Source organism: Myotis daubentonii, chromosome X (assembly GCF_963259705.1).
Source record: "Myotis daubentonii chromosome X, mMyoDau2.1, whole genome shotgun sequence".
NCBI lineage: Eukaryota > Metazoa > Chordata > Mammalia > Chiroptera > Vespertilionidae > Myotis > Myotis daubentonii.
The window spans coordinates 59469337-59540896 of record NC_081861.1 but is presented as its reverse complement, the minus strand read 5'-3'; the positions used below and the strand labels follow the sequence as shown (position 1 = coordinate 59540896).

At 43.1% G+C, this 71560-nt stretch overlaps 2 protein-coding genes across 3 annotated transcripts; one reads left to right on the top strand and one right to left on the bottom strand.

Annotated features, from left to right (window-relative positions):
• Positions 1 to 27101: 27101 nt before the first annotated feature.
• Positions 27102 to 34702, bottom strand: TSPAN6 (tetraspanin 6). The gene is made up of 8 exons (XM_059680464.1): positions 34328 to 34702; positions 33166 to 33354; positions 32843 to 32917; positions 31909 to 32007; positions 31205 to 31339; positions 30725 to 30808; positions 29194 to 29299; positions 27102 to 28239 (listed from the first exon to the last, which is right to left on the bottom strand). Exons 1-7 carry the CDS (start codon positions 34412 to 34414, stop codon positions 29231 to 29233), a joined length of 738 nt encoding a protein of 245 aa, XP_059536447.1. The 5' UTR covers positions 34415 to 34702; the 3' UTR covers positions 27102 to 28239; positions 29194 to 29230.
• Positions 34703 to 47771: 13069 nt separating this feature from the next.
• SRPX2 (sushi repeat containing protein X-linked 2) lies at positions 47772 to 71262 on the top strand. 2 transcript variants are annotated; one of them, XM_059678906.1, is made up of 12 exons: positions 47772 to 48114; positions 48270 to 48338; positions 50322 to 50539; positions 55109 to 55189; positions 60738 to 60929; positions 64603 to 64779; positions 65081 to 65207; positions 65655 to 65776; positions 66810 to 66989; positions 67337 to 67470; positions 69558 to 69679; positions 70735 to 71262. In XM_059678906.1, exons 3-12 carry the CDS (start codon positions 50458 to 50460, stop codon positions 70913 to 70915), a joined length of 1398 nt encoding a protein of 465 aa, XP_059534889.1. In that variant the 5' UTR covers positions 47772 to 48114; positions 48270 to 48338; positions 50322 to 50457; the 3' UTR covers positions 70916 to 71262. The 2 variants fall into 2 exon arrangements, with proteins under 2 accessions (XP_059534889.1, XP_059534888.1); XM_059678905.1 differs by lacking the exon at positions 48270 to 48338.
• The last annotated feature ends 298 nt before the right edge of the window (positions 71263 to 71560 follow it).

The window sequence follows — 71560 nt, the reverse complement described above, 5'->3', positions numbered from 1 at the left end:
AGAGCAATTTATGAGAAGGAGCTGCACACACTATCCTGAGGCAAAATGCCAAATTCCAGAGCTTAGGACTCAATTTTTTCCAACAATCCCCATGACTGTTAATAGCGTGAAGTCATCCAAATCAATGAAACAATGGCAATAGCAGGTTTTGAATGATGGCTTTATCCCCAGATTGCTTTTACAAACCATCAAAAAAGCCACTTTAGTAATAAGCCATGCTCTGTGATGCTCCTACATCTACAACTGCTTTTCTCCCCTTACTTAGCTCCAATAGACCTTTGAAATTGTGTGTGTGAAGTAGCATAGTTGGCCTTCTACTAAGCTGCTTTATCATATTTATGATATTATAACCAAGTTAAAAAATAAATAAGTAAGTTAATGGTTTGAGGCACCATTTTCTGAACTACTGAACTGCCAAAAACCAAGAAGATTCTCCGGATTGTCAGATATATGTGAAGAAAGGCATTTAAATTAGTAATAGAAAGCATGTAATTAGTGTAGTGCAGCTATTTCGAGGGCAATTTGGAAATATCAAACAAAATTAGAACTGCATGCATTTTTACATACATTTTTACTATTTCATAGTTGGGAATTTAACCTAAAGATATATAAAGATATATACTTGAATATATGTATATATATTCAAAAGGGTTTGTATTGCATTGATTGTGCTAAAAAAAAGCTGAGTGGTCCAGTCATAGGGCCTGATTAAATAAATTATATCAGATCCCTAATCTGGAACAATACAGAAGATCTGATGACTTGATATAAAAATATCTCCAAGAGTTATTCTTAAATGAGAGGAAAAAGTAAGCTGAGAAGCAGCTTGCATAATAATATAATAGTTAATCAGTTAGGACTTCTAGAATGGCAGAGTGAGGATTTCTGTAAACCCACTCTTTCATAAAAGCAACAAAAATGCTGGCAAAATTATAAAAATAAACTTTTTCCAGCTATCTGGAAGTTAACCAAAGGCCTGAAGCAATTGGGAGAGCGTTTAATCAAGAAAAACTATTTAACCTTTCTAAGAATACTTTCTGGCATTTTTAATTTGGTTTATTTCCAGGCCCCTCTCCTAGGTTCTACAGTAGCTTTGGAAAAAGTAGACTCACAACCACGGTAGTTGTAAAGAAAACAATAACAACAGCAAGAGCATCTCAGCCACCAGAGGGACAAACTCATAAAGTAGTAGAAAACTATGATCCATATACAGGGTTTGGAGGAGACTGGGTTTGCTCAAAAAAAAAAAAAAACCCATCCTGTGAAAAAGATGAAAGGATTAACAAGTACAAATTGACAGTTAAAAATATTGTGGGGATGTAAAGTATAGCAAAGAAAATATAGTCAATAATATTATAAGTATGTATGGTGTCAGATTAGTACTAGATTTATCGGGGTGACCACTTTTCAAGTTATATAAATGTCTAATCACTATATTGTACACCTGAAATTAATATAATATTGCATGTCAACTGTAATTGAAAAAAAAAATTGTTAATCATCTTCAGAATATTGTCACTGTTTATACTGTCCTATAGCTACCTGGAAAGTCCTGTTTTTCATATTTGACATGACTCAGAGCTTGCTCCACATAAAAAGCCCTATCTTCAGAGCATTCCTTGCAAGCCATCGGCAGCAATTGTTGAACATCAAAATTGCCTGAGGTGCCTCTACCAGTTGGGAAAACAAGAACCTAGCCAAAAACTTAAAAGAAAGATCTAGGGAATTAGATATACATAGTAATTTTTAAAGAGCTCTGATATATCTAAGGATCTAGGCTGCTACAAGTGTGTGCAGGGCTGTGTGCATGCCCAAGAAAGACCTGAGAGGACACCAGTCACTAATCTGTAGTTAACCTTAAAGCTCTATGCAAGCCAGAATTGAAGGCTAAGGCTGAGTTGTAAACTGTCTGCCTGAATGTTGAAGGCATGCCCTAAACAGCACAAAGTACCACCCCTATGCCGCCCTCCTAGGCAAATGATAGAATTATTGATTCAAGGCATTTAAAGAAATATCTGAAAATCATTGTATATAATCTCTAAACTGAGTAGATTTATTTGGTCATACACTACAGGCAATACCACAGAATTAGGGCAGAAAAGTCACTAAATAATAGAATGGGGGGCGGGGAACCTAATGAATGAAATATCAACAACAAAAAACTCTGGGGAGGGGGAGGATATAATCCAAAATTTCCATATTATATTATTTAAAAATGTCCAGTTGTCCACAAAATACTCAGAGAGAAATAGAAAGAGATGACTCATATACACCAGGGGGGAGCAGGCAATAGAAACTGTCCCTCAGGAAGATCAGACATTGGATTTACAAAACAAATAAGGAGTTTTGATAAATATGTTCAAAGAACTAAGGAAGAAAGGAAAACCATGTCTAAAAAATTAAAGAAAAAAGTACAATTATGCCTCATCAAATATAGAATATCAATGAAAAGACAGATGGTTTTATTTATTTTTTTTAACTAAATCTTCATTGTTCAGATTATTACAGTTGTTCCTCCTTTTTTCCCCTATAGCTCCCCTCCAACCGGTTCCCATCCCACCCTATGCCCTTACCCCCCCACCACTGTCCTCATCCATACGTGTACGATTTTTGTCCAGTCTCTTTCCACACCCCCACACCCCTTTACCCCAGAGAATTGTCAGTCCACTCCCTTTCTATGCCCCTGATTCTATTATATTCACCAGTTTATTATGTTCATCAGATTTTTTATTCACTTGATTTTTAGATCCACTTGTTGATAGATGTGTATTTGTTGTTCATAATTTGTATCTTTACCTTTTTCTTCTTCTTCTTTTTCTTAAAGGATACCTTTCAGCATTTCATATAATACTGGTTTGGTGGTGATGAACTCCTTTAGCTTTTTCTTATCAGTGAAGCTCTTTAACTGACCTTCAATTCTGAATGATAGCTTTGCTGGGTAAAGTAATCTTGGTTGTAGGTTCTTGGCATTCATCACTTTGAATATTTCTTGCCACTCCATTCTGGTCTGAAAAGTTTCTATTGAGAAATCAGCTGACAGTCATATGGGTACTCCCTTATAGTAACTGACTTTTTTCCTCTTGCTGCTTTTAAGATTCTCTCTTTGTCTTTTGCTCTTGGCATTTTAATGATGATGTGTCTTGGTGTGGTCCTCTTTGGGTTCCTTTTGTTTGGGGTTCTCTGTGCTTCCTGGACGTGTAAGTATATTTCTTTCACCAGGTAGGGGAAGTTTTCTGTCATTATTTCTTCAAATAGGTTTTCAATATCTTGCTCTCTTTCTTCTTCTGGCACCCCCATAATTCGGATGTTGGTACGCTTGAAGTTGTCCCAGAGGCTCCTTACACTATCTTCATATTTTTGGATTCTTTTTTCTTTTTGTTTTTCCACTTGGGTGTTTTTTGCATCTTCGTATTTCAAATCTTTGACTTGATTCTTGAGATCCTCTAGTCTGCTGTTGGATCTCTGTATAATATTCTTTATTTCAGTCAGTATATGCTTAATTTCTAGTTGGTCCTTTTTCATATCCTCGAGGGTTTCACTAGATTTCTTGAGGGTCTCACTAAATTTATCGGTCATTTCTAGAAAATTCTTTTTTTTTAAATTGAATCTTTATTGTTCAGATTATTACATTTGTTCCTCTTTTATTTTCCCCCCATCCTCCCAGCTCCCACCCCACCCTCCGCCCTCACTCCCCACCCACTGTCCTCATCCATAGGTGCACGATTATTGTCCAGTCTCTTTTCGCATCTCCCACACCCCTTTCCCCTACAAGAATAGTCAGTCCATTCCCTTTCTATGTCTCTGATTCTATTATGATCACCAGATTATTTATTCACTTGATTCTTAGATTCACTTGTTGATAGATGCATATTTGTTGTTCATAATTTTTATCTTTACCTTTTTCTTCTTCCTCTTCTTAAAGGATACCTTTCAGCATTTCATATACTGCTGGTTTGGTGGTGATGAACTCCTTTAGCTTTTTCTTATCTGTGAAGCTCTTTATCTGACCTTCCGTTCTGAATGATAGCTTTGCTGGATAAAGTAATCTTGGTTGTAGGTTCTTGGTATTCATCACTTTGAATATTTCTTGCCATTCCCTTCTGGCCTGCAAAGTTTCTGTTGAGAAATCAGCTGACAGTCGTATGGGTATTCCCTTGTAGGTAACTGACTTTCTTTCTCTTGCTGCCTTTAAGATTCTCTCTTTGTCTTTTGCTCTTGGCATTTTAATTATGATGTGTCTTGGTGTGGCCCTTTTGGATTCCTTTTGTTTGGGGTTCTCTGCGCTTCCTGGACCTGTAGGTCTATTTCTTTCACCAGGTGGGGGAAGTTTTCTGTCATTATTTCTTTAAATAGGTTTTCAATATCTTGCTCTCTCTCATCTTCTGGCACCCCTATAATTCTGATGTTGGTGTGCTTGAAGCTGTCCCAGAGGCTCCTTACAACTATCTTCGTATTTTCGGATTCTTTTTTCATTTTGCTTTTCCGGTTGGGTGTTTTTTGCTTCTTCGCATTTCGAATCTTTGACTTGATTCTTGCGCTCCTCTGGTCTGCTGTTGGGAGTCTGTATAATATTCTTTATTTCAGTCAGTGTATGCTTAATTTCTAGTTCGTTCTTTTTTTTTTTTTTAATATATTTTATTGATTTTTTACAGAGAGGAAGGGAGAGAGATAGAGAGTTAGAAACATCGATGATGAGAGACACATCGATCAGCCGCCTCCTGCACATCTCCCACCGGGGATGCGCCCGCAACCCAGGTACATGCCCTTGACTGGAATCGAACCTGGGACCTCTCAGTCCGCAGGCCGACGCTCTATCCACTGAGCCAAACCAGTTTCGGCTCTCGTTGGTTCTTTATCACACCATCGAGGGTCTCATTAGATTTCTTGAGGATCTCACTACATTTATCGGCGGCTTCTAGACAGTTCTTAAGAGACCTTAAAAGTGTGGTTCTGAACTCAATATCCTCCATTGACAGTTTTGTCCTGTTTCTTTGTCTCCGCATTTTTTTATGCTTTCTTGGTACATCCCCAAGTGGTCTTTGTGTGCAGTCTTGTTGCCTTTAAGCCTTGATTGATGTTGGCAATACTGGGGGTGATTTGACCTCCAGGCTAACTGGCTATGAGAGTCAGCTGTGTCTGCAGTGGGAGAGCTTCTGTGCTGGATCTCTAGGGCGGTGCTAATCTAGCCTTTGCCTGAGGCTATCCGGCAAATGGTTCTGCACCAGGCTTGGGCAGGGCGGGTCCCCGGGGGATCTACAGGGCAGGCGGAGCAAGCAGTTATGGCTGCTCTCAGTTTCTTCCCCAGGGGCTCTGCCTCTCAGAGTCCCAGCAATGGCTGCAAACCTCGGAGAGAAAGCTGCCTTCGTGTTCCGACTGAAGCCAGACAGTCCCGCTTCTCCCGTTTGACTCTGGGTCCCCAGAGACTCGCCCGGATCTGGAGCTCAGAGTCTGAAACTCCCTCCCGATTGAAAACAACAACCGCGCCCTCCGCCGCCAGCCCACTCTGCGCGCGCACTCCGCACCTGAGTATTTCACTTCAGCACTGTGCCTCCTCTGAGTCTGGGTATGATATTCTCTTTCCTCCTAGTTGTAGAATTTCCACTCAGCCAGCCTTCCTGTGGTTCTGGATGTTGTCTGTTCTGTCCTTTAGTTATATCTCTGAAGTGGTTGTTCGAGGGCAGCAATCTCTGGCGTTAACCTATGCCACCATCTTGGTTTCTCCCCTAGAAAATTCTTGAAAAACCTTATAAGTGTGGTTTTGAACTCTATATCCAGTAGTTTGCTTTCCTCCATTTCTGTCATTTGTGACCTGTTTCTTTGTCTCCGCATTTTGGCTGCTTCCCTGTGTTAATAGAATGGCTTTCTGTGCTAGGTGTCCTATAGGGCCCAGTGGCTCAGCATCCCCAATTACCTGAGGTGGACACTCTTGGTGCACCCCTTTGTGGGCTTTGTGCACAGTCTTGTTGTAGTTAAGCCTTGATTGTAGTTGGTATCACTGGGAAGAATTGACCTCCAGGACAATTGGCTGTGAGAATCAGCTGTGTCTATGGTGGTAGAACTTCTGTGCTGGAGACACCCTTCTGGGGCAAAACTTGCTTCAGTGGGGCTTTGATGCTCACTGGGTCTGCCCCCTGAGTATGTCCCTTATGGATCTGAGAAGTTGTAATCTTTATGGTCCCACTCTGACCACTGGGTACACTGGCTCTTGGATCTCTAAGGAGGTGCTAATTTAGCCTCTGCCTAAGGCTACCCAGCAGGAGCTATGGAGAGATCTTCAGATTCCTCTTCTTTGTTTTGGGTTTGGAGGTGCCCAGATGAGGCCCAGCTGTGAAGCAATGCAAGCTGCTGTGGGGCCTTGGGCTTTCTTTTGGAAGTTCTGGGTCTCTCTGACCCAGCTGCAGTTTGTTAGGTAATTTTCAGATTGCAAAGGGCCAGGCCTTTCATATGCAAAAGCCTCTGCGAACAGCTGGGGTGGAGCGGGGTCTCAAGAATCAACAGGGTGGAGCAAACAGCTGTGGCTGATACTCAGTCCTACCCTAAGAGGCCCTGTGTCTCAGTGTCCTGTGGTAATTGCTGCAAGCACCTCTGAGAGAAAGCCGCCCTCGAGTTCCGACTGATGCCAGACAGACCAGTTTCTCCCCGTATGAGTCTGGGTCCCCAGAGACTTGCCCGAACTGGAGTTCAGACAAGTTGGGAGCTTGAGACTCCCTCCCAATTGAAAAAGACCACTGCATCCTCAGTTGCCAGCCCTTTCCACGTGTGCCTTTGTACCTCTGCACTTTACTTCCGCACCTCCTCTGAGTCTCAGTGTGCTTTTCTCTTTCCTTCTACTTGTAGAATTTTCACTCAGCCAGCCTTCCTGTGGTTCTGGATGATGTCCGTTTTGTCTTTTAGTTGTATTTTTGAAGTGGTTGTGCGAGGCAGCAATTTCCAGTGTTTACCTATGCCACCATCTTGGTTTTTTCAAGAGAGATGTTTTTAAAAGATCCACATAGAAATTCTTTAGTTTAAAATGCAATAATTGAAATAAAAAATTCAGTAGAAATATTCAACAGCATTTTGAACTGAGAGGAGAAAGAATCAGAGAATCCAAAAATAAGTCAATTAAGATAAATCAGTAAGTATCAGAAAGTGAAAAGAATGGAGACAGAGCCTCACATACCTGTGGGGAACTATCAAACATACCAATATACACATAATGGGAGTTCCAGAAGGAGAGGAGGAGTGAAGAAGGGGACAGAAAGAATATTTGAGGAAATAATGGCCTAAAATTCCCTAAATTTTATGAAAAACTTTACACATCTAATAAGCTCAACAAACTTCAAGTAATATTGATTGCATCTCTGTACACAGGCAACAAACAATCCAAAAATCAAATTAAGAATGCAATTTCATTTATAATACCATCAACAAAATACTTAGAAATAACTTTAACAAAGGAAGCATAATACCTGTACACTAATAATTAGAAAACTGTACTGAGGGACGTTAAAGAAGATATAAATAAAAATCAAACTACCATACAGTGCAGTAATTCCCTTCCTAGGTATCTCTCTATTCAATAGAAATGAAAACATACTAGTATGCCCACACAAAGAGTTGCATGGAGATATTTTCAGTGCCATTATTCATAATAGCCAAAAATTGGAAATGTCCACCAACTGGTAGATTGATAGACAAATATGGCATATCCATACAATGGAATATTATTTAGCAATAAAAAGTAATAGGCTACAGACCCATGCTACATCATGGATAACCTCAAAAACATTTTGTGAAATGTAAAGCACCAGACACAAGAGACCACACATTGTGTGATTCTATTTATATGAAATGTCTATAAAAGGCAAAACTATGGAAACAGAAAGTAGATTAACAGTTGCCTAGAGTTAGGGGTAGGAACAGGTATTCACTATATTAAAAGTGTTGTACAATAGGTTAAATCATTGATTTGTACACTTGAATTGGATTAATTTTATGATACGTAAAATGTATTTCAATAAATATATTTTTTAAAATTGTAGCTAACATTTATATAGCTTTAGTATATACTATACACAGTGTTGAGTGCTTAGCATGTAGAAACTTATTTAATACTCATAACAACCCTATGAAATAGGTGATATTATTTATCTGTCTTTCATAAATTAGGAAACTGAGGCACAGAGAGATTGGGTAACTTCGTGAAGAGCACACATACAGTGTAGAGATTGGATCCAAACCCAGTTAGTCTGCCTCCACAATCTGTAATTTTAACCATGTATAAAAAAAAGAATATACAGATATACTTGTATGTGGCAAAATGTAGAAGAAATCACAAGGAACCTTTGTCAGTAATTCCCTCTAGAAAGTGGGAATGGGGGTGGGCAGGAGAGGGAAACAAACCACTTTGAACTCTAATTTTGTTTAAACATTTCATAATTCATGTAATAATTTTGTATATAAGCAACATCTATTTTTAAATTTAAAAATTCATTATCTTTGTCAGAGTTTTACATTTTTAATTTTCCCTAAACTTTTTGATATTTTCTAAATTCGTCAAGGTATGTCTTTAAGTCAAGTTCTCAAATAATCCCATGCCATGTTTTCTGTTGCATTTTGTTCTGCCAAGTTCAGAGCCCCAGGATGAGGCTGAGGCCAAGGGTGTGGGTGGGGCTAAGGAAGACTTGATGAAAGAAGGGCCTGTATTGCTTGTTCCTCTGCTTAAGCCAGGCTTTGATTGGACTGGATTCAAGGCTGCACGGAGCTACTTCGGTGTGCAGCTCTGAGTTCCCTAGGTGCCCTTGGGGGGACCATGGGGGCCCTGCTGCCTTGCAAATTTCTGCTATCCTGCTGGGGTAGAATATATGTTTGAAAGTGAATATGTGCAAACAAACCCACTTAACTACAGCACAAGGTTGGATTTGTTCCTACAAGGTTAGAGTGATTCTGCCTCCAGCATACGTGTACGTCTGCACCAGAGATTTATATTGGGAAGTGTCTTTTTCCACTTAATATTTAAAAGTATTCACAAGGGAATGCGTTCTGAAAGCAGTGATGTGGAGTATCTTTATTAGCATAGGAAATATTAGTTTATAAACTTTAGGAAGCATTTAACTTTATGACAAATGCTTAAAAGAAAATGGGGCGGAGGGGTAATGTTTAAACTATAATTAACTCTTTGTAATCCTTTCTTGGGTTCAAAAATGTTGTGGGGGAAAGGAGTAACAACATTTGTTTGTTTTACATACGTACTTGTTATGTTAACACCCCACAAAAGCATATTATGAGAAAATGGGATATTCTTTTTCATGAAGGTTTTCTTTTTAAAGATTTCATATGCAATGGAGATGGATTAAAAGCTATTTGAAGGAGAATCTTTTGTTTCTTACTTCTGTTCTCTGACTATGGACTAGTGTCACATAATCCTTACATAATCTCCTTTTTGCTATTAAGATGCAGCAAAATCCAATAAATGAAGCATGGGCTTTAGAGTCAGACAAATTTAAATCCAAACCCCAGATTTGCCACTTACTAGCTTTTAGGGAACGGCTCTAGGGTCAAGCCTCGGGCTGACCTGTGACAGGGCCACAAACAAGTCCCAGACTGGAGGGCAGAGCTCTCCTAGCATAATTAAGCCTGACCTTGTAGCCCTCCCTAACTCCTTTCCTAATTAGCTAATGGTCTATGGGAGGTGCAGCAAGTGTTGCCAAAACAAGAACATTTGTGTACATGTTAATCTACCCTTGTTTTAATCAGACTATAAAATAAAGCATCAGCTTGCAGGCTGGGTCTTTTGTGTTCTAATCCAGGCACGGGAGATCCACCGAGCCTCAGCTGTATTCTCTTGTCTGTCTTTTCTTCAATCCTTCACTGCCCCTCCTCAGGTTCACTCTTGGCTGTGCTGCAGTGGCACACTAGCTGTGAGACCTCAGGCAAATTATTTGATCTGATCTTCAACTGTTTTTTGGGGGAAGGGTGTTCTGAGAAATGAGAACAATGCTACCTCCCAGCACAGGGTAGTTAATTGAAGCACTTAACACAATGTCTGACAATTGGTAAGTGCTTAATAAACATTAGTTCTCTTACTTGCCCTCTGGGGCCAAAAAAACTGAGTAAGAGAACAAAAAGTCTCTGTGCAAAGGGTCTATCTTCTCTTACTAATATATGCCATTTTCCTGCTAAGGAAGTTCATAACAGAATGACAATGTATGTAGGCCCTCATCTCTCATAGTGTACCCCACATGTGTTGCCCTAACTGTGCACATTAATTTAGCTACTCCACCTTTTCAGAGATGACTCTGAGTAGTTGTATCACCTCCTTAGATGTTGTATAAACCCATTTATAAATTGTCTATATCCAGGCCAGCATCATGCCAGCTTGATTTGCTGTAAGAACGTTGCTACTAGGCTTATTTTTCACCAGAAAAGGTGGGGAGAAACTTGTTGGGAGAATGAAGAGTCTTTACAATTCACTACTATTTTAAAAAATAAAAACTTTCAAGATGTGATAATGAGAGCACCACCAGGTCAAGTAGGACAATCTTACCCAAAGAATTCATGTTTACCTGATATATGCATGTGGCAAAGCCAATGATAATGAACTCTTAGAGCAACTGTCCCAATTCCCATAAATTGTGATATTCTTAGTGAAGGAGCCGGTTCAATCAAGATCAAATGAATGACTAATGTCCCTGGATTAATGTTATAAGAGGAGTTTTAATTTTTAAGTGTTCAAAATGTTAAACTTTTGGGTATGATGGGAGAGAGGAGAGAATAAAAGCAAGCTGCTATGACCAATACTCAACTTAACTGTCCAACTAGAAAGCAAGGGGTTAGGCCTGATGATATCTGCATTTAATTCCTCCAAAGTTAGTATAGTTTAAGAGCAGAAAACCAAATGCAAGACTTTTGGGGGTATCCACTCTGGGAAAGCAGGAGGAAATTAAAACAGCAAAGTAAACCAGAAAGTGCTGTGAAAGGGAGGAAAAACAGGATATTACAAGGTCAAAACAAGAATCTCCAGTGGCATCAAATGTAGTGAGTTCAGAAAAGAGAAGCAGCAAAAAGTGATTTATCCAGGAGGAAGTTTGCAGTGATTTTCGAGGTTATGTAGCTTCTAACTGGGCAGATGTTTTCTACTATATAAAGGGTGGCTTACATGGAATGAGATATTTAGATCAACAATTTCACACAGAACATTAAAGAGCCATTATAATTAGATTCACTCAGTCATTCATTTATCTAATTAACATTTGCTGTGCTTTTACAAGTGCCTAACTCTACTAAGTTCCATGGGGTAGAGATACCTAATAGAAAAGCCATAATTAAGTCATAATGGCTTCTCTCTCACAAGGAATCTGGGTGAAGTTGTAGACAAATGACTTAAAAATGAAAGTCTCATCTTGGCCAGTGTGGCTCAGGTTGCTTGGAGCATTGTCCTATCCCCATACAGAAGGCAACCAATCAATGTTCTCTCTCACATTGATCTCTCTCTCCCCCCCCCATCTTCTCTCTCTCTCTCTCTCTCTCTCTCTCTCTCTCTCTCTCTCAAATCAATAAGCATATCCTCAGGTGAGGATTAAAAAAATTAAAGTCTCATTTTCCTGTAACTGACTCACTTTATGTATTCTTTTCTGAAATATCAGCCTTTTGTTTTCCTTTTTAAATTAAAAATTTTTGGATTTGCCACATCACAGGCAAAATGTCAACCTCAAAGGGCAGCAAACTTAAAAATTAAACTTCAATGTATCTTATGTACTCAGAGGAAAAGCAGAGTTGGTATTTATACTGTGTTAGAGTTTTATCTATAAGTACAACAAAAGCCCACACAGAGTAGTCCAAAGACACCAAAGTTTCCTCATTTTCATAAAAAAAAACACATATTATTTTACTTCTCATAATTTAATAGGTTGGGTTAACTGCATCACTGGCAAAGTACCAACTTGGATTCTGGCAGGAGGTTAAACACATGTCTCAAAGAATCCTGTGTGAGCACTGGGGAAAAACAAAAATGACATTTATACCTTGTATTAAGTATTTATTTCCATAAATCTTTGATACCTGCAACATACACCCAACCCCTACAGGAATAGGTCAAAAAATAGCTTTCCACACTTTCAGAAAATATACCCAAGGATTTCTTCTTCTCGAAGAGTTCAGAGCTTCCTTGAAGGAAGCAACCTGGTGCCTGGAAGTGAGACAACCCACAAGATACCTTTGGTATGTTAAAGGTGGAGGTGAATTTTATAGACCAGTATGCACATGCACACATTTGGCCATAAGGGACTTCAGTAACTAGACAATAAAATAAACCCACCTTAGAAATAAATACATCAACCCACCTTAAGGGTAATGTGTGGTGGGTGTGTTTTTTTTTTTTTTCTGCTTTTCATATTTTCTGAGGTTTTTCCTTTTTAATAATGAGGGAAAACTTTCTTAAATCATTTTTTATTTTTTAATTGCAGTTGACATACAATATTATATTAGTTTCAGGTGTATACCCCAGTGATTAGACATTATAAAACTTATTACGTGATCATCGCAAAAAATCTCATACCCATCTTTTTGCTGTTATGATTCTCTTTTTTTGCTACCTTATATTCCAAATTCTTGATTTGATTCTCAGCATCCTCTACTCTACTGTTGATTCCTTGTAAATTATTCTTCATTTTGATTAGTGTAACCTTCATTTCTGACCGGTCCTTTTTTATGTTGTTGATGTTCTCACTAAGTTCCTTGAAGTATTCAGTAAGTTCCTTGAGCATCCTTACAACCATTGTTTTGAACACTATTTGGTAGTTTTCTTGCTTCCATTTCATTTGGTTCTTTTTCTGGAGATTTCTTCTGTTCTCTAATTTGTGACATGTTTCTTTGTCTCTGCATTTTGGCTGCTTCCCTGTGTTTGTTTCTATGTACTATGTAGATCTGCTGTCTCCCTGACTTGGTAGAGTGGCCTTGTGTAGTAGGTGTCCTGTAGGGCCCAGTGGCTCAGCCTCTCCAGTCACCTGACCTGGATACTCCAGGTGCACCCCTGTGTGAGTTGTGTTCACTCTCCTATTATAGTTCAGCCTTGATTGATGTTGGCGTCACTGGGAAAAATTGAACCCAGGCCAATCAGTTGTGAGGATTGGCTGCGACTACAAGGGAAGAGCTACTGTGCAGGAGCTGACCCTATGGAGCAGGACTTGCTTCAGTGGAGCTTTGGTGCTCACTGAGTACACCCTTTGAGTTTGTCACTTATGGAAGTGGTAGGGTTGTAATCCGGCGGGTCAAAGCTGACCACCAAGTGCATTGGCTTTGGGGCCTCCAGGGAGGTGCAAAGTCAGCCACTCCCTGTGCCCTGCCTGGGGTCAACCAGCATGAGCTACAAAGCAATCTGAAGATGGCTGCTACTTGTGTTGGGCTTGGAAGAGCCCAGGAGAGGCCAAGCTGTGAACCAAGGTTTGCAGGCAGCTGCTAGTGCCAGGCCTGGGGCCACTTATACTTATTGAGACGTACAGGGCACACTGAGGCCAGCTGCTACTTCTTTTTTTAATCTTTATTGTTCAGATTATAACAGATGTTCTTCTTTTTTTCCCCATAGCTCCCCTTCACCCAGTTCCCACCCCACCCACTGTCCTTGTCCATAGGTGTAAGCTCTTTGTCCAATCTCTTCCTGCCCCCCACACCCCCTTCCCCCTGAGAATTATCAGTCCATTACCTTTCCATGCCCCTGATTCTATTCCATTCACCAGTTTGTTCTGTTCATCAGATTTTTTATTCATTTGTTTAGATTCACTTGTTGGTAAATATATATTTGTTGCCACTTTGTTGTTCATATTTTTTTATCTTTACCCTTTTCTTCTTTGTCCTCTTCTTAAAGAATACCCTTCAGCATTTCATATAATACTGGTTTGGTGATGATGAACTCCTTTAGCTTTTTCTTATCTGTGACGCTCTTTATCTGACCTTCAATTCTGAATGATAGCTTTGCTGGGTAGAGTAATCTTGGTTGTATGTTCTTGCTATTCATCACTTTGAATATTTCTTGCCACTCCCTTCTGGCCTGCATAGTTTCTGTTGATAAATCAGCTGACAATCATATGGGTACACCCTTGTAGGTAACTTTTTTTCTCTTGCTGCTTTTAAGATTGTCTCTTTGTCTTTAGCCCTTGGCATTTTAATTATGATGTGTCTTGGTGTGGTCCTCTTTGGGTTCCTCTTGTTTGGGATTCTCTGCGCTTCCTGGACTTTTAAGTCCATTTCTTTCACCAGGTAGGGGAAGTTTTCTGTCATTATTTCTTCAAAATATGTTTTCAATACCTTGCTCTCTCTCTTCTTCTGGCACCCCCATAATTCAGATGTTGGTACACTTGAAGTTGTCCCAGAGGCTCCTTATACTATCTTCATATTTTTGAATTCTTTTTCTTTTTGCTCTTCTGGTTGGGTGTTTTTTGTTTCCTCATATTTCAAATCATTGACTTGATTCTTGGGATCCTCTAGTCCAGCGGTTCTCAACCTGTGGGTCACAACCCCTTTGGTGGTCGAATGACCCTTTCACAGGGGTCACCTAAGACCATCCTGCATGTCAGATATTTACATTATGATTCATAACAGTAGCAACATTACAGTTATGAAGTAGCAATGAAAATAATTTTATGGTTGGGTCACAACATGAGGAACTGTATTTAAAGGGCCAGAAGGTTGAGAACCACTGCTCTAGTCTATTGTTGAATCTCTGTATATTATTCTTTATTTCAGTCAGTGTATGCTTAATTTCTGACTGGTCCTTTCCCACTTTTTTTGGCATTCTCACTAAGATCCTTAAAGGTCTCACTAAGTTCCTTGGAGGTTTCTAGCAGATTCTTGAGTAACCTTATAACTGTGGTTTTGATCTCTATATCCAGTATTTTGCTTTCATCCATTTCTTTCATTTGTGACACTTTTCTTTGTCTCTGCATCTTGGCTGCTCCCCTGTGTTTGTTTTTATGTTTTGGGTAGCTGCTAAGTCTCCTTGAGTTGATAGAGTGGCCTTGTGTGATAGAGGTATCCTATAGGGCCCAGTGGCTCAGCCTCCCCAGCCACCTGAGGTGGACACTCTTGGTGCACCCCTTTGTGGGCTGTGTGCACAGTCTTGTTGTAGTTAAGCCTTGATTGCTGTCGGTACCACTGGGAGGAATTGACCTCCAGGCCAATTGGCTGTGATGACCAGCTGTGTCTACAATGGAAAAGCTGCTGTGCAAGAGACACCCTTATGGTGCAAGATTTGCTTTAGTGGGGCTTTGGTGCTCACTGAGTCTACCACTTGAGTGTGTCACTTATGGATTTGAAGAGTTGTAATCTGGTATGGTCTCACACTGACTGTTACGGAAGACCAGAGAAAAACCAAGCAACGCTTAGAGAAATGGAGTTACACTTTATTATCATGTGCCCATAGGGAGGAAAAAAAATATTTTTCAAATTCTGAGCAACAACATGGGGGAAGTTGTTCCTTTTTATTTTTTTCAGTACTTTGTCTCCCAAATATGAGTTTTTCTGGTCCCCTTTGCAAGTTCTTAAAGAGCCCTGTGTGCTGGGGCTTTGAGACCTGAACCAAAGGCTTGGCCTGGCGCCAGCACTGATAACTTCGTCTGGGGAAGGTTTATGCCCTCTCTAAAATGGGAGTAAATAGGTCTTGCAGGACCAGACAACTAAAGGGGCGGTGACTGGATTCAGACTGCTAGCCCCCCAAAATGTCTCTTTTTCCCCATTATGGCCACTGGGTACACTGGCTCTTGGATTTCTAAGGAGGTGCAAAGTCAGCCACTGCCTGGGTTGTGGGCTCGATCCCCAGTGGGGGGCATGTAGGAGGCAACTGATCCATGATTCTCTATCATCATGGATGTTTCTATCTCTCCTCCTTCTCCCTTCCTCCCTGACATCAATAAAAATACATTTTAAAAAAAAGAAGACTTTAAAGGTTTTTTCTAGGCCATCCTAGTGAAAAATACCTATTAGAAAATTATTGATTATCCTTTAAATATTTTCTTATTTAGCTTTATTAATTCTGTCAAATGATGGTCCTTGGCACCAATTCAATACCAATAGGAATCCCCAATTTAGATTGCAGTGAAGGAGGAAACTTTATTCAATGCAAATAGCTCAATTGTGATACAGCACAACTGTCAGAACAGAATAGCTTTGGAACAGATCAATAGTGTTACACTCATTTATGAAGCAGCACAGCTGTGGAACAACATGACTATGAGGCGGCCCTGGGACAAGGCAGCCCTGGGATAAGGTGGCCTTGGACTGAGGCTCCTACCCAGCTACACAGCTCTGCTCTACTCTGCCTGCTCTATGCCATTAAGCTTTGTGCTGGTCTGCTCCATTCTGCCCTGTGCAGGTCTGCTCCTCTCTTCTCTGTGTGATATATTTGGTGTTTCAACTCCAGTTGGGGAAATGTGGTCTTCCGTCTTTGTTGGACAGGAAAAGTGTGCTCTGGGTCAGAGGGGAGCCGACATATAGACAGAAGACCCTGTCCTGGTCCCTTATTGTTCTGTCCCCATGCAAATGAAGACTCCAAATCCTTGCAATTTGATCTAGAAGGCACTGTTCTGATTGATAATAGAGTCACTCCGATTGGTCAATAAAGATGTTGATGAGAATATAGCTGTGCAATTCTGATTGGAGTTGAAATGCAATTCTGGAAACTCTTTTATAAGGGTTGGCTCATACATCAGTGTGGGAGGAACTTCAGTTCAGTGTAGGCTTCTCCCTGAATTATGATTTGTGAGTTTGTGTGAGAGGCCTGTTTAGAAACAGCTTCTAGGCTTTGCTTTTAAATTAGCACCACGGGCTCTTATCGGTAAGGATCTTCTTTCTCATTGTCCACAATTCCAATAGCCCCAAAAAATATAATTTACTGCATTTGGGGAGTAACTAGTTTTCAATTGTTTTATCACTTTACCCCTGTCAAATGTTTTAATGGACAATATCCTCTTCCTGTAGTAACTCAAAGCATTTTACAACATGTACTTGAAGGTTACTATTAATCCTATTTAACTAGTAGTTTTTGTCTACTTTATAACTGTGATTGACTCCACCCACGACTATCAAATTCAAGGACTGTGTGGATGTGTGGCAATCAGAGATGAGCTAGGTTCTACTAATAGATGTATGTACAAAGAAACCTAAAACCAAAGAATGACATCTCCCATTTACACTTGTTTTAATAATTTCTTTATTACACTGAAGGTACTGGTTAATGCTCTATATCCAACTTCTTTTTTCTTTATTGAGAGTATCACAGATGCCCTCATTCCACTCCCACTTTGCCTCCCTTCATCCAGCCTCAGTCCCACCCCAGGCATTCCCCACATTATTGTCTGTGTCCATGGGTTATACACATCTGTTCTTTGGTTAATCTCTTCCCATCTCCTCCATCTTCCTCCCCACTGAGATAGGTCATTCTGTTCCCTGCATCCACACCTGGACCTATTTTGTTTGTAAGTTTATTTTGTTCATTAGATTTCTCATATGTTAGATCATGTGATATTTGTCTTTCTCAAACTGGTTTATTTGGCTTAGCATAGTAAGAATCTGGAAACAATAATCTAAAAGAATACATGCACTCCTAAAGTCATAGCAGCATTATTTACAATAGCTAAGATCTGGAAATAGCCCAAGTGGTCATCAATAGATTAGTGGGTAAAAAAGCTATGGTACATTTACACAGTGGAATACTATGCAGCTATAAAAAAGAGCTCTTACCCTTTAGAATAGCTTGGATGGATCTGGAGATTATTATGGTAAGCGAAATAGACAACCTGTTAATGCAATCTATATAATTTTATTTATTTTATTTTTTTACATTTTTTTTCTTTATTGATTAAGGTATTACATATGTGTTCTCATCCCCCCATTAACACCCACCCCCCTCCCCCACTCATGCTCTCACCCCCCTGTTGTCTGTGTCCATTGGTTGGGTTTATACGCATGCATGAAAGTCCTTTGGTTGATCTCTCCTCCTTACCCCCACCCTCCCCTACTTTCCCTCTGAGGTTTGACAGTCTGATCCCTGCTTCTCTGTCTCTGGATCTGTTTTTGTTCATCAGTTTATGTTGTTCATTATATTCCATAAATGAGTGAGATCATGTGGTATTTATCTTTCTCTGATTGGCTGATTTCACTTAGCATAATGCTCTCCAGTTCTATCCATGCTGTTGCAAATGGCAAGAATTCCTTCTTTTTTACCTCAGCATAGTATTCCATTGTGTAGATGTACCACAGTTTTTTAATCCATTCATCTGCTGATGGGCACTTAGGCTGTTTCCAATTCTTAGCTATGGTGAATTGTGCTATGAACATAGAGGTACAAATATCCTTTCTAATTGGTGTTTCTAGCTTCTTGAGATATATTTCTACACGTGGGATGGCAGGGTCAAATGGTAGCTCCATTTTTAGTTTCTTGAGGAAACTCCATACTGTTCTCCACAGTGGTTGCACCAGTCTGCATTCCCACCAGCAATGCAAAAGGGTTCCTTTTTCTCCGCATCCTCTCCAACACTTGTTGTTTGTTGATTTGTTGATGATAGCCATTCTGACAGGTGTGAGATGGTACCGCATTGTCATTTTGATTTGCCTCTCTCGGATAATTAGTGACTTTGAGAATGTTTTCATATGTCTCTTGGCCTTCCTTATGTCTTCTTTTTTTTAATTAAATATTTAATGTTCAGATTATTACATTTGTTCCTCTTTCCCCCCCCCATAACTCCCCTCCTCCCAGCTCCTGCCCCACCCTCCGCCCTCACTCCCCACCCACTGTCCTCATCCATAGGTGCATGATTTTTGTCCAGTCTCTTTCCGCATCTCCCACACCCCTTTCCCCCCCAAGAATAGTCAGTCAATTCCCTTTCTATGTCCCTGATTCTACTATGATCACCAGATTATTTATTCACTTGATTCTTAGATTCACTTGTTGATAGATGCATGTTTGTTGTTCATAATTTGTATCTTTACCTTTTTTTTCTCCTTCCTCTTCTTAAAGGATACCTTTCAGCATTTCACATAATACTGGTTTGGTCATGTTATTTGCGAATAAGGACAGTTTTACTTCTTTTCCAATTTGGATGCCTTTTATTTCTTCTTCTTGTCTGATCACAATGGCTAGTACTTCCAGTACTATGGCAAAAAGGAGTGGCGAGAGTGGGCATCCCTGTCTTGTTCCTGTTCTTAGGGGAAATGGTTTTAGTTTTTGGCCAATGAATATGATGTTGGCTGTGGGTTTGTCATATAAGGCTTTTATTATGTTGAGGTATGATCCTTCTATTCCTACCTTGCTGAGAGTTTTTATAAAGAAAGGGTGTTGGATTTTGTCAAATGTTTTTTCAGCATCAATTGATATGACTATGTGGTTTTTTAAAATTAAATCTTTATTGTTCAGATTATTACCATTGTTCCACTTTTTTCCCCCCATAGCTCCCCTCCACCCTATTCCCACCCCACCCTCTGCCCTTACCTCTCCCCACTGTCCTCATTCATAGGTGTACGATTTTTGTCCTGTCTCTTTCCGCACCCCCCACACCCCTTTCCCCCAGAGAATTGTCAGTCCACTCCCTTTCTATGCCCCTGATTCTATTATATTCACCAGTTTATTATGTTCATCAGATTTTTTATTCACTTGATTTTTAGATCCACTTTTGATAGATATGTATTTGTTGTTCATAATTTGTAACTTTACCTTTTTCTTCTTCTTCCTCTTCTTAAAGAATACCTTTCAGCATTTCATATAATACTGGTTTGGTGGTGATGAACTCCTTTAGCTTTTTCTTATCTGTGAAGCTCTTTATCTGACCTTCAATTCTGAATAACAACTTTGCTGGGTAAAGTAATCTTGGTTGTGGGTTCTTGCTATTCTTCTCTTTGAATATTTCTTGCCACTCCCTTCTGGCCTGCATAGTTTCTGTTGAGAAATCAGCTGACAATCATATGGGTACTCCTTTGTAGGTAACTAACTGTTTTTCTCTTGCTGCTTTTAAGATTCTGTCTTTTGCCATTGGCATTTTAATTATGATGTGTCTTGGTGTGGTCCTCTTTGGATTCCTTTTGTTTGGGGTTCTCCGTGCTTCCTGGAGTTGTAAGTCTATTTCTTTCAGCAGGTAGGGGAAGTTTTCTGTCATTATTTCTTCAAATAGGCTTTCAATATCTTGCTCTCTCTCTCCTTCTGGCACCCACATAATTCGGATGTTGGTATGCTTGAAGTTGTCACAGAGGCTCCTTACACTATCTTCATATTTTTGTATTCTTTTTTCTTTTTGCTTTTCCGGTTGGGTGTTTTTTGCTTCTTCATATTTCAAATCTTTGACTTGGTTCTTGAGATCCTCTAGTCTGCTGTTTGATCTCTGTATAATATTCTTTATTTCAGTCAGTGTATGCTTAATTTCTAGTTGGTCCTTTTTCATATCCTTGAGAGTCTCACTAGATTTATCGTGGGTCTAAATTTATTCGTAGTTTCTAGGAAATTCTTGAAAAATCTTGTAAGTGTGGTTTTGAACTCTATATCCAGTAGTTTGCTTTCCTCCATTTCTGTCATTTGTGACCTGTTTCTTTGTCTCCACATTTTGGCTGCTTCCCTGTGTTGATAGAGTGGCTCTCTGTGCTAGGTGTCCTATAGGGCCCAGTGGCTCAGCCTCTCCAATTACCTGAGGCGGACACTCTTGGTGCTCCCCTTTGTGGGCTTTGTGCACAGTCTTGTTGTAGTTAAGCCTTGATTGTAGTTGGTATCACTGGGAAGAATTGACCTCCAGGACAATTGGCTGTGAGAATCAGCTGTGTCTATGGTGGGAGAACTTCTGTGCTGGAAACACCCTTCTGGGGCAAGACTTGCTTCAGTGGGGCTTTGGTGCTCACTGGGTCTGCCCCCTGTGTTTGTCCCTTATGGATCTGAGAAGCTGTAATCTTGATGGTCAAACTCTGACCACTGGGTACACTGGCTCTTGGATCTCTAAGGAGGTGCTAATTTAGCCTCTGCCTAAGGCTATCCAGCAGGAGCTATGGAGAGATCTGCATATTCCTCTTCTTTGGGGTTTGGAGGTGCCCAGATGAGGCCCAGCTGTGAAGCAATGCAAGCTGCTATGGGGACTTGGGCCTTCTTTTGGATGTCCTGGGTCTCTCCGACTCAGCTGCAGTTTGTTAGGTAATTTTCAGATTGCAAAGGGCCAGGCCATTCATATGCAAAAGCCTCTGCCAGCAGCTGGGGTGGGGTGGGGTCTCAGGAAATCAGCAGGTCGGAGCAAATAGCTATGGCTGATCCTCAGCCCTGCCCTAAGAGGCCCTGGGTCTCAGTGTCCTGTGGTACACTGAGAAAACCCCCGTCGAGTTCCGCCCAATGCCAGACAGTCCAGTTTCTCCCCGTATGAGTCTGGGTCCCCAGAGACTTGCCGGTAACTGGAGTTCAGAGCAGTCGGGAGCTTGTGACTCCCTCCTGATTGAAAAAGACAACCATGTCCTCAGTTGCCAGCCCTTTCTGCGTTTGCCTCCGTGTCAGGGCCAGCCTGACAAGGTTGAGTTGGGCTGAGGCAAGGAGGTGGGAATTGAGAAAAGAAAGAAAGACAGGAAAGCGGGATTGGGAGGACCTCAGTTCTCGAAGAACTGAAGTAACTTTATTAGCCACACAATCCTATTTATACATAACACACTGAATAGGAGGTCTGTCAAGAGGAAAGGCTGTTCTTATTCTACAAACGTTGCTCTCATTGTACTGATAATCGCCATCCAAACAAGTCTGGGAAAACTGTGTAGGTAAGGGTCCCAGCCTTGCTAGCTCCTACAGGTGCAAGGACCTTGCCAGCTTATATCTGGCCCCCAACACCTCCGTACTTCTGCACTTTACTTCCGCACCTCCTCTGAGCCTCACTGTGCTTTTTTTCTCTTTCCTTCTGCTTGTAGAATTTCCACTCAGCCAGCCTTCCTGTGGTTCTGGATGATGTCCGTTTTGTCTTTTAGTTGTATTTTTGAAGTGGTTGCTTGAGGCAGCAATTTCAGGTGTTTACCTATGCCACCATCTTGGTTTCTCTCCAACTATGTGATTTTTATCTCTCAATTTATTTATATGATGTATCACATTTATTGATTTGCAGATATTGTACCATCGTTGCATCCCCAGGATAAATCCTACATGGTCATGGTGTATGATCATTCTGATATATTGCTGGATCCGATTTACTAGAATTTTGTTGAGGATTTTGGCATCTATGTTCATGAGGGATATTGGCCTATAATTCTCTTTCATTGTGTTGTCTTTATCTGGTTTTGGTATTAGGGTGATGCTGGTTACATAGAATGAGATTGAAAGTGTTCCTTCCTCATGAATATTTTTAGAATAGTCTGAGGTTTTAGTTCTTCCTTGAATGTTTGGTAAACTCCCCTGTAAAGCCGTCTGGCCCCAGGCTTTTGTTTGCTGGTAGATTTTTGATGACTGCTTCAATTTCTTCCATAGTTATTGGCCTATTGAGATTTTTAGAATCTTCCTGATTGAGTTTTGGAAGGTAGTGTTTTTCTAGGAATATGTCCATTTCCTCCAGGTTGTCTAGTTTGTTGGAGTAGAGGTGTTCATAGTAATTTTTAACAATCCTTTGAATTTCTGTGGGGTCTGTTGTTATTTTGCCTCTTTCATTTCTGATTTTGTTTATTTGAGTCCTCTCTCTCTGCTTCTTGGTGAGAATGGCTAGAGGTCCATCAATCTTATTTATCCTTTCAAAGAACCAGCTTTTGGTTTCATTGATCTTTTGTATTTTTTTTTTTTTTGGTCCATATGTCATTTATTTCTGCTCTAATCTTTATTATCTCCTTCCTTCTGCTTACTCTGGGCTTTTCTTGTTGCTGTCTTTCTAGTTCTCTGAGTTGTAGAGTTACATGATTTACTACCATTTTTTCTTGTTTTTTCAGGTAGGCCTGTAGAGCTATAAACTTCCCTCTCAGGACTGCTTTCATTGTGTCCCATAGATTTTTGATTGTTGTGTTTTTATTGTTATTAGTTTCCAGGATGTTTTTAATTTCTTCTTTGATCTCATTGGTAACTAAATCATTATTAGTAGCATGCTATTCAGCTTCCAAGTGTTTGAGTTTTTTGGATTGTTTTTATTGTAGTTTATTTCTAACTAGAGGCCCGGTGCACAAAAATTTGTGCACTCGGGGGGGGGGGGAGGTCCCTCAGCCCGGCCTGTGCCCTCTAGCAGTCTGGGACCCCTCGGGAGATAACGACCTGCTGGCTTAGGCCTGCTCCCGGGTGGCAGAGGGCAGGCCCAATCCCTAGGTGCAGCCCCTGGTCGGGCTCAGAGCAGGGCCGATTGGGGAGTTGGGGCGCCGCCCCCTGTCACACTCAAGGCAGGGTCGATGGGGAGGTTGTGGAGCAACCCCCTGTCACGCACAGAGCAGGGCCAATCCGGGGGTTGGGGCGCTGCTCCCTGTCACACACAGAGCAGGGCCCATCAGGGGGGTTGGGGCTCCGTACCCTGTCACGCACAGAGCGGGGCCCATCAGGGGGTTGAGGAGCTCCCCCGTGTCACACACAGAGCAGGGCGGATCAGAGGGTTGGGGTGCCGCCACTCTCACACTCAGGGCAGGGCTGATGGGGAGGTTATGGCTCTACCCCGTCACACACAGAGCAGGGCCGGGGGGGGGGGTTGGGGCACCGCACCCTGTCACACACAGAGCAGCAGGGCGATCAGGGGGTTTGGGCGCTGCCCCCTGTCACGCTGATCCCGGTGCCGGGAGGCATATTACCCTTTTACTATATAGGGTAGAGGCCTGGTGCGTGGGTGGGGCCGGCTGGTTTGCCCTGAAGGGTGTCCTGGATCAGGGTGGGGGTCCACACTGGGGTGCCTGGCCAGTCTGGGTGAGGGGCTGAGGGCTGTTTTCAGGCTGGGGGTGACTGAAGCTCCCAACCGCTCCTTTTTTCCTTTTTTTTTTTTCTTTTAATTCTGGGCCAGCTTTAGCTTGAGGCTTGGCTCCAGCTCTTAGGCCTCTGGCTGAAAGTAGGTTTCTGGCCTTTGCTTACAATGTTGCGAATCTGCTGGCTGAAGTTGGGCGGTATTTGTTACAATGTTTCTTAAACTGCCCGCTCAGAGGCTGGCCGCAGCCGGCAACTTTGGTTTCCTCCGTCACTGAGGCAAGCAAGCCTCATGTTAGTTTCAAGCTGCCTGGCTGCCGGCCGCCATCTTGGCTGGCAGTTAATTTGCATATTGCCCTGATTAGCCAATGGGAAGGGTATCGGTCGTACGCCAATTACCATGTTTCTGTTTTATTAGTGTAGATATTACGCCATTGTGGTCTGAGAAGATGCTTGGTATGATTTCAATCTTCTTGAATTGGGGGAGACTTTGCTTGTGACCCAATATGTGGTCTATTTTTGAAAATGTCCCATGTGCACTTGAGAAGAACGTATATTCTGTGGCTTTGGGGTGAAATGTTCTGAAGATGTCAATTAAGTCCATCTGATCTAGTGAGTCATTTAGGATAGCTGTTTATTTGCTGATTTTTTTGTCTAGAGGATTTATCCAGTGATGTCAGTGGTGTGTTTAAGTCCCCTACTATGATTGTATTGTTGTCGATCTCTCCCTTGATATCTTCGATGTCTTTTAATTGGAGCATTTAGTCCGTTTATGTTTAAAGTTATTATTGAAAGGTACCTGTTTGTAGTCATTTCTATTTTTGTGCCTGTGTTCTTTCTTACCTTTTTATTTCTTCTTTTTACAGCATTCCCTTTAGCATTTATTGCATTGCTGGCTTGGTAGTGATAAACTCCCTTAGCCTTTTTTTGTCTGCGAAGCTCCTGATTTCCCCTTCAATTTTGATTGATAGTCTTGCTGGACAGTGTATTCTTGGATTCAGTCCTTTGCTTTGCAACACTTTGTATACTTCCGTTCCCTTCTAGCTTGACGTGTTTCTGTTGAGAAATCATTTGATAATCTGTTGGGGGATCCTTTGTAGGTAATTCTCTATCTCTCTCTTGCAGCCTTTAAGATTCTCTATCATGAAGATTTGCCATTGTAATTATGACATGTCTTGGTGTGGGTCTTTTGGGATTCATCCTGTTGGGACTCTCTGTAGTTGTTTAAACTTTTTTCTTCCCCATATCTGGGAAGTTTTCTGTCATTATTTCTTCAAATAGATTTTCTAATCCTTGCTGCTCTTCTTGTGCTTCTGGCTGCCCTATTATGTGTATGTTACTTAATTTCATGTTGTCCCAAATCTCCCTTAAGTTCTCCTCCTGCTTTTTAGTTTTTTTCTCTAGTTGTGGTTCAGACTGAGCTTGTTTCTCTACCATATCTTCTAACTCACTAATTCGGTCCTCTGATTCTTCTAGTGTACTGTTGAAACCTTCCATAATGGGTTTTTCCCCCCAAAATATATTTTATTGATACTTTACAGAGAGGAAAGGAGAGGGATAGAGAGTTAGAAGCATCGATGAGAGAGAAACATCAATCAGCTGCCTCCTGCACACCTCCTACTGGGGATGTGCCCGCAACCAAGGTACATGCCCTTGACCAGAATCGAAACTGGGACCCTTCATTCCTCAGGCAGACGCTCTATTCACTGATCCAAACCTGTTAGAGCTTCCATAGTGTTTTTGATTGTAGCTATATCACTTTTCATTTCTTCCTGATTCTTGAATAGGTTGTTGATTTTCTCATCCATCCTGTGAATGAATTGTACAACCATTACTCTGAATTCTTTTTCTGTCATGTTGCATGCTTCAATTTCACTAATTTCCTTTCTTGGTGATTCCTAATTTTCTTTCCTCTGGGGATTGTGTCATCTCCCCATTCTGACTATCACCAGAAGGTTCAGACTTCAAGTTGCGTGGGCCTAGGCCATGTGCAGTGGGAGCTTCACACCACCCTAGTGTCACTGAAGAGCTCCGACACTAAGATGTGTGGCTGCCATGAGTTGGTAGGAACCAGGCTCACCCAGAGTCAGCATTACCAGCGCTCAGTGTGGCCTCATGTGCACACCTAGAATCAGGGACCCTGCCTGCACCATGCTGAAACAGAGACCCCCCTGGCATGTGCCGAAAATCAGAGCCCCCTAGCGTGTGCCAGGAGTCAGAGTTCCCCAAGAATCCAGTATCAGAGTCTTTTGCTTCACGCGGCCTCGCGCTGAGAATCAGGGTCCCTGTGTGTGCATGTACCAAGAATTGGAGTCACTGGCTCTTAGTGTGAATGCACTGGGAGTCAGGGATCCCAGGCGCACGTGATAAGAAACAGAATCAAGTCACTGGTGCTCAGTGCTGTCTCCCGCTCGGAGAATCGGGGTCCTGGTCAGCTTGGGGGACTGGCTTGCAGAGTAGCACTGTTTCTACAGGAGGTCATAACCTGCGCTGCGGAAAAGATTTAAGTGTGCGCTTGCCCAGAATCGAAGTCAGGTGGCACTGCCACCCTGCATGGGCTTCGGGTTTGGTTCTGGGGAACAGATTCCCAGTGTCCACACACTCCCAGGCTCAAATACCTTTAGCGGTGTTGCGGGGAACAGATTCCCAGTGTCCGCTCACTCTCAGGCTCAAATTCCTGTAGCAGCGCTGCGGCCCGTGTATGAGGGGCAGGTCTATCAGTTACTATGGAGCTGCCCGCGAGCTTGCGGGGAGGGGGATAGGCTCTGTGACTCACAGAAATCTGCGGCCGGGATTTCTGGGTTCTTGGTGTCTGTGGGTCTGCAGCTGTGGTCACAGGTCTCTGTCCCCAGTGGCTGCAGGGTCCTGGTATGCGTCTGAGACAAGACTGGGTGGTGCTGAGGCCAGGATCCTAGTCTCAGGCAGCTCTGTTTCTCAAGATGGCATGGTCTCTGTGGCCGTGCTGGCCACCCAGGAGTGTCCATGCTGGGATCAGGGCTCCACCATCTAAGACTGCCCGGTTTGGCAGCCCCTTGGAAGACCTGCAGAATCTAGCTGTCCCTAGCTCATACACACACACACCACACACATCCACACACTCCTCTATCGCTCCCTCACTCTCTCACACTCTCTCCCTCCCTACCTTCCTGCCGGTCACCATCTTCAGGTCTAATTTTAAAAGTCTGATCTTTGGGAGAATGCTAAGAATTTGCTATTTCATAACAAGGAAAGTAATCTTTTCACAGGGAATAAGTTTCTGTAAACAGAGACATTAATGTTTTACATGCAATTTTATTATTTAAATTAAATTTATTGGGGTGACATTGATTAATAAGATTACATAGGTTTCAAGTAGAATATTATACTAAGCAAAATAAGTCAGACAGAAAAAGTTAAGGACAATATGATCTCACTCATATGTGGGATATAAAACTGAAAGCAATAAATGAATAAAAAAAACTCATAGTCAATAGCTCAGTTCTATATTTCATATCTAAAACTGTATTCCAAATAGAAATATGGGGCTTAGCTTTCTCAGTAGAAAATAACCATTCAGTAGTTTCTAAAAGTAAATTTAAATACAAATTTACAGGAAAACAGTATTTCTTGTGTAAAAGTCATATTTATGAATCAAAGGCATAAACTAAAACGAAGATTATTAAAGTTGACCATGATATTGATAATTAAGTCATATCAATCTGGTAAGATAATACCAGCTAAAGCTAATGAAGATGAGTTGCTTTAAATTTCTCAGGAAAACACTCTAATTCTAACACCATTAATTAGAACCTTTCAAGTGATGGAGGAAATATAAACACCTGAACTTGGAGGCAAAGAAATGTAAAGTATAAGTGTGCTGCTATATGATGTGTCACAGAAATGGTAGTGCCCTTTAGTCTTGGGTACCTTAGGTCAGAAACTGTTACCACCATCTGGCAACTCTGATGGGTGCCATCCAACTCGTGGCTGGAATTAAATTACACAATGCCTATCAGAACAGAGAGAGACTAATGAAAACATTTTACCTTATTGATGCAAATTATGCAATCAAATCACATAAACCTTGGCTCAGAAGGGGCCAGTTCAAAGGGGTCAATTTCCCATTTTATAACAGTACATCAAAACAGAAAATCCACAGTGTCTTTCAAAGCCCTACATTAAGAAAAACAATAATCAAGAGGAACAAGCAAACATTGTTTCATTTACAATTTACTAGCTCTTCCAGTGTTTCAGAGAAGAAAGTTTCAATGATCTTACATTATGATAGAGACAAAAGGTGGACTTATACGATACTGGACAAATGTCTAGATTGAATCAGACTATTGGTGTAGCTTTTCGGTCAATGGGTAACATGGGGCAGTTTTCCAAACCAGGCAGTCTAGTAGCTCACAGAGGGTAATGTAAATATCCTAAAATGAAAGAAAAAAATTTACTTGCAACCCAATTATCAGTATCTGTATTCACTTGCACACATTCTAATCTATTCTACTAATAAAGACTTTCATATGTTCCCACTATGCCCTAATCGCTTTTCAAAGTGCCAGAGTAACAGCACTAAAGCACCGCCTCTGCCATTATAGAGTATAAGGTCTTATTTTATACCATATATACACCTATTTTTGATAGTTCTTTAATAAACTATATTTTTTCAAAGAAAAAATGTGAAGGGTGCTCTAGGGATTAATTCAGCTAGCAACAGTCCTTACACTTTACCATTTAAATACTGAAGTTATTGAAATATACATTTCCCCAAAATCCAGTTCCTGGTTAGTACAGATGAGTTTATGTCTCTAGATGATTGTGGTAATGAGAACTAAGCCAAAGCCTAGGGGAAATGCCACTATTGGTCAAGAGCAGAATGTACTTCCCAGGGAACCTCATTTCTCTTCACCAGGGATGAGGGCCATATAAGGCCTGCAAAATCATTTGATCTGGCCCTGCCAAGGCAACCACAGGCAGGACTTGAAATTCAACAAATCTAGGAGCTTTTTTCATAGCAACATAAATTTATGTTAAGTGAATTATGTTAAACCAATGATGTTATAAATATACAAATGGCCCTTGGCAGAAAAAAAGGTTCCCCAACCCTGCTCTTCACTCTAGGTTCAAATTTGTTAGAAAGGGGACCATCACTCAGGATCTTCAGGCTGGACATGTGTCGGTAAACCAAAAGAGGCCCTTCTGTCCTTTTTGGTCATGCCTTGAATTTAGAGACCTGAGCTGTCTATGTGGGGCTAACAGTACTAATAAGATTTGAAGGCACTACTGGACAATACCTTTTTGGCAAACTTACTCCATCTATCACATGCACAGGCTGAAGCAAATACCAACACTGATATAGTGGAGGACCAAAATGAACATACCTTAAAGATGGGAAGGAGTAAGCATATGTAATGTTGGTTACACTATCTCATACTGGTTGTTTGTTATAGCACGAGAGAGGCAGTAGGCGAGAAAGATTCCAATCAGCTGGAAATAAAATACAAGCAAAATTAAATACACACACCAAAGAGCTTAAAGACCTCAGGGTGTAGGTATAGTCTCCTTAACTTCTAATTCACTAATGACTTCCTTCCTGAAGTTTTTCTGGATAGTTATGTTTGATACTATGCAGCATCTAGGTCACATTCAAAGGATATAAGCGAAGTTCTACTACTACTGTGACCTGGAATTTCACAACTATAACTGACAAAAATCACCCAAGGGAAAGTCTAAATGTCATAGTTTTGGGGAAACTTTTCTTTCTCTTCCTCTGTTATCAGAACAAAAAGGGTATGACTTAGAATAAGAATCTCATCCAGTAAAATTTCCATCTGTGAGGACAGAGATTTTCCTGGAGGGTCTAGAGCAGCATTGCAGTGCTGGCGATGGTGTGTAATACCAATACCTCTCCTGTCCAATAAGATCACCACTGACCACCTGTGGCTTTTCAAGATTTCAAATAGGGGTAGAGTAACTGAAGAAACACAATTTAAATTTTATTTAAGAAATAGAACCTTTAAAATGTAGCTAGTGGATATTTTCTTAGACAAAGCAGATTCAGATATAGCTATGCCTGCTACTTTAGAAATATATTAAGATTAGACTTCATCAATTACATAGGTCAAAATGCTTTTAGTCTTATCTCCACAATGTTTAATAGGAAAAATACCCCCTAAGTAAGTTGTTTAGAGCCACAATATAGACTTTTCATGCTACAGTGAGACATAGCAAAACTCCAGAAATACAACTTGAATCCACAACATAGTACCCACCTAAAATAATAGGCACATATTGAATGTGAGTTTGTATGATCTAAATTTTAATAGGCTGGGACTTACATGCAACTCATCAGGGAGTTGCAGCTCAGGAAAAAAGAAAGAGATTCTAATAATGTTTTAGAATCTTGACTGACTGCAGAGCAAAGCAAGGTTCCGGTCTATCTCATATTTTGTTTAATGAACTGTGATGCTGGAAAGATGCCATAACTGAGAGGGCACCAGGTCTTTCTACAGTTAACTGCTTTACAAAGATATACACAGCAAGAAGTTAATTTTAAGCCTTGCTTTTTGTAGTTTCAAGGAATGACTGGCCATGTAAAAAGAAGAGGTAAAATGGTAATAAAAACTTAAATCTGTAGTTATGGAAAAATGTAAGAGCTAAGACATCAAAAAATTGGAATGAAAAAGCCAAAATATTCCTTTCCAAATAAGCTAAATAAAAACCCAATCATAAATGATTTACTACATATGCGTCATGTACTGTGATGAGCAACTGAGAGTTGTGAAAGTGTAACTTCTCTGAAAATGCCCACTATCCAAGGCCCCGAAGTGAAAACTTGAAGTCTTCAAAGTGGAAATCTTCTAGCTGACACCTATAAGAGTGATGCAACAGTTCCTAAATACATGGATTTACCTGGAAACAAGCAACTCCAAAGGAAATTCCAGCAACAACTCCCATTTCTGATTCTATAATGGTCATCACCTTTATAAAACAACCCTAATGGGAGAGAAAAAAAACTATTAAGTACAGCACGAGCAGTAATATTTTGATCATACATGTTGGCAGAAAGATGAGCTTTGGATACACTAGCCTTTGCCATTTTATTAAAGTTTACTCTTTCATGTAACAAACACTGTCTCCTTTCAAGCACAGTGTTTTTGGTAGAACTTTGAGGAACAGAAGTTCCACCTTTTGGATTATACATTTAAAAAGCGTTTCTTGCTAGTTGTATGAACTCAAGTCACACCTTTTCTGAGTTTCAATTTCCTCATTTATTCAATGAGAATAATACCTTCCTTATTTCGGATTATGTGTATTGTGATTAAAAACTAAAAAATGAGGCAACTCTGTATTCAGTTAATATCTTCAAAAAAATTATAAAAGGCTCCTTACTTCATTGTTTACTTTATCAGCATCCCTCTGAGGAGAACAATCTTCAACTTTACAGCAGCTTTTGGGAAATCCTTTTTCTATGTAATAATTAGTATCCTTCCAATCTCTAAAGTTTGTGGCACCACAACAATGTAACTGAAAAATCCCAACAAAAACAATGATACTTCACATTACAACTTTGTAGTCAAACATTTAACTTATCATCTTAGATTATAATTTGTGTTCCAAACAACATTGGGACGGGGACAGGTGCAGGGTGGAGGGGGTCAATGGGGGAAATAGGGGACATTGGTAATACTTTCAACAATAAAGATAAATTTTAAAAAACATTTATTATATGTAATTAGTTTTTGTGTGGCTCTCCTTAATTGGCATTATAATTCAAAAGACGAACACTTGTTTCAAACACCAAATGTTTCTAACATTTTTGGACTGGCCTTACTTTCCTGCTATTGTTGGTGCTAACAGGACTTGGGCCGTGATGTCAATGGGGAATGAAGTGTTGCACATGTGAGGAGAATGATGAGGAGAAAATGGAGATATGTCCCTTAGTATCATCATACTCCTCTTTTCAGGGAAATATCTTCATTCTCTACTGATCTAAGATTATAATGAGAGCATAGGACAAGTGGACCCTATCTTCTTCTCTCAGGGGATAGGGACTGTGTCCCCCTCTTGATAAGACACCTCCAGTGATCACTTACCGTACTTTGAATCTTGTCTACTGCATTGCTTCTATAATCTCCCGTATCATTATACTGCTTTAAAGCTTTCTCATAATTATTCTTAAAGCTGTCCTTAATCTACAGCAAAGAAACACAAGGCCAATAAACAAAGTCAAATAAGAAATTCCTACATCTGACAGCAGCAATATGCATGGTAATTAACTTCTATGGACCAATCCTGTCCTCCAAGGGATATAGTTTAGCCGAGGGGACTACTAATGTTTGTAAGCAAAACATTACAATAAAAGATGATAACCACTACAAGTTCAAAGTTCTATGGGAGCATGCATTTATTCAAGTGGCAGCTCTGTACTGCTGTATTCACCCCACCCCAATCTTTAACCAGTTTTAATAGCACAAATTTGATGCCTGTGGAATGTTTAAGCTACTTCACTTTGGGAGGATGCACTACCACATTGTAAAAAATACTCTCATTGATGAGCCTTCACTACTCACTGAATCATTTCGTCACCCCAGGCTTAACAGAGTGGAATGCTGATTCCTAATTCAATATTAAGGTTTTCATGATGTGCATTAAGTATATCCAGTCTTTTCTGTGTGGCATAAATGGAGATGGTATCAATTTTGTGCTTTAAATAGTTTCCTATCAAAGTTATAAACTGTACCATCTCCACTTTAATAGGTACTTATACACAGAAAAATTACTAGAAATACATGTTATTATGGGCATCTTTAATTTTGTTCTGGTGATTGTTAGTCTTCACCATTTTTTAAAATTTTCTTTTATATTAAAAGTGGACTAGAATTTTTACAAGAAAGCCATTCTTGTTAGCTATGAGTTGCAAAAATAAGGCTTTAAAACACAACTGTAAGTGATTTTTAAACTAGTCAAAGTTGTCTTTAACTCTGTGATTTAAATGAATCCATTTTTATCTCCCAAACTCTGGCTTACCTCATGTCTGAAAACAAATCCAACAATGGCAGCGACCAGTTCAACCAAAAAAATGAGAATCAGAAACATTGCATACTGCAGGATAAAAAAAAAGTCTAAGTCAGCATAAATTAGATACATCACAGCAGCAAAGGGAGTCAAGGGAAAATGGTCTCTTCAATCAGCGTGTTTTTTATTGAAAAGGACAGGGAGAGCACAACAAAAGTGGTAACTGGCAGCTGAACTATTACTTGGTAAGTTTTCATAAGGAACCAGAGAAATCTTAAAAGGCCATGGCCAGTTCCAAAAAGCAAAGCCCACTTCTAAGGAAAATAAGGACTCACCAGTTTTAGCATCCACGCAGAAGCTCGGCAGGTAGCAAAACAGCCAAAGGTGCCCAAAAGAATGATGACAGTGCCAGTGCCGATGAGCACGAAGGGAACATTGGTGGCCTTCTCATTTAAAAGGGAGAAATAATTCTCCAGGCTCACCTTGCCCCAAATGCCAACGGCAAGAAGGATAACACCAGTGATCTACGTGAGAAATCAGAGAATAAAAAGTTATACACTGATTTGAATAGACTTAAAAGTGATATATGTATATTCAAACCACAAACCACTAGGTATTTAAGTAACAATAGGTGTGACAATTATTTAGCAGTCCATGGCCACAGAGCTGTGGCTGGGATGTACCAGACAAGGAGGGGGAGGGGTGTAAAGAGGATCTGCTCAAAAGGACAGGCCTTTATAAATCCACAGCTGGATCATTTTAGGCAGCCCAGGTAGCCAGGGTGAAGCCAGGGGGCAGCTAGAGAAGGCATCTTAATAAAATCCTTAAACTTCATCTGTTTTGCTGTATAAACACAAAAACCCAGGGTATACTTGCCCGAGGGATCAAAAGTTTCTTAACTGTCTTACTCCTGCTTAATAAAACCTTCCTGGAGGGGCGGGGTATTTTTATGAATTCCAGAAACTTCCCCTTCCCCCAACATCAGCGATGAGTACAAAGGGATGGTACACAAAAGCAAGTCCAAGGATAGGTTGGCGGGAATGGGGCCATTACCATACTTACCTGTGAAATACTCCCCTCTTAGGAAGCAGTGAAAAGAAAGAGACTATTATGCAAGCAAAAGCCCTCAGAGTGGCCGGCCCAGCCCTACTTCTCTAAAGGTCCGGGGACACCCTCTGCATACCCTGGAGGGTAAACTCCCTTCCTCGCCGCCCCCCTCCCCACCCCACCCCGCATCGAATTTGAATGCTGGGCACGTCTGGGTTCCTCAGTTCAGCCTACCGGCCGCCGCCATCCCGCACCACGACCCCGGCAAGGGCGAGATGCACGCGCTCAAGCCCCAGCAACTCGTCGCCTGAGTCCCCACAGCACCTCTGCCCAAATCTCTCCACCCCATGTCTCCCCTGGAATCCCGGACCTGAGCTCCCTCCGCTCAGGGTCACACCCCCAACCCAAGCCCAGGGTCCCCTCCCGTTCCCGGGCGCCTCCGTCTCTCACCCAGAATATGAAAGTGTAGATCAGAAGGACGCTCTTCAAACAAGTGATGACTGGTTTAGTCTGCAGTCTCCGAGACGGGGACGCCATGACTAGCCCTGTACCCTGCCCGACGAACTGGGGATCAGAGCCGAGGAAGCGAGAAGCGGCGTCCCCGAGTCTCCCCGGAAACTGCCGAGCACTTACGAGCGTCCGCAACTGAGAAGAGCCGGAAACACTGTTCAGTTTCTAGAGGGCGAAGTCCTGAAGGTTGCCCGGAAAGTGCGACAATTTCCGAGCGCCCCCTGCCGAAGGTTACTGAAAACTATATACAAAGTTTCTAGTGTTGGGAATTTCTTAGATCTTTCGGTGGACCTGGCTTCCTTTTTGCACTAAAAATCTTCCCCGGTGCCCTCCTCGCCCCGCCTCTCCGCGGTTCTTATAACTTCATGTTTCTATCATCATCAGCGCCCGCGCTGAGATTCGGCCTCGTCGGCCCTTACTGTCCTAGAAGGAAAGAAAATAGTAAAAAGTTACAAGTGACCTAAGAACATTTTCATTACATGGCAAAATACCCACAAGAAATGTATTTCCAAGGAGGAAGCGGGCTGCGAAGCGATACATGCAGTCACACGTTTTGAGACAAAAACTGAAGGGAAAAGTGCGATTTACTTGAGGGGCAGGATTCGGCTGCTTTGTTTCTCACTTGTTTTGTGCTTTTCAATTTTTGAGCATTGTTTTATGTGGTGGGGAGAGAGCATAAAAATGAAAGGATTGTGGGAAATAATCGCTTGTTGAAAGAATTCCAAGCTAGGTATGACAGATTGATAATACATTTTAGAATTTCCTCTTCTCATTCTCTAAGTAATTGGAAAGTTGAGGGGAAAGTGTTTAAAAGTAATTAATGCTGAAGCGGAAGTTCAGCCATTAGGGAAAACTTTTAAAAAGGGAAGGTGCTACAGAGAATGCCAGGTAAATGTGATCCCCTTTTAAATGTTAAAACTGAAAGGCACACTATATTCCAACCCCTGGGTTTTCAGATCAAGAACCAGCTGATCATAAAGAGGCTGACATCTAAGGTCACACAGCTAATAGCAAAACCAAAATTTACTGTGCTACTATTATTTTTCCTTTTAAATCATATGTGTAGGTAGCTCCATGTCCCCATGTTATGTTTCATGAACACAGAACATGTAGTAAGGTCTGGTTCCTCAACTAAAGTGTAAGCTCTTTGAAGGCAGAGGCTGATAGTCTAGTGAGTGGGTGTTATTGCTAGAGGACCACAGTTGCCTAGCCAACTGACACAAGCTTAACATCATAAATGGGCATTGAGTAGTATTGCTATGGCAAAAAGTGAAAGAGAGACGAATGCCCAAACCTTTTTACTTGAAACCTTGCTTTAAACGTATACCAGAAAACAGGAATGTTCCATTGATTTGGTCACACAGAGCTTCCCTGTGCTTCAAATATTGACCTAGGACCAGCTCCTTTTAGCATCCTGCCAGACGTCTGAGGCCCTAGAGAGCAACTATTGGAGAATGAATTACTTGTACTGCCAGGCTTTACCCTAGAATTTTATCCTAAAATTACAAAAGCCTAATACATGAATACATGCAGAGAATGGGCAAATGATACATCTATAATCCTATTAGCACTGAGGCAAGGTCACCAGGAAATATACCATAGCATACATCACCTTTTCAAGTACCACATATGCCAAAGCTACAGGAAATAACTGTAAGGGGGACTCTAAGTGTATATTATATAAAGATTTTTTTCTAAGGCTGGATAATATTCTCTGAGAGGTTCTCCTATCAAATAAGTATCAAGGGAAATCCTGCTAATTCCTTGTCATCTTAAATGGAAGTTTCCTCTGAAATTTAGGTTTGTACAGTGTCCTGGAAGGGATTTTCGTTGTAAGCCCCGGAGCAAAGAAATATTTTTGTGGCTGAAGAAAAAACAAAATAGTCAAAGCAAAAGCCACATCTTATTTCCAAAAATGTGTTGATTTTTCTCTTCTCCCTTCCTCTGACACTCACAACGCTGCTTTGTTTGAATAGTAGTCAGTGCCAAATTAAACCAGAAGCTGACGTGGAATTTAATATTCTTGTGGCCACAACACCTTGCACCTCTGTCTCCCACCCTGCTACATCCCCAGCCCCACCATGCCACCAAACTCAGTTCAGTTTAGTTCAAATTTAGGTGTGGGTTTGAGTCCAAACCCAGATCAAAGAGGCATCTAATCACATCTAAGGCAATATAAGAAATAATTCTCTAGGTCAGAAGATAAATTTATTCTTTAAAGTATTAATGATGACTGTAACATTGACCATTGGCTATGTACCAACCACAGTTGCTAAGCACTCAACATGTGTCACAATATATATACATCATAAAAGCCATTATTGTGATGTCAAGACTACTACTGGCAGCAACTTACAGATGAAGAAACAGGTTCAGAGAGGCTAAGTACCTTGCTTAGAACTAGCCCTGCCAACTTCTATTTCCATCAGAAACAGGACTCTCTGTAATGAGACATGGCTGCCATTGTATAAACGGCCGTCTCGGCTGGGAATAACCCTACCAAAGACTGCTGTACTCAGACATTTAGCCATGAAAAAGGGCTCTTTGGAGCCCTTGAAATACAAGAACCTCAATCATTTCCCCAATTTTGCCTTGTATTTGGAGTTTTTTGTTGAGTTTTATTTTTGCCTTCACTCTAATAGCCCAAATACCTAAAAAGTTACACTTTCACTTCCCAGAGTGGCATGTAGAGTATTCAGTACTTTTTCTGGTTCAATCTCTTAGTTTCTCCCTCTTTCTAATTACAAAAACACGTTTGGTACTGGAAATGTGGGAAACAAGGAGAATATTTTCTTAACTATTGTTGCTGCTTGTTTTACATTAAATATTTAGTAGGAATCTTTGTACCTACCTTATTAACTTCCTGTACCCTTGGAGATTAGGTTTACTTGTTTTTCTTCGGCATTTAAACTATGCTTCCCCCAGCAAATATGGTATCAACTTATTTCCTACTGCTTTTCCAATGTTAAATAGACACATTATGATTATCTCCCCAATAAACAAGACATTCCCTATTCCCTTCCCACCCTCCTGCCTTACTCAAAATTTCTGCCCCCTACTTAAGTACTTAAGGTTAAACTCAACCCCAACTCAAAGAGATCATCCTTTCTCCACCCCCAATACAAATCCCCATTCCCCCACCACTGCTCCTCCTTCCCACTTCCCACCTCTCCTCACCCCAACCCCACCCCTATCTTCCCCCACCTCCCATCTCCCAATACCCCTCCACCTCCTCTCACGCCCTCATCACCCCACACACATACCTTTCTCTAACATCAGTACCCAGTCTGACCACTCACATTAACTCAGACACTTAGTTACTACAGTACCTGGTACTTGTTTTCTTCTCTACTTACCTATCATATGCCCTACTGCCTACATGAAGAGCCAGTGTGCCAGGCTTATTCACCCCCTTTTATACTCTCCCAGCACCCTAGGACACAATGCTCAATTGATGACCTCATTTGGTGCTCAGCCAATCCCTGTTGAGCTCACTGGTCAGAGCTGGTCTGTGAGGCTAATCCCTTAGTAGCGACTCAGATTTGATTAATTAAGTTAAATTTTAAAAATTAAATGTCTAAGCCATCCCAATATCATATTTTCATAAAACAGAAAAATTAAGTTGAACTGCTGCATAATGTCTTGGGACATTACTACACTCTGTCTTAGGAATCAGTAAAAAGAATACATTTTATCTCTTATTTACATAAAGAGCTTTATCACTTTGATTTTTCTAATACCTTTTCTAGAATCCCTTCAATTACCTTTGTCTAAGTGCCTATCATAAAATTTTAAAGTACCTCCTACTTATTAAAACCTCATTTTACATTACTACCACCAGATAAACATCATTTAAACACATAATTCAAACATCATCATTTAAATAAATAATTCATATGTACAGTTTTAAAAATCAGTTTCCTAAATAGGAATATCTTTTATTTCTATTGTCTCTTACATATTCTCATTATTCCTTCTCTGAAATTCTTTTCTGTGAGTATTTTTCATTCATTGTTTTTCCATTCACTCCTTTCAGATTATCCATGAATCCTTTCCTCCTTTTTCAGTCATGATCTTGCCTTCTTCAAAAAAACCTCATCGCCGTAACTGGTTTGGCTCAATGGATGGAGCGTCAGCCTGTGGACTCAAGGGTCCCAGGTTCGATTCCGGTCAAGGGCATGTACCTTGGTTGCGGGCACATCCCCAGTTGGGGGTGTGCAGAAGGCGGCTGATCGATGTTTCTCTCTCATCGATGTTTCTAACTCTCTATCCCTCTCCCTTCCTCTCTGTAAAAAATCAATAAAATATATTTAAAAAAAAAAGCTCATACTATATAACTTGGGACACATAGAAATGAAAAATACTCTTAAATAGTATTGAAATTCACAATTCCAGGTCAATTTTCATTAGTCCCTTTTCTAAGAAAGTTGTGTCTAGTCTAGCTTGATAAGCTTTGCTGAGATCTCAGCTAGGCAAGTCAGTCACTAAATCTAATTTTTTCTTAAAACAATACCTTGCCTGGCTGGTGGCTCAGTGGTTGAGTGCTGACCTATAAACCAAGAGGTCACGGCTCTATTCCCAGTCTGGGCACATGTCTGAGTTGCGGTCTTGATCCCCAGTGGGGGCTGTGTAAGAGGCAGCTGATCAATGATTCTCTCCCATCATTACTGTTTCTATCTATCTCTCCCTCTCCCTTCCTCTCTGAAATCAATAAAAATATATTTTTTAAAAACAATATGTTATTAACTCTGAGGAGCTTCATATTAAAAATCTTGAAGTTGAAAATGATACTGAACTTTAAGAAGTTTAAGAAATTTATAATTTTCAGTGCTGTTATTTTCTTTGTCTTTGTCTTATCTTCCCCACCAAATTATATGGACAGGTGTTTTATTTGACTTTATATCCTTAAAGTGTCTAACAGTATTATCCACACAGAGTAGATGCTGAAGAAATGTTGTGGTTTTTTTTTTTTAATTAACCCTGCTTGTTTTGGGTAAGCTCTTTATATATATTATGCTTCACAGAATGCTGTCCCTCTTCTCTCATTTATCCCCTTACTTTGTTCTCTCTATGATTTCCATATTCTCCCCCCTTCTCTTTCTTCTTTAAACACTCTCTGCCACCCCTTTGTCTTTTCCTTCCAGCTCTAAGTGGGATATAAGGTCTTATGCAGCACCCTCATCCTAGTGCAGTGATGGCGAACCTTTTGAGCTCGGCGTGTCAGCATTTTGAAAAACCCTAACTTAACTCTGGTGCTGTGTCACATATAGAAATTTTTTGATATTTGCAACCATAGTAAAACAAAGACTTATATTTTTGATATTTATTTTATATATTTAAATGCCATTTAACAAAGAAAAATCAATGAAAAAAATGAGTTCGCGTGTCACCTCTGACACGCGTGTCATAGGTTCGCTATCACTGTCCTAGTGTATGCTAGGCTCTGTGTTTGGTGCTGGGGAAATGAAGACTAAATAGTAGGGGACAGAGTATAGTCTGAGATGAACAGACTAGTGTAGTAAGGAACAGATATTGTCATAGGTGAACAATAAGTGTGATAAATACTATAACTGAGACATAAACAAAGTGATGTGATAAAAAGGAAGGTGAATAAAGGACTTGTATGCATGCATATAAGCCCAACCAATGGACACAGACAACAGGGGGGCGAGGGCATGAGTGGGGGAGTGGTTTATGGGGGAGGAATGAGGTCACATATGTAATACCTTAATCAATAAAGAAATTAAAGATGGGAGGCGGGGGAAAGGAAGGTGAAGTAAACCATCTCTGGCTGAAGTGGGCTGAGGGCAACTTCTGAGCAGCAAAGATGGATATGACTTCCAAGACTAGGAAAGGAGGGAAAAGAATGCAAGGTAGAGTAAAAATCCTATATAATAAAAGCCTAGGTGGCATCTGGCCCTCGCGAAGCCCTCACATGATGCCCTCATGCGACGCCCTCATGTGACGTGGCCACAAGATGGCCGCCACAAGGTGGCCGCACACAGTGGAGGCGGGGCCCAGTGGCAGCTCTAGGGGTGAGGCCTGGGGGTACCACGGCTATGGCTATGCACAGCATGGAGGAGGCTGATCCCAGCATCTCTGCCACCTGCATGCAGGAGGTGGGTTCCAGCAAAAAAGGCGGGTTGCAGCAGGGGAGGGAACTTTTGGGCGATCAGGCTGGAGGGAAGGGCAGTTGTGGGTGATCAGGCCAGTATGGGAGGACAGTTGGGGATGATCAGGCCCTGGCAGGATTGCCAGTTGGAGGCAATCCGGCCAGCAGGGGTGGGCAGTTGGGGGAGATCAGACCCTGTCAGGGGAGGGCAGTTGGGGGCAATCAGGCCCTTGCAGGGGAGGGAAGTTGGGGGTCATCATGCTGACAGAGGAGGGCAGTTGTAGGTGATCAGACTCTGGCAGGGGAGGGCAGTTGGGGGCAATCATGCCCCTGCAGAGGAGGGCAGTTGCTGGTCACCTGGCCGACAGAGGAGGGCAGTTGTGGGCGATCAGGCCCCAGTGGGCGAGGGCAGTTGTGGGTGATCAGGCCAGCAGGGGTGGGCAGCTGGGGATGATCAGGCCCCGGCAGGGGAGGGCATTTGGGGGTCATCAGGCCAACAGAGGAGGGCAGTTGTGGGCAATCAGGCCTTGATGGGCGAGGGCAGTTGTGGGTGATCAGGCCAGCAGGGGTGGGCAGTTAGGGACGATCAGACCACAGCAGCGGAGAGCAGCTGGGGGCGATCAGACCCTGGCAGTAGGGGGCATTGGGGGCCATCATGCCGGCAGGGGAGTTCATTTGGGGGCCATCATGCCGGCAGGAGAGGGAAGTTATGGGTGATCAGGCCTGTAGGGGAGGGCTATTGGGGATGATCAGACCCTGGCAGGGCAGGGCAGTTGAGGACCATCAGGCTGGCAGGGGGGCATTTGGGGGCCATCTTGCCAGCAGAGGAGGCCTGTTGGGGGTGACCTGGATGGCAGGGGAGGGCAATTGGGGGCGATTAGGCCAGCAGGGTAGGGCTGTTGGGGGAAATCAGGTCCCGAGAGGGGAGGGAAGCTGGGGGCGATCAGACCCTGCCAGTAGAGGGCATTGGGGGCCATCAGACCGGCAGTGGAGGGCATTGGGGGCCATCATGCCAGCAGGGGAGTTCAGTTAGGGGCCATCATGCCGGAAGGAGAGGGCAAATTGTGGGCGATCATGCCAGCAGGAGAGGGAAATTGGGGGTGTTCAGACCCTGGCGGGGAGGGCAGTTGAGGGAGATCAGATTCTGGCAGGGGAGGGCAGTTGAGGACCATCAGGCTGGCAGGGGGGCATCTGGGGGCCATCTTGCCAGCAGAGGAGGCCTGTTGGGGGTGACCTGGATAGCAGGGGAGGGCAATTGGGGGCAATCAGGCCTGTAGGGGAGTGCAGTTGGGGGCAATAAGGCCAGCAGGGGAAGGCTGTTGGGAGCAACCATGCCAGAAGGCAAGGGCAGTTGGGGGCCATCAGGTCCTGGCAGGGGAGGGCAGTTGAGTGTGATCAGACCTTGGCATGAGAAGGCAGTAGGAGGCGATCAGGTTGGCAGGGGAGGGCTATTGAGGGTGATCTGGCCAGCAGGGTAGGGCAGTTGTGGGCGATCAGGCCCCGGCAGGAGAGTGCAGTTAGGGGCGATCAGAACCTGTCAGGGGAGGACAGTTGTGGGCGATCATGCCAGCAGGGGTGGGCAGTTGGGGGTGATAAGACCCTAGCAGCAGAGGCTAGTTGGGGGTGATCAGGCCAGCAGTGGTGGGCAGTTGGGGGAGATCAGACCCTGGCAGGGGAGGGCAGTTGGGGGCAATTAAGTCCCTGCAGGGGAGGGTAGTTGGGGATCATCAGGCCAACAGGGGAGGGCAGTTGTGGGCAATCAGGCCCGAATGGGGGAGGGCAGTTGTAGGCGATCAGGCCAGCAAGGAAGGGCAGTTGGGGATGATCACACTCCAGCAGGGTTGGCAGTTGGGGGCGATCATGCCGGCAGGGGAGCCTGTTGGGGGTGACCAGGCCAGCAGGGGAGGGCAATTGGGGGCAATCAGGCCGGTAGGGGAGGGCAGTTGGGGACGATCAGGTCTGAAGGGTAGGGCTCTTTGGGGCGATCAGGCCCTGGCATTAGGGGGCAATGGGGACCATCAGGCTGGCAGTGGAGGGTAGTTGGGGGCCATCATGCCGGCAGGAGAGAGCAGTTGTTGGCAAACAGGCCAGCAGGAGAGGGCAGTTGGGGGCAATAAGGCTGGCAAGGGAGGGCAGTTGGTGACAGAAATGCCTCAATGGGGAAGGGCAGTTGTGGGCGATCAGGCCAGCTGGGAAGGGCAGTTGGGGGCGATCAGACCCTGGCAGGTTTGGCAATTGGGGGCAATCATGCCGGCAGGGGAGGGTAGCTGGGGCCAATCAGACCTTGGCATGGGAGGGCAGTTGAGGGCCATCAGGCCTTGGCATGGAAGGGCAGTTGGGGATGATCATGCAGGCAAGAGAGGTCAATTGTGGGCTATCAGGCTTCTGCAGGGGAGGGAAGTTGGGGATCATCAGGCTGACAGAAGAGGCGATCAGGCCCTGGTGAGTAGGCTGGCAGAGGAGGCCAGTTGGAGGCAATCAGGCCCCTGCAGGAAAGGGCAGTTGGCAGCCATTAAGCCAGCAGTGAAGGGCAGTTGTGGGCGATCAGGTTAGCAGGGGAGGGCCATTGTGGGGGATCAGGCTGGCAGGGGAGGGCAGTTGGGGGCAATCTGGCCAGCATGGGAGGGCTTTTGGAGGTGACCAGGCTGGCGGGGAGTTGGGGGTGATCAGGCCAGCAGGGAGGGGCAGTGGGGTTGATCTGACTGGCAGGGGAGAACTGTTGAAGGTGACCAAGCCAGCAGGGGAGGGCAGTTGTGGGCAATCATGCCAGCAGGGGAGCGCAGTTGGGGGCGATGAGGCCGGCAGAGGGGGGCAGTCATGGATGATCAGGCTGGCTGGGGAGGGCAGTTGGGTGTGATAAGGCTGCAGGGGAGGGCAGTTGTGGGCGATCAGACTCTGGGAAGGGAGGTCAGTTGTGGGTGATCAGGCCAGCAAGGGAGGGCTGTTGGGGGCAATCATACTGGCAGGGGAGGGCAGTTGGAGTCAATCAGAACCTGGCAGGGGAGGGCAGTTGGGGGCCATCAAGCCTGCATGGGGAGCAGTTGGGGGCGATCAGACCCTAGCAGGAGAGGGCAGTTATGGGCAATCAGGCCAGCAGAAAAGGGCTGTTGGGGGGTGACCAGGTCGGCAGGAGAGGGCTGTTGGGAGTGGCCAGGCTGGGTGGGAAGGATATTTTGGGTGATGAGACTGACTGGCAAGGGTGGGCAGTTGGGGGCGATCAGGCCCTGGCAGGGGAGGGCAGCTTGGGTAATCATTCCAGCAGGGGAGGGCAGTGGAGGCAAGCAGACCCTGGCAGGTGAAGGCAGTTGGGGGCCATCAGAACGGCAGGGGATGGCAGTTGTGGGCGATCAGGCTGACAGGGGAGGGCAGTTGGGGGTGATCTGGATGGCAGGGGAAGGCTCTTGGGGGTGACCAGGCCGGCAGGGGAGGACTGTTGGGGGTGACCAGGCCAGCAGGGGAGGGCAGTTGTGGGCAATCAGGCCAGCAGGGGAGTGCAATTTGGGGCAATCAGGCCCCGTCAGGGGAGGGTACTTGGGGGCAATCGGGCCTGTAGGGGAGGGCAGTTGGGGGTCAATCAGGCCCCAGCAGGGTTGGGCAGTTGGTGGCGATCATGCCAGCAGGGGAGAGCAGTTGCAGATGATAAGGCCAGCAGGAGAAGGCAGTTGGTGGCAATCATGCCAGCAGGGGAGGGCAATTGGGGGTGATCAGACCCCAGCAGGGGAGGGCAGTTGTGGGCAATCAGGCTGTCTGGGGAGGGCAGTTGGGGGCCATCAGACTGGCAGGTGAGGGCAATTGTGGGCAATTAGGCTGGCAGGCAGAAGGAGTTAGGGACAATCAGCCAGGCAGGCAGGCAAGCAGTTAGGAGCCAGTGATCCCATATTGTGAGAGGGATTGGGCCTAAACAGGCAGTCAGACATCCACTGACGGGTCTCAGATTAGATAGGGTGCAGGCTGGGTTGAGGGACACCTCCCTGGGCTGAGCCAGCTCAGCCAAGGGTTCAAAAGCCTGAGTGAGGGTGGTGAAGGATGAAGAAATGACAGGCAAAGAGAATAAGCTGGGTCTAGGTCAGCCGTGGGCAAACTATGGCCCTCGGGCCAGATCTGGCCTGTTTGAAATGAATAAAACTAAAAAAAAAAAAAAAGACCATACCCTTTTATGTAATGACTAGGGGCCCGGTGCACGAAATTCGTGCACTGGGTGGCGGGGGGGAGTGTCCCTCAGCCCAGCCTGCCCCCTCTCACATACTGGGAGCCCTCAGGCGTTGACCCCCATCACCCTCCAATCGCAGGATCGGCCCCTTGCCCAGGCCTGACGCCTCTGGCCTAGGCGTCTGGCCCGGGCAGCGGGGACCCGCAGCTGCAGCGGCCCCACGATCGTGGGCTTCACTTTAGGCCCAGGCAAGGGACCCCTAGCTCCTGGGACTGCCAGCTTCGACCGTGCCCAGCTCCCATCGCTGGCTCCACCCCTACTTCCTGCTATCACTGGCCAGGGTGGCAAAGGCACCTGATTCTCCGATCATGGCTGGGGGGCAGGGCAAAGGCGGCCCCAGGGCCGCCTTTGCCCTGCCCCCCAGCTCTTAGCTCCCCCCTGGGTTTCCGATCACTGTCAGTGGCAGGGGGCTTCTTCCTGCTTTCCCTTTCGCCTCCCTGCATTGTGCCTACATATGCAAATTAACCGCCATCTTGTTGGCAGTTAACTGCCAATCTTAGTTGGCAGTTAATTTGCATATAGCCCTGATTAGCCAATGAAAAGGGTAGCTTGTACACCAATTACCATTTTTCTCTTTTATTAGTGTTGATGTTTACTTTGAATTTATATTAGTTCACACAAACACTCCATCCATGCTTTTGTTCCGGCCCTCCGGTCCAGTTTAAGAACCCATTGTGGCCCTCGAGTCAAAAAGTTTGCCCACCCCTGGTCTAGGTGGATCTTCCTGTGCCTGGCTGAGGCCACAGAGAGAGATCCAGAGGCAAGCTGAGCCTTTATTTTATAGTCAGAGGTAAACAAGGTAGTGGTCACCATAGTTACAGTGTTCTTGTGAGTTTCACTTGTTTTGGCAGCACTTGCTGTACCTCCCACAGCCCATTAGCTACCTAGGAAGGATCTAGGGAGGTCATAAGGTCAAGCCTAATTATGCTAAGAGGACTGTGCCTTCTAAGCTGGGAATTATTTGTGGCTTTGCCAACAGGTCAGTCCGAGGCTTAACCCTATAGCCGCACCCTACACCTCCCCATGCACGAATTTCATGCACTGGACCTCTAGTGTCTGTATAAAGGCACTAAGGTGTGAAAGGAAGAGCAAGAAGTTCAGTGTGTCCAGAATGAGAAGTCATGGGGTAAATTATTAAAACTAATCTGAGGACATAAGTAAGGTTTGCTTGTGAAGGATTTGGTATGCTCTGTAAGGGGTTTGACTATGCTCTTTGCCAAGATGGAGCCAGTGAAAGGTTTGTTTGTTTGTTTGTTTGTTTGTTTGAAAGAAAACAACCCTCATAAAATTTTTCTTCCCTCTCTCAGTCTCTCTCTCTGTCTCTCTCTCTCTCTTTCTCTCTCTCTCTCACACACACACACTTAATACATTCACTATTTTCTAACACATGTGCTTAGAGTCAACACTTATTTTGATTTCAAGGGCCCTACAATCTTGTACTATCCTGTTTATTCAATTTTTTTCCTACTACTTCCTGTACTTCCCTCTAACCAGTTAGCCCAAACCCCTCTGACCTAACAATGAGCTCTTGTTTATATAATTTTCCTTTCTGGAGAACAGACTAAGGACTGCCTCTTCCCACGGGATGCTCAGAGAATCTTTACAGTCTCTACCAGTGGTCGGCAAACTGCGGCTCGCGAGCCACATGCGGCTCTTTGGCCCCTTGAGTGTGGCTCTTCCACAAAATACCGACTTCTGCGCATGGGCCATGAAGTTTCAATCGCATTGTACATGCACGCCCGCACGTGGTATTTTGTGGAAGAGCCACACTCAAGGGGCCAAAGAGCTGCGTGTGGCTCGCGAGCAGCAGTTTGCCGACCACTGGTCTATACCATATATTTTGGAACTTTATATGGTCTTGTACTATTTTCTAATTGTTTGTACCCTTTCTCTCCTCTACTAAACATAAACCCTCTGGAAGCTGGAGAGTAAGCTCCTTAAAATCAAGGATCACACAGTTCTTACTCACCACTGTCTCCTAGTTCATAACTTATAGTAGATACCTAAAGAAGGTCACTTCCCTAAGCATACACAATTGTAATCAAGAACATCTTTTTGAATGTCTGTCTCCTTTATTTCATCAGGGCAAGAATTTTTGTCTTTTTGGTTCACTGATGTCTCTCAGGCACCTAGAAGTGTGTGTGGCAAATAATAGGTGCTCAAAAATATTTCTTAAATTAATTATGGATCTAGATTTCAGAAATTTTTGTTTGCCTACCATCCTTAACACAGTAGATGTTTGATAAATTTATTGAATTAATGAGGCCACAATCATATCTTCAGCTTCTTTATACCACTATCACTGTTGAACACATGGTAGACACTCAATTCATATTTATGATTGATAGATTGGAAATTAAATAGGCTTGTTACTGAACTTTTTGTTATCATAGCTGAAAAGAAGTTACCAATTTGTTTGCACATACAGGGAAGAACACCTTTCTATAGCAGTTAAAATATTTCTACTATGACCACTGATTTTTTTAAGGATGGAAATGTCAACTCTGAGGTGACAGAGAATATAAGGAGTTGGCCTGCACTATAGTAGAATAGTTATCAGATACTAAAAAGAAATCTCGCTTAGTGAAAAGAAATATAGTCCTCCATCAGAAGACACTGGGAAACAGCTTAGCAATGGCTACAACCTTGCAATGAACAGAACATCTAGATTAACTTAAACAGCCTTCAGCTAAAGCCTCTCTAAGCATGCTTTCCCTCCACTCATTACAGGAAATCAGTCTTTATTCTTCAGCCAAGAAGTGCATGGTAGTTTTTGTAAACAACATAATCTTATCAGAAACTGAAGTCCATAGAAGTTAGGTAATCAGTGCTAGGGTTTAAAAGTGTATCTAACCCTGGTATATGGCAAGGCAACTAGGAATAGGGAGTACTAAGGAACTACAGGGAAATCTTCAAGGAATGTCAGAGTCAGCTATGCTCTTCTTCAAATTTGAGAAATTCCTTTTCATTCAACCTTGATGTGATGCTGAGTCATAAAATGCCGCGCTCTCCAGTACGCCACATCTCTAGGGAGGCCAGCCTCTGTTAGTCATTACTATAAGCACAGGCATGGGGCCAGCGCCATTCACACTTTCCCCTGTTCTGCAGCAGACAGACTGAGTTCTTCTAATCCTTGTGTTCCTTCTCCCCAACCTCTCTAAAAGCCTTCTCTGAGGGAGAAATAGCTATAGCTTGGGGGCTAATATAGCTTTAAGGGAACTTTTGGCAGATGCGGATGTCCTAACATCTGGGCAGTTTTAACAGAATCCCGGAGGCCCGGACAGACCTGGAGCCACTCGTTCTAGGAATGTTAAATTAGAAGTTTTTTCAGCTGATGAGAGAAGCAGAGAGGAAGGAGAAAGAGAACGAGGAGAGAAAAAGACAGCACAAAAACCTATAAAACAGGTAAGATCTGCTGCTTAATCCCTCTACACTACACTACTCTCACTTTACAACCATGGGGAGTAACAAGATTCATGACTTGGGCAACATGGCTGGGGGTGGAGGGGAAGAAAGAAGTTCTTTTATGAAACTGGATCATATGCTATTTTTCATTTGAGCTGTGACCTGGCTGCAGATACAGGTTCCCACCACCTTCCTGATCCTCAGCAGTGGGATGGCTGACTCCGGTGAGTCAAATTCTCAGTCTGAAATTGTGGAGGAGGTGGGCAGGGAAGCAGTCATAGTCTCAGAGCATTGGGTCTGGAAAGGAAAGTCATTCTTGCTCCTGAACTAAGGAATTGGATTGAGGCTGCATGTGGGAGGCGGGTTCAGGGATTAGTTTATCTAGCTGTTCATGTTCCTGAATTTCTTTAAACTCCTCTTTCTCCTTTGGTTCTCTTTTTCTGATTTTCTCTCTTTCCTTCAGCTCTGGCAGATTACTTTTCTTTCTAGCTTCTCTCTCACATCTTTCCACTTTCCCTGCCTCCCTCACTTGCTCTCACCTTTTCTCTATACTGCTTCCTTGCCACTGACAAAGTCTAAAGTCAAGTAGCAATAAATTGGAAGATGAATTCATGCCATTCCTGGACTTCTTGTGTCCCTTGGGGACTCTGGCCATAATCTGCCATCTTTTTGTTTCTCCATTTCTGGGACTGACACCTTCCCTGAGCACAGCATTTCTTTGAAAGTATGTGGGTGAATAGATGTTTACTGAAAAGTCCAGTGGCCAGTTTATACCATTGGGCAGCAAGTTTTAATACTGTCATTTATGAGGTATTTGCCTACTGGGAACCACAAAACTCTAATCCCACCAGAGTGAGACCCGGACAGGAAATGAGAAGGCAATTGGAGCTCTCCTCACGTACCTCAGTAGGTTCTTCCCAACCTCACTTGACTTCCTGCTGGCTCAGCAGGGTAAAACTAGAAGGTTAGACTTGAACTGAAAGCCAGAAGCCACTACCAAACCACTAAGCTTCAAAAACCAAAGCTATGAACATAGGTAGGGTATATTTACTAACTAAAGATAGGAGACATTCAGTCCTGTCCAATACAAAGTTGGTAATAATAACTAATATATAATAATTGTTTCCCTATGTTCCAGGGAATAATTTTTCTATAAGGTAGATAAATATGAACAACTGTGGTGATTGCCAGTGGTGGGAGAGAGGGAGGTAGAAGAGGTTATGGGGGAATAAAAGGTGATGGAAGAAGACTTGACTTGGGGTGGTAAAAACACAATATAATGTACAGATGACATGTTGTAGAATTGTGCACCTGAAATCTGTATAATTTTGTTAACCAGTGTCACCCCAATAAATAGGAAAAAAATTAACAAGCTGGGAAAGAATGTAGATACTATTATTATTCTCATTTTATAGATGAGGAAACTGAGGCTCAGAGAAGTTAAAGAATTTGCCCATATCCCCATACCTTATAGGGACAGAATTGAATACATATTCAGATCTGTATAACTCTAGTGTTCAAGCTTAGTCCATACAAGCTAATGCTTTCCCAGATTAGTGGTTAAGGAAATAACCAGCTATATTGATTAAACCATTTAGATAACAGGATTCCATCTTTATTCTATACTAGTAGCCAGTAGGTTGCTGATGCCCTCCTGTAGCTCTCTGCCTCCCGCTTACTTGCTGAGCTTACTTGCTGCCCTGCCCTGTCCTGTAACTCTGTCACCGGCTTGTAGCCAGTAGTTCCCTGCCACCCTCCTGTAGCTCCTTCCCCATCCCCCTCTCCCCAGCCCCCCCTCATAGCTTGCTGCCCTGCCCCCTCCTGTAGCTCTCCCGCAACCCACTTGTACCTCCCTGGTCCACCCTCCTGCTGATCCCTGATCTGGTCCTGACCTGCTTGGTCATTATGCCTCAGGGTATAATAGCTAATTAGCATATTCCTGTCTTATTACATAGGATGACTTTATGTTGGCCTTTTCCTGGTCTTGGTACCTCAGTGTCCCTCACTATAACTTGTACCATGGAATATTTGTATCTGATCTCACCAAGGTCAATTGAAAATTGATTGTTTTTATATCCTTCTTTTGGGAAGGAAAAATACCATAAATAACAAATAGAGTCTTGTTATTCTATATAGTGGAAGATCCTTACAAAAGGGGGATGATAAAATAGGCATTCATTAATTTAAAAATCTCTTCTTCCTCACAGATCCCACATTTCTGCTTCCTCTCACTTTTGGAAGTTCATTGATGGCTGATTTATGAAAGTTATTTTCCTTTGTTCTGGTACTTCTGGCCATCTACTCCTATTCTTGTCTCCCTAACAATCCCTACCCTTTAAAAGGATGGCGGGTAAAATAACTCAAAGAGGAGCTCTCTCTCTGCTGCTCTTCCTTGCTCCAGCAGTGACACCAACATGGTTAGCAGGTAAGTTCTAGGAGCTGTGGCCCATTATCTCCAGGGAAGGTGGGGCCTGGACCAGTCTTGGAGAAGGGAAGTGTTAGACTACAATGAGAGATACTTAAATTAGATACCAAGAACTATTCTCAACAACAAAGATGGTTAAACGTTGTAATAGGCCACTAAGGGAGGCTTTGAGGCAAACTAAAAGATATTTGAAAACAGCCTGTGCCCTAGAGGATTTTGCTCAGTGGATAGAGTGCTGGTCCATGGACTGAAGGGTCCTGGGTTTGATTCTGGTCAAGGGAACGTACCTCAGTTGCAGGCTTGATTCCCAGCCCCGGTAGGGGCAAATGGAGGAGGTATCTAATCAATGTGTCTCTCTGACATCAATGTTTCTCTCTGTGTGTCTCTCCCCCTCCCTTCTACTCTTTCTTAAAAAATCAATGGAAAAAATATACTTGGGTGAGGATTAACAAAAATGAGAAGGTCGGACTACGTGGCTTTTGAGTCCATTATCTCACCTACTTCACCTGCTTCTGCACTTAGCTTCTTCCCTCCCTCCCTCCCTCCCTCCCTCCCGCCCTCTCCCTCTCTCTCTCTCCCCACTCTCTCTCTCACCCAAGATCATATTGATAGGATGAGATTTTTAAAGCCCCTTTCTACCAAAGATTTTAATGACAATACAGATCACATTCTCTTAAACAGGAATCCCCCAATTTCTTCTGGCTTGTTCCTTGCTTCAGAAGGGATGGGCAGTTCTGGATTCCTGAATGTTTCATCCTTTGCCCCTAGAAACATAGGGAGCTGAAGAGAACAGACTCAGTGAGGAGAGGGGGAAGGGGAGTAGGAAGAATGATGGAAAGATAATGAGGGGGCAGACAGAGGTTTTTGACTGAGTCCAGCTGTAATTCCAAGTGCTAAGAATATTCTGTGGCCTGCAGTGTCTGCCCTCATGGAGGGCTGGGGGAGAGTAGGGGAAGGAGACAGGCCCAACCAATGGAATTAGGAAAATATCCAGAGACGAGTAAATAACAAACTGCTTCCATCACAGCCACAGTCATTGCAGCTAAAATTTTCCACATGTCCTGGGTTCCTGATGGAGGACTTTGGCAATAGCTCTGTTTGTCTGGAACAGCTGCATGAAGCTTTCAAACAAATATGCAAACTTCTCTTCTTTGGCTTAACCTAGCTTTGTAGGGGGTGAAGCACAAGGGATGTCATTGAGATGAAGAAATTCAAGTCAAGCCCTTGGCAAAGTACACACTGTTTGGAGTTAAAGGAGCCATCCACCCCAACTTCCAAAGCTTCAGTTCAAGTACATAGCACCAAAATCCAGCCAAAGGCCATAGGACTTAAGGAAGTGGAGATTAGATGCCTCAAAGCCCGATTTTGAACACCTGTAAGAAACCTCATGGAATACAAAGGCCTTTACCTTAATCAGGGTGAAAGTCTGAGCTATTGGAGTCTTGAGGAAAGGGCAGTTTTATTTTAAAACCTAGACCTATCTGAATTTCTCAACGGGCTGTTTGCAAAGGTGGCACTGGCACTCCCACTTCCACAAGAATCACCAAGGTCACCACTCATTCTGAGGAGCCCAGGCTGGGAAATCTCTTACAGCCCAGCAAACCCACTCATTCTTCCCTATTCTGTTTTTAGGAGACTATATGATGAGAGAAATTTGGAAAATTTCCAATAATCTTTCTTCAAATTGCTAGCTCAGCTGTCTGAGCTTGTTCCACTCATTTATTCATGCATTCGCTATATATACTGACTTCTCTATATGCATCCAGCACGGTTTTGTTCCCAGCTATAGCTTTGTTCTCAAATGGGAATGGCACAAGGAAAGCAGGGATAATCAGTAAAAGGACCCAGGAATAATCAGCCAGAGGTTGGGAATGGTTAAGAACATAAATAAAGCAAACAGTGGGTTAGAAGTGTATATTGGCATATCTATGCACTTCAGAAAGTCAGAGCATATTTGCTATTATAAGCCAAGCATTAGTGTGGATCTGGAAATAGTCTTCAAATATCAGTTACGTTTCTAACCATACCTTTGAAAAGGGCAGTGCTTAGAGCGTCTGTACTATGGAACCCAGTAATAGACCTTACAGTAACCACTGAAGAATGCTGCCCAAATCTCTCTACCCCGGGGCTGAAGAGGGACAAGCAGATAGAACAATGTAGAAAGGGTGCCCTTCTAGTTTCTTATGTCTCATCTCAATATCCTAATATTCATAGAAAATACCCAACGACAGGCAGAGAGGGAAAATGGAAAGGCTTAAAGTAGTAAGGTGACTGCCATCACAAAGCAGACTTGGCACTGGTGCAGCTACCTCTGCACCCTGGTGGAGACTATAATTATCTGACTGAGTCTTCCCTCAGCTTTCCCACATCCCCTGTAATTCTAGAATGATGTAAAATACTTGTTGGCTTTACATCCCACACACACAGAGTAAAAAAAGCTGGATTGCAAAAAAGATTTCGGATTTTTAGCCCTGCTGCTGGACATTGTTCAAAGTTTTCCCCTACTGCCATCTTTAGTGGGGTGTCTGAGTTTGGTACTGAGAGAGTCAAAGAGCCCTGGGCTGGAATGTCCACTCTACTTCTTACTTGCTGGGAAACTTGAGCTACTCCTTCACTCCTCTGAACCTATTTCCTCATCTATACATTAGAGAGAAATAAGGGTGTCAATTTCACTGAGATGTTAGGATGGCATAATGAGATAACACATGTAATGGGCTAAACACAGAACACGTGATGAGTGATGTTAGCAGTCATTGTTGTTATCCAGCCATAGGCCTCTGTCATTCCTGTTTGCTGGTCTGGTAAACAGAGGCTTGCTCCCTGCTGGCCATTTCCTTACAAGCAAGCTCTGGAACAGGAGTGTGGGGACTGAATCCTTTGCAGTGGTTCTCAACCTTGGCTGCACATTAGAATCACCTGGGAATCTTTTTAAAATCCTGATTTCTGGGCCTCATCCTCCGGAAATTCTGTTTCTTTGTTACTAATGTTGTGGCCCCACCCCATAACAAAGAAACAGAATTTCCAGAGGATGAGGCCCAGGAATCAGGATTTTAAAAAGATTCCCAGGTGATTCTAATGTGCAGCCAAGGTTGAGAACCACTGCTTTAGGGAATCACACACATCTGGCCTCCTGTTTACAAGAGCTGTTTGAAGCTAATGCTAAACTGAAACAGCTGGTGAGAGTTTTTTGGCCTCCATGAAGAAACCTCCCATGTGAGAAAAGTGAGAGCAAGCCTGGGGAGAAATAAAGGGAAGCCAGAAGAACTGAAATGGGAAAATATAAAAAGTCAAGGGAAAGAGAAAAAATGAAGTCTTTCCTCTGGAATGAGGGCAAACCAATGAGGACATGATTTCATAAGGCAAATTTTCTATTTGATTCATTCCCTTGTTCATCAAGCTGGACTGGTTTCCCAATACCCTCCACCCCCAGTCTGTGGGGAATGGAGGAGCTTCATCATGTAGCCATCTGCTCCAACCTTTTGTGTAGGGGGCCCTGAGCTTCTTCCCAGAGAGGAGGCAGGCACTTTGTGGTCTGAGTGTTTACACAGGCCAAGGGCTCCAGAACTAAAACCCAGCCCTGTCCTGGAAACACAACTTTTCCTGGAAGTGAGGAATTGTCTTCTGACTCCAGCATGACTGGCTGTTGTATTCCTGTGCGTGCATTAGGGCTCAGGGAGGCTGGAAGGAGCACTTCCTGAAACTTCACTCCGGAAAGCACCAAGTTGTATTCCAATTAGTTTGTGTTCATGACTGATTTCCTGCCGTCTAGCGGAACACACTGTTTAGTCTCCCAGACAGCCGCAGACCTGCCTGTACCAGGGACTGGGACACTTAACGGAATGGGGGTAGACTGGAAATGTTTTCCAGCTCATCAGCTCCCTGTAAAACTCCTGCTGATTAGAGGAACCAGAAAGAACTCTGCTTGCTTTTTCCTCCAAGGGACTCTGCTTGTTTTTTCCTCCAAACCAGGACAAACCACTCAGGACATAAAACTATTTTCACTTCCCCTTGCCCTTTGAGCCCTCTCTCTTTGTCTTGGCATGCCACTCTTAGCAATAGCAACCAGGTGGCAAAAGGTTGGTGCCCTGTGGGCTAGTGGGAGCTTGAGGAATCACATCCTTCTGAGGACTGTGAGCAGGCTTGTCACTAGTGGAAAGACCCTTACTCAGGTTCTATTTTTTCCTCCTATCTATGACAGCTGTCCAACCTCAGAGCTTGGTTATTAGTGACTCACCAAGGAAATGGGTCATTTATAGCCCAGACTGGTGGGATTGACTGATGATCAAGATATTTAGCCTTTTTCGCTTTCGAATGGAGGCTTTTAGTGCTACCAGTGCCCCCCCCCACCCCATTAGCTCCCCCTTTATGCACCTAAGGTATTGAGGTTTACTCATAATAATTCTGCTGCTTTACAAGGAAGAATTTTTCCCACTAAATATCCACCTGGCTCGCCACCCCTATATGGAGTGCCCTGTCCTCAGTAAGGGACCAAGTTGAAAGGGGGAATGGTTTGGGAGGACTTGAGTGAGAAATCAATATGTCATATTAATATTGTCTTATTCATTCTAGGTTCAGGCTACTACCCAGATGAAAGCTACAACGAAGTATATGCTGAAGAGGTCCCACAGGTCCCTGCCCTAGACTACCGAGGTAATACTCACTGCTTCTCGGGTTCAGAAAAGGTTTTTTCTAGCCTAAGGCCTAGGCCCTTCCTGAAGCATCCTCATCCAACTTGGCTTATATGTGCCAAACCTGAAGTTCAGAGAATTAGGGGCCATGATTTCCAGTCATGAACTTGGTTACTGACTTGTTTGACCTCACCTCTCTAGCACTAAGGCTGCCCATCTATTATTAGCCATTAAATATGGACTGAGTACCTCTGGTAAACCTAGTCCTGTACAAGGTAAACCTGTGGATGATACAAAAACTGTACCCACCAAGGAGCTTACATTCTGCTGGGAAGGATTAGTGAGGAGGCAATAAAATTAGCACATTTAGAGCAAGTAAGTGTGAAACTATGTGGTAGCAGTAAATGCAATAAATGTTAAGAAAAAGAAGTCAGGGAAAGGGTCATGAAAAATGACATTTAGACTAGTTATTGAATAATGGGTGAATTTTGAGAACTGGAAAGGAGAGGGGAGGGCATTCAGACAAGTAGATGGCCACAGATATAGTGGTATGAACAAACCCACTTAGAGGAAGGAGCTAGGAAGAAACCAGCCTGATTGGAGGAAATGGGATGTGGAAGAAGTAGTAGAAAATAAAGTTGAATATAATAGAGTGAGACCAAATTAGGAAAGGCTCTATAATCTACAAGACTCTTCTAAGGAGGGGCAGAAGGACTGCCTGTGACGAATACTAAGTAACTATTCCTGTACTAGAAAAAAAGTTAGAGCAGGCAATATCTTCCACTTTCCCTGAGAATTATTTCAGCCCTGGGCAAGCTGGTAACTCTGCCAGCATTATCTGAAGTTAATTACAGAGAAGGCCCTTTTAACCCTGTTGTAAGCACTTTGTTTCCTTTATTATCCCTGAAAAGTGATAGGTGAATAGTTGCATAGTTCAGAGGCCGTGGGCCTGAGCTCAAGTCCCAGCTACTCCACCTTCCAGCTCTTTGACCCCAAACAAACACCTTTATATGCCAGACACTGTGCTATCCTATATAGTAAAGAGAGAATATGCAAATTGACTGTCACTCCACCACAAAGATGGTGGCACCCACAGTGGAGACGGGGGTTTCTGTAACACAAGATGGCTGCACTATAGCAGAGGCCAAGATTCCATAATGAGCCTTAACAAGCAATCAGCAGGGATCTGAGTCTGTGCCCCCCCCGCCCCCGTGGGGCTTGACAGGGGACCTTAGGCCACAACCCCCGCCCTGGCGCCAGGCCGGGTGACCTCAGGCTCTGCCCCCCACCCAGCAGGACTTGATGGGGGACCTCAGGCTGCGACCCCTGCCCCAGCACCAGCCTGGGGGACCTGAGGCCGTGACCCCTGCCTGGTGGGGCTTGACGGGGACCTCAGGCCACACCTCCTACCCTGGCACTGGGCCAGGGGACCTGAGGCTGCACCCCCCACCCTGCTGCCAGGCCAGGGGACCTGAGGCCGCACCCCATCCCCCCCCCCCGGCGGGGCTTGACAGGGGACCTCAGGCCATGCCCCACACCCAGCGGGGCTTGATGTGGGACCTCAGGCCGCGCCCCCTGCCCAGCAGGATTTGACAGGGGACTTGAGGCTGCACCCCCCCGCCCAGCAGGGCTTGACAAGGGTGGGACCAGCTGGGTCTGGATCTAGCCCAGTAGCAGGCAAACTGTGGCTTGGCAAACTGAGGCTCTCGAGCCACATGTGGCTCTTTGGCCCCTTGAGTGTGGCTCTTCCACAAAATACTGACTTCTGGGCATGGGCCATGAAGTTTCAATCGCACTGTACGTGTGTGCCCACACGTGGTATTTAGTGGTATTTTGTGGAAGAGCCACACTCAAGGGGCCAAAGAGCCACATGTGGCTCATGAGCCGCAGTTTGCCGACCACAGATCTAGCCCAATGGGGGAGGGGGCCAGCCGGGTCTGGGTCTCATGCAATTTTGACACACACATGGGTGGGTGGGGACTTGACTCTGGGCCCCGTGGTGTGCTCCAGACTCTGACAGGAGGAAGATATCCATAGAAATTTTGCTAATATTCTTTGATCTCTGACACTTCTATTATAGAGAAAGGGCAAATAGCAATATTAAAATATTTCCTCTAATTAATTCCCTTTTAATGTGCATAAATTTTGTGCACCGGGCCACTAGTGTATTTTATAAATGTTATTTCATTTAAGTAAGGTGCATGCTTGTAATGATATGGGAAGGTCTCTAAAACATTTTGTTTATTTTAGAAAAGCATTGATGAAAACAGTGAGCATACTACACTAGTCTAAATGTTAAAAAGGAGTAAAAAATAAGAATATGTAGTAATAGTTGCTTTAGTTGCTTGATATGCATGCACTATTAACAGTGGTTCTTTATGGGGGGAACCAAGTAGCAGTATGTGTTGGAACAGGGGTGGGAGAGAGGCTTTACCCTGTAACATTTTATACTTTTTGAATTTTGGACCATGTGGCTATATTACCTATTCAGAAATGTAAATGCATACTTCAAAATAAAAATCTAGCATACTTACAGGAGCAGATAATAGAGTTAGGAAAAAAATGGTTTTAGAGCCAGTCAAAGCGTGGGTTAAAAATCTCTGCTCCTTACTTACTGAGGGGCAGTGGGCAAGTTAGTTCCTCACCTGCAACATAAGGCTTTTGGGAGAACTATTTGAGATGATGGATATGAAGTGAAAATATAAAGCATGGTGCCTACTGCACAGAGGCTACTCAGTAATGACTAACACATTTCCTGCAAGACATCTTCACCATGCCATAATTAGCATGGTTTCAGTTTCCCATCAGCATTCTTTGGGTACAGTTGTTCAGCCAGTTGTGAACTTCCATAACTGTACTGTTATCTCTCCTGTATTTCTGTATGTCATCCACATCAATGGCATGAAGGGCACTGTCATATGCCTCACTGACTTCCACATAGTGTATCCTCTAATTTCCCCTGCTCTACCAGTCTGGTGACTCTAACCAAAAAGGAAATGAGGTCAGTCTTGAATGACTTGTTCTTGAGGACACCTGGAGATCAGCACTTCTCTTTTTAACTGCTCATAAGCCTGTATTTAAATACTATGCTATCAGTGCTGTTGCTCTTACCAGGCTATAGTTTCCAGAAGTTGCATTCTTCTTCCTTTTGGGAATCTAATGTGCAGCATGGTGACTATAGTTCATGTATGGTGCCAGGTGAGTACTAAACTTTTATGAAGGGGACCACTTTACAAATTATATAAATGTCTAACCACTATGCTGCATATCTAAACTAATATAAAATAATATTGAATGTCAACTGTAATTGAAAAATTACATTGTACACCTTAGACATATACAGTTTGTTTGTCAATTATACCTCAAATAATTCTGGGTGGAAAAAGAAAATTGGGATAATGTTTTTGTTCTTTTTCAGCTTCCCAACATGTTTTCTTTATACCAGGATTCCTCTGAACCTACAAATTTGAACTTATTTAGCTCTATATTTCCCTTTACTAAATTTTCTTATTCTATCTCTTCCAATCTAATGTGTATTTTTATTGATAGAATGTTGGAGAGAAATAGGACAGGAGTGCTTGTTGAGGCTCCAGCCTCCCATATAAAGTCTTTATGATATGTGTTGTGATCACACAATTAACAGCTCTGCAACTGTAGTGCTTCCAACTTTATGTAGTTTGGAGATGGTGTCTCCAGATGGCAGCCTTGTGTCACAGCCACAGGCACAAAACTAATGCTGAAAGCCACAAGTGTGTTGTTGCTTGAAGGATAGCGTTCTTACTGTCTTCATTCTTTAGCTGCCTTCAAGCGGAGGCTCCAGCCTTTCTTCCTTTAACTCCTGATGCACTTTTATTCAAACTCCCTTTGTTTTTGTCCCTTAGGATTTGGGAATTGAATGAGCTCATATGGGGCTTTAGCCTTCCCGACTTGAGACTAACAGATTTATGTCATACTGTGTATGCATCCTTGGACAGGTGGCCCTCTGTCTATTTATAGGTGCTCCTTTAAAATCTGAACCTGCTGAAAAGTCATTCCTATTGTGTAGCCAATGAGACGACTTTATGATGCTTTTATGATTTAACTAGAGGCCCAATGCACAAAATTCATGCAAGGGGCTCAGCCCTCGCGGCCCTGGCTTCATCTGGAAGGTCGTTTGGCTGTCCGGTCTAATTAGCATATTACACTTATATTATTATAGATGGCCCTATTACCTTTTGTGCTCAGTATTGATTTGGGATTGGACTTTCATTCTTAAGCAGCCTTGTTTGATATTGCATTCCCTTCCTCTCTCTAGCTACTATATTTGTATCATTTAATTTTTTTAAAAAAATTTACCTATTATAAAATTCACTCTTTTTGGTGCAGAGTTCTATGAGTTTTGACAAATGCATAGTCATGTAAACACCACCACGATACCAAACAGCTTCATCACATCAAGAACTTGCCCAGGGCTGCCTCTTTGAGGTTATCCCGGGCCTCAACCATTTGCCCACAGAAGAACATTTGAATTGTTGCCAGCTTTGGCCATTCTGAATAGAGGTATTTTAAAACATTTGTATACAGGATTTTGTATGAACACAGGTTTTCATTTCATACCTAAAGTGGGATTGCAAAGTTGCATGGCAAGTGTATGTTTACTTTTAGAAGAAACTACCAAAATATTTTCCAAAGTGGCTGTGTCATTTTGTATTTCCCCCAGGAATGTGTAAGAGTTCCAGTTTCTCTCCATCCTCACCAACACTTGGTTTTGCCAGTTTTTTTTATTGTTTGTTTGTTGGTGTTTTTTAAAGTTTAGATATCCTAATGGGTACATAATGGTATCTTGTTGTGGTTTAATTTGCATTTCTCTAGTGACTTATAATACTGACTGTCTTTTCATGTGCTTATTTTCTTTAGTATATCCTCTTCAGTGATATATCTGTTCATGTCTTTTGTCCATGCTCTAACTGGATTGTTTGCTTTTTTCCTTTTGCATTTTGAGAGTTACTTATATATTCTAGATACCAGTCCTTAGTTGAATGTGTGGTTTGCAGATATTTTCTCCAAATTTGTGGTTTGTCTTTCATCTATTAACAATGCTTTTCATAATACAAAAGTTTTTAATTTTGACAAGGTTTAATTTATTGTCTTTTTTTCCTTGTATTAATTGTGCTTTGCATGTCTAAGAACTCTTAGCTCTAGATCCCAGAGATTTTGCTCTGTTTTTTTAATGTTTTATAATTTTACCTTTTACATTTAAATTCATGATCCATTTTGAATTATCTTTTTATATAAGGTATGAGACTTAGATTGAGGTTCTTTTCCTTTCTCCTCTTCCTCTTCCTCCTCCTCCTCCTCCTCCTTTTTCTCCTCCTCCTCTTTCTTATCTATGGAAGTTCAATATTGCTCCAGCAACATGTGTTTGAATGGTTATCTTCCCTCCATTGAATTGCTTTTGAATCTTTGTCAAAACTTATTTCAACATACTTGTGTGGGTCTATTCGCTGTTCCATTGATCTATGTGTCTGCCCTTTCACCAATACACTGTCTTAATTATTGTACTTCAGCTTACTTTTCTTCTATTGTTACAGTCCCCCGATGGTGTTATACATTAAATATCCAAGACGGAGAAGCCACATGCTATTCACCAAGGGGAGGGAATTATCACAGCAGCTTGGGCACTCGTTGTGAGCTCTCCTGTGACCGGGGTTTTCGACTGATTGGGCGAAGGTCGGTGCAATGCTTGCCAAGCCGCCGCTGGTCTGGAACTGCCTATTGCAGACGTAAGTGGTGCGTGTACAGATGCTGATGTGTATATATGAGAAAGGTCAGCAAGCCAGCCACTGAGTGTATATGCCTGGAGGCGTTACTATGCCCTCTGTCAAGTGAAAATTAAGAATTTTTCACAGGCACCCAAAATGGCCTTTCTCCATCCTAACATTTTAGCTCATTTTCTCTCCTTGTGTTTATTGCTCAATTAACATGAGCATTTAAATAGCAACCGGCTCTTCTGGCTCAGGGAAGCAAATGAGTGCATGTAAGACTTGGGCCTGGGGCTTATGTGGACCTAGGCCTTCTTTTGGCACTCTCAAGGATGTGTGGTCTCAGACTCTTTCCCATACTGCTATACTTCCTGGCCTAAGGCCTTAGGAGGCCTTGGCAGTGAAGCTATGAGACATCTGTTATTCTTCATTTTCTTCGGAAAGCCACAAAGAGTGCTTAGGCTAGTATTTGGGGGTGCTAATACACACATTCCAAACCATGTCCCTCTCAGCTCCCAAATCTATCTTATTCCAGCGCTACAGGCTACCCTTTTTTAGCAGCTGAGCTTTGTCTGTCTATATGTCTATCTCTGAATGACATTTGAAGGACCCCCATGTGTGCAGGGCTCTGTATTGGTTGTTTCAGGAGCTTACTCAAATCTCAATTCCTCCCAGGCAGCTTATAGACTAATGGATAGGAACACAAATATGTGCACATGAAGGCAGTGTGACCAGACACATAGTGCTGAGCATTCAGAGATATTGGGTTAGTCAGAAAAGATGCTGTGGAGGAGAAAAGCATTACACTCAGAAATAAGGAAGCCACTACACCCCTTTAGATGTCCGTAATTAATTATTTTAAGAGTTGGATGCCATTGTTTACAAAATAAATTAGAATTAGCCTCACAAACTGAAATAATATAAGCCTATAAATGAACATAAAACCAATTAAAAGAATGGAGATGTACATATTTCCAGGTGCCTAGAATGACTTAATTACTATATTTGAAGAGTGAATCTGACTTTGCCCTTTCTCATAAGTGACAAAAGGGCAAATGCTTTGGATGTATCATTTTTACTGTCATATAATACTAAGAAAACAAATTCATCTGCAAAGACAAACATTTTTTCTTGGCCCTGATTTCAAGGAAGTAATTTTTGCATGCAGAATACTAAAAACATAAAAGGCAATAATCTTCAAGTCTGGTTTGACCAAGAAGCAAAATGAACATAGCTTATAGAGTCTTTATGCAAAGCTCCAGTAATTGAATTTTGCAGGGTTAGAACTTATAAATGTAAAGGAATGTGTGGCTTGCCCACTTGTTTCAAGTATCAGATATCTCAAGGCAATAATCTTCAAGTCTGGTTTGACCAAGAAGCAAAATGAACATAGCTTATAGAGTCTTTATGCAAAGCTCCAGTAATTGAATTTTGCAGGGTTAGAACTTATAAATGTAAAGGAATGTGTGGCTTGCCCACTTGTTTCAAGTATCAGATATCTCAAGCTAGACTTTGGTAAGCATAGGCTCACAATCACCTCATGGTAGCAGTCTCCACTTCTGGCACATGTGGTATCTAAAGCATACGGATTCCCCTTTAGCCAAAGTTGGCCCTCCAGGCACTGGCCTGACTTGTATTCTCACACAGTGAGAGGGCCAACCTACTTTCACATGTAAGTGGGCCTCAGCTGAGGAGTGCTTGTGGCAATACCAAAACTATCGATATACTAGAGGCCCGGTGCACGAAATTTGTGCACGGGCGGGGGAAGGGTCCCCTCAACCCAGCCTGCACCCTCTCACAATCCTGGACCACTGATTCCTAACTGCTCACCTGCCTGCCTGCCTGATTGCCCCTAACTGTCCCCTGTGGAAGCCTGATCATCCCTAACTGCCTCTGCCTGCCCACCTGATTGCCTCTCACTGCCCCCCCTGCTGGCCTGGTTGCCCCTAACTGCCTCTGCCTGCTGGCCTGATTGCCCCCAACTGTCCCCCCCCACCGGCCTGGTTGCCCCCAACTGCCCCCTTGCTGGCCTGGTCGCCCCATGCATCCTGCTGCTCTGTCGTTTGATCATCCCTCACTAACACCCCGCCCGTCTGGTTGCCCCACACAGCCTACTGTTCGGTTGTTTGGTTGCCCCGCACTAACCCCCCTGCTGGCCTGGTCACCCCATGCAGCCTGTTCAGTTGTCCATTCAGTTGCAATGGTCGCTTAGGCTTTTATATAGATAGATATAAAAGCCTAATATGCAAATTGTCCACTTGGGAGTTCAACCTGGAGACCGGGAGTTTGATTGTTCACTATGATGTGCACTGACCACCAGGGGGAGGCACAGAATGAAGGAAGGCCCTGGCTGGCAGCCAGCAGCCAGGGAAGGAAAGCCCTGGCTGGCAGCTGGAAGGAAGGCCCCAGACAGCAGCCAGAAGGCCCTGATCAGCCCTGATCACCAGCCAGGCCTAGGGACCCTACCCATGCAAGAATTTCATGCACCGGGCCTCTAGTATTCAAAAAGGAGCTTTGAATTTGCTCAAGGATATCTAACATTTGAGGAACAAGAGGTAAAAATGAAGAGCAGCTAAGGCCCTAAATGAGCCCAGGCATTTATATGCATTATCCCTTTTATGAAGTTCTATGAAGTATCCCCATTTTTAAAAAATATGTATATTTTATTGATTTGGGAGAGGAAGGGAGAGAGAGGGGAGCTAGAGAGATAGAAGCATCCACGATGAGAGAGAATCATTGATTGGCTGCCTCCTGCACGCCCACTACTAGGGGTCAAGCCTGCAACCCAGTCATGTACCCTGACTGGGAATTGAACTGTGACCTCCTGGTTCATAGGTTGAAGCTCAACCACTGAGCCATACCAGCCAGGCTGAAGTATCCACATTTTAGTGGTGAAAACACTGAGACTCAGAGAGATGAGGTAACTTCAAGTCAGAGAGCTTGTAATGAGTGGAGCTGGGATCTAAACTCAGGTGTGATTCTCAAGTCCATTCACTTGGACAAGTAATTTACTTCTTTGAGAAACACCCCTCCCCAGCACTACTGTACCTTATAATCTTATATAATAAAAGCCTAATATGTTAAGTGTCCAGTCCACCAGTCGGCCATTCAACCAATCAAAGTGTAATATGCTAATGCTATGCTAAAACCAGTCAACTGCTCGCTATGACGCACACTGACCACCATGGGGCAGACAGTCAACCAGTTGCTATGACGTGCACTGATCACCAGGGGGAAGATGCTCCAACTGGTAGGTTAGTTTGCTGCTGGGGTCCAGCCAATCAGGACTAAGATGGGCCAGACACACCCTGGAGCCCTCTTGGGGTCCCTCCTCAGCGGGCCAACCTCCTGCATCTCTCCCTGGCCCCAATCATGCATCGTGGGGTCCCTCGGCTTGGCTTACACCATCCCATAATCCGGGATGCCTTGAGGGTTGTTGGAGGGCCAGTTTCAGCCCGATCCCACAGGCCAGGCCGAGGGACTCCAGTGGTGCATGAATTTGTGCACCGGGCCTCTAGTATAAAAATAAGAAAGCAATTAGTAATAAGAGCCAATTAGGCACAAAAATGTAAGGGCAGTTTGGGGTAGGGTTTTCTGTATTTTATGCTATCTCTGATATGGTTCTCCCTGTGCTAGATGCCAGCATCCAGATAGTCCCATAAGCCACTGAGCTTTCTACTTGGTTTTCTCTTAGAGATGAGATGCCACACATTGCCATTCATTACAAGTGGCACCTACACCTGCACAAATGGGGTGCTTCTTGACTCCCGTTGTGACTACAGCTGTTCCAGTGGCTACCACCTGGAAGGTGACCGCAGTAGAATCTGTATGGAAGATGGTCAATGGAGTGGAGGCGAGCCTGTATGTGTAGGTAAATGTTGGTTTGCTCCCAGTTGTCCTGCTGCAAAGAGTCATCTTGGTATTGTGTCCACAAAGGATGTGGAATCCTTATAGCAGAAGGCTTTTCTGCTTGTTATGAGGATGGCACTCTGGACACATGCTTAAAGAAGTGATCATTTCCCCTGCAACTGGTGTTTTCCCCCAATTTAATTAAGTGTCTTGAATAGAGAGTGTATGTTTTCCCTACCCAGTGGTGCAATATTACTTCTATGGGTTCCCTTCAGGGAAGACAGGGGGCCCATGAGTCAGCACCTAATTTCTGACCTTGGCAGACATAGATCCCCCCAAGATCCGTTGTCCCCACTCACGTGAAAAAATGGCAGAGCCGGAGAAACTGACTGCTCGAGTATACTGGGACCCACCTTTGGTGAAAGATTCTGCTGATGGTACCATCACCAGGTGAGTAATAGATGCCCCTTATGCCTCCCAGCAGCTTCTCCCACGCTCTCAGGCTGAGAATACTGTGATGATGTGCCCCTGATCCTAAGAGTCTCTTTCCTTAGTGCAGCAGTTCTCAACCTGTGGGTCGCGAGCCCTTTGGGGGTCGAACAACCCTTTCACATGGGTCGCCTAAGACCATCGGAAACACATATATAATTACATATTGTTTTGTGATTAATCACTATGCTTTAATTATGTTCAATTTGTAACAATGAAAATACATCCTGCATATCAGATATTTACATTACAATTCATAACAGTAGCAAAATTACAGTTATGAAGTAGCAACGAAAATAATTTTATGGTTGGGGGTCACCACAACATGAGGAGCTGTATTAAAGGGTCGTGGAACTAGGAAGGTTGAGAACCACTGCCTTAGTGATTATTTCACTCTGTCTCATGTAGGGTGACACTTCGGGGCCCTGAGCCTGGTTCTCACTTTCCCGAAGGAGAGCATGTAATTCGTTACACTGCCTATGACCGAGCCTACAACCGGGCCAGCTGCAAGTTCATTGTGAAAGTACAAGGTTCGTCCAAAAGAAGTCTTCCATTTCCACATTGTTCATTATTCCTGCTCTGCCCTGACCTCCTAGATGCTCACCACAACCCTCTCTTTTCTATGCCTGAAACAGACACTCATGGGAGAGGGGAAAAACAAGTTCACTAAAATGGGTTATTCAGGAAGCCTGCATGATATTGTGCATACATATGTTTCAGGAACCCTGACCCCCCAACAGGATTTTTTCATTCTCCTAAATCTAGATAAAATTTACAAAGATATTCTGTATCCCTTTTCTTGGCCTTCTAATCATCAAATCTAATCAGCCTGCATCCTCAGTCTTTCACCTTTGCTAAAATTGGTGGTGTTGCATGCCTGATTTTTTGTTTTGCTTTTTAATTATTAATATAATCTATACTCAGTTTTGAACATGTGGGAAATATAGAAATATACAAAGGAAAAAATATATTACCCCATTGTCCAGAAGCAACCTTTTAGTATTTTCTTTCCAGTCTTTTATCTACACATACTTTAAAAAAACATATTGTTGAGATCATACTGTATATCCAATCTCAGATCACCCTTTTCATTATAACACAAATAATTTCCCATGTTCTTTAAAAATTCTTCAGAAATATTTTAATGACACCATAATAATCTACTTCTAAGAATATAATTTGCTTAATATTTCTCCCACTGATGGATATTTAAGTCTTTTTCTATTTATTTTTAATATTAAAATTAATTTTATAAGGTGGTCATCCTTATGTAGAGTGTCTACAAAGTCTGAAAACAAAAGTGGCAATATTTATTTTACAGAATGATGACAATATGTATATTCACTTGTCCTTCCAGATTTTTTGAACACCTTTGTCTACATTTCATATTGAATTCCTTAAGAAAATTCAGCCTTTATCCTCAGTCATTGGAAATATGAAGAAGTCATTCATTCTGATCATCCTAGGTCTCCTGATCTAGAAAACCCAGCATGAGCACCCTCTTAACCATTTTTTTTCTTAAAAGAGCTATCATACCCCCTAACTTGAACTCCTCACTGACAGTGAGACGCTGCCCATCACTGAAACCACCACAGCATGGCTACCTCACCTGCACCTCAGCCGGGAACAACTATGGTGCCACCTGTGACTATCACTGTGATGGAGGTTATGAGCGCCAAGGGACTCCCTCCCGGGTCTGCCAGTCCAGCCGCCAGTGGTCAGGATCACCGCCCATCTGTGCTCGTGAGTGAAACCAGGGAATGAGGAGAGTGAATATATTGATCATGGCTACTTGGGAGGATCTCCAGATGTGTATAGCACAGGGATTCAATAGTAATGTGTGTGATATGAGAATGGGGGAGTGTTCTAAAATGTTTTTATTTTAGGGGCTAGTGTTATCTTTCTGAACAGTCCTACTCCAAGATGAAGGGTTTAAAATTTCCAAGTGTTCTTTCAGGATTTCCCCCAAGGAAAGGGAGAAACAACCAAAAAGGGTTATCCTGAAAGACTGGAATTCCTAAAGATATTGTTACCCATGCTGGGGTGAAGGAGAAGGCCATACTCTGACTGGCCATCTGCTTCTGCCCTAGCTATGAAGATTAATGTTAATGTCAACTCAGCTGCTGGCCTTCTGGATCAGTTCTATGAGAAACAACGCCTCCTCATCATCTCAGCTCCTGATCCCTCCAACCGATATTACAAAATGCAGATCTCTATGCTGCAGGTGAGACCTAATCCCCTAATTCAGGCTTAGCTTCTTTATATATGCCCTAAACTCACCCCATTATTCCCTTACCTCTTCCAAATCAGAGTTGCTTTTTCTACAGCACAAACTCTATTTCCTTAAACTCTTTATGGACAGTTGACCAGTTCTACTCTAGACAAATTTATCACACTTTCAAAACTGCTATGTTTTTACTAAAAAGGCAGTGAGGAACCTGGAATGGTGGGTATGACTTACAGGGGGCTTGGTGAGGGTAGGAAGGGAGTGTGGTGGAGCACTGTAGAGAGACTTGTAAAATAAGTATGATTAAATGTAAATGTTGGGATGAAATTATGTTTATGTTTTCAAGGAATAATATCATTAACAAATACTTATATGGTAAGTGCTAGATGGGTACCAGGTATATAAGTATGTGTTTTATGTATATTCATTTAATTCTCAAAACAACCCTTAAGAGGTAGGTACTATTACTATCCTCATTTTAAAGGTAAGGAAACTGAGGCATAGAGAGGTTAAAGATTTGCCCAATATCACTAGCTAGTAAGTGACTGGGTTAGGATTGAACTCAGTCTGACTCGAGGATCTGTGCTCTTAACCAATACTTGTAACAGAAGAGAAAGACAAGTATTGTGATATCTCAAAGTAAAATGAGGGAATTGCACAATGATTTTTAACACGCTGAGATACCTAGCCAAAGGCACTTATGGGGAAGGAAAGGTGAATAGGACAGAATAGATATGAACATTGGGATTTATAAAGAAAATAGACTAGGATCTTGAAGAGAACTCAGGATATGATGACAAGACTAAGAGAACCAGCTCTAAGGAGCTACAAAGGTGTTTTCTAAAGGTTGAATCTTAAGTTTCTAAGAGGCCTATGATGGAAGCAGCTTTATAAAAAGCATGACCCTGGGTATCTAGACCAATAAGGACCAAGTTCCTCCAGGGATCCCCTCCCCCTGCAAAAAAAGGCAATACCTCAGCTTGAACAGAAAGCAAGAACAAGAACTGGAACCAGCCAATAAGGACAGTGACTCTGAAAGTCAGGACTAGAGGAGTAGCCCAAAGATTAGACAAGGGGTTGGGCACCACGGAGTGTTCACTGAGACTTTAAACCTCACCCCAGGTAACTGGCTCAGAGATAACCCTGCAAGGCAATGCAGGACAAAGAGCCAGGGTAGAATTACAGGGTGTACTGCCTGGTGTGAGGAAGGCAACAAAGGGTAATGAGAAGAACACTGGCACCATTTCTGAGAAATCCTGGAGACAGAGATTGTAGCCTAGTGGTAAGGAGCACACACTTGGGTAGGCAGTAGCAGCCCTAAGTTTAAATCTTGGCGAAGAATTTTACTGTCATGCAAGTTTTCGCAAGCTACTTTTTTACTCTACAGGATAAGAATATCACCTGCCTTGTTAGGGGTAAGTTAGATTATGCCTGCAAAACATTAGGTATGTGTATTCAGTAAATAATAGCCATTATTATCATATCACAATAGCTATCCATTAAGAACCTATGTAGCTTCCCACTGTAATATAAATAAGTTATGGTGACTATAGTTAATAATATTGCATTGTACTAGTATATTTTAAAGTTGCTAATAGAATAGAGCTTAACAATTCTTATTACAATAAAAAATATAACTATGTATGGTGATAGATGTTAACTAGACATCCTGTTGTGATCATTTCATAATATATACAAATATTGAATGATTATGTGGTATACTTGAAATTAATATTATATGTCAATTAGTATCTCAATTTAAAAAAAGAACCTACATAGTTTAAAACATATAAAAAATGAAGGAAGTAGGGATTGTGTTCCTGCAATTTAAAAATTATATTTCTCTTTTCTACCCCACATGTTATAATCAGCTTCATACACTTAATTAGAATAAAGAAAACACCGTTAGGGCAAGTAAATCAGGAATGACAGAGGGAAGAGGTTGTAGGCCCCATCATGTGATGTTTGGGAGAGAAGACCCTCCTTTCCCACACTGCCTCACTGTGGTCCCTGGAAGAATCAGCGAAGTAGTCTTAGGTTTGAGTCTGAGGCCCTATTCCATAAAACCTTCTCTCCCCTCCCAGCAATCCACCTGTGGACTGGACCTGCGGCATGTGACCATCATCGAGCTGGTGGGGCAGCCACCTCAGGAGGTGGGGCGCATCAGGGAGCAACAGCTGTCAGCCAACATCATCGAGGAGCTCAGGTCCAGGCTGAAGGGCCACAGGGAAGGGGTGGGCAGAAACCCTAAGTGAAACACTGGCAACAGGAGGGTGTGGGAGAATCAACTATACTACTCTCTTGGGGCACTACCATGTTTGAACTCTTTGGGTACATTAGTTAAGATCAGAGAGTGGCTATATATCAGAATCAAATGGAGGGGGGCTTAAAATACAGAGGACCAGGCCCCATCCCAAACCATCTCAGGACTGTGTGCTTTTTTTTTTTTCAATAAGGCATATCCCCTGACTCTGAAGTATAGCCAGAGCTGAGTCACAGGCCCAAGCATGACTCAGATAGGCCTCTGATCCTGTTGCCTCATGGCCTCATCTCTTAAACTTGGACCTCCAATAGGCAGTGAAATCTGAATCATATCTATCTACCCTTGGGGGAAGAACAAACTATTGGTGACATGCGGTAGAAGTTGACTTTTCTCATTATCTATCCATTATCACCCTTCCAATGCCTCCACATATACTCAGAGCCAATAAAGCCACCACACCTCTCTTTTCTAGATACACTACCTGCCTTAGGTCTCATTCTCCACAGTGACAGAAAGATTCAGTCCCAGGTAGGGAGACACTGAGAAACACTCAGAGGAAGGAGACTGTAGACTTGTAGCTACAGATGCAAGAGTTGATCAGGTGAATTGATCTACCTCTGAGCTATCATGTATGGTTGTGCAAGTATGCCCAGCTCAATTCTAGAAAACACTAGTCTAGAAAGCACTGTGACTGGTGCTCCTTGGACTTATTCTATGCAGCCCACATTACTATATGAGAGAAACATCACCTAGTAATAATGTAGCTGCTCCATCTGCGGTGAGGAAGGGACAGCTTAGCAGAGCCAGACATACAAGGTCAGCAAGTGCAGGGTCAGAGCAGAGAAAAACAAAGGGTTTTGAGATAGGTAGTGGAGACAAGGACTCGGTTGGGGAAGGAATTAGTCCATCAGTGGAGCTACAAAAGGTCAAAGGGTAACATAGCCTAATGGAATGAAGCCCAGACAAGATCTCACACCTCCCTGGACTCCTCTCTCTAGGCAATTCCAGCACCTCACTCGCTCCTACTTCAACATGGTGTTGATTGACAAGCAGGGAATTGACCGGGAACGCTATATGGAACCTGTAACCCCGGAGGAAATCTTCACATTCATTGATGACTACCTACTGAGCAACCAGGAGCTGACCCAGCGTCTGGAACAAAGGGATGTATGCGAGTAAACTTGAGCCAGGGCATGGTTGAGGTCAAAGGAAAAGCTCCCCTAGTTGGCTGAAACCAGGGTCTAATAAAAGGAGGAAATGGTTTCCCATAATTCTAGGGACAGGACTCTGAGGTAGATGAGGTTCACCAATCTTGGGACATTTTCAGGAACCTTTTTAGGGCTGCATAATAGTTTCCCTAAGCAAGTCTCTGCTTTAGGTAGCACTGGAGGAGCATAAGAAGCTACGTAGAGACTGAGAAGTGGCCCTGGGCAGTGGGTTGGTGGTAGGTTTTCCTTTCTTAAGCTGGGCTTCTCCCAGCTCTTCAAAGTCTTCTAGATAAGTAAATCCTAAATTTATTCACTAACTGGCTGTGGGTTTTGTGTGATGTTTTTTGTTGTTTTGTTTGTTTACTTTAGTAAGCATTTAATAATATTGTTTGGTCATTTTTTATAGCACTATTCTTTGTGACTCCTTTCTATATTTGGGGCTTAACAGTATACACAAACATTTAAGTTAGTACTTTGAAACAACAAGTTTGAGGTTGTTTGTGTTGCAACATGTATAATGTGTTTTCTTGAAGGGCCATCTGGATTAGGCGGATTGCCAGGTTTTAAGGGGAAACCTGGTGACACCAGACTACTTTGCAACCTGCACAATGATGAG

Bases quoted from the DNA above. Each gene is read 5' to 3' on its own strand.
- TSPAN6 (XM_059680464.1), bottom strand. From the start codon at position 34,414: ATGGCGTCCCCGTCTCGGAGACTGCAGACTAAACCAGTCATCACTTGT. The intron at 31,340-31,908 runs GTAAGTGATCAC...GGGATTTTTCAG, and splicing joins TAGACAAGATTCAAAGTACG to TTACATTGTTGTGGTGCCAC. The intron at 29,300-30,724 runs GTAAATCCATGT...TTTTATTTCCAG, and splicing joins TTGGAGTTGCTTGTTTCCAG to CTGATTGGAATCTTTCTCGC.
- SRPX2 (XM_059678905.1), top strand. From the start codon at position 50,458: ATGGCGGGTAAAATAACTCAAAGAGGAGCTCTCTCTCTGCTGCTCTTC. The intron at 65,777-66,809 runs GTTCGTCCAAAA...CCTCACTGACAG, and splicing joins GTTCATTGTGAAAGTACAAG to TGAGACGCTGCCCATCACTG. The intron at 67,471-69,557 runs GTGAGACCTAAT...CTCCCCTCCCAG, and splicing joins TGCAGATCTCTATGCTGCAG to CAATCCACCTGTGGACTGGA.